This window comes from Scyliorhinus canicula, chromosome 7 (assembly GCF_902713615.1).
Source record: "Scyliorhinus canicula chromosome 7, sScyCan1.1, whole genome shotgun sequence".
Taxonomy (NCBI): domain Eukaryota; kingdom Metazoa; phylum Chordata; class Chondrichthyes; order Carcharhiniformes; family Scyliorhinidae; genus Scyliorhinus; species Scyliorhinus canicula.
The window spans coordinates 199522264-199594352 of NC_052152.1; the positions used below are offsets into that span (position 1 = coordinate 199522264).

General features: G+C 48.6%; 1 protein-coding gene across 1 annotated transcript; it reads left to right on the forward strand.

The window, feature by feature from the left end:
* Positions 1–10861: 10861 nt before the first annotated feature.
* On the forward strand, positions 10862–51245 carry LOC119969696 (transcriptional repressor scratch 1-like). The gene is made up of 2 exons (XM_038803686.1): positions 10862–11274; positions 47097–51245. The coding sequence occupies exons 1-2, from the start codon at positions 11115–11117 to the stop codon at positions 47798–47800; spliced, it is 864 nt and encodes a 287-aa protein (XP_038659614.1). The 5' UTR covers positions 10862–11114; the 3' UTR covers positions 47801–51245.
* The last annotated feature ends 20844 nt before the right edge of the window (positions 51246–72089 follow it).

Here is a 72089-nt window from a genome sequence, read left to right on the forward strand (position 1 = left end):
GGCCATAGTGGCTCGCCTCCTTTTGGGGGCTCGGTTGGTTGGATGTTCAGTGTGGATCACATTGGTGGCAACAGTTTGATCCCCATTCTGGGCAAGGGTGGGTTCAAAACCTGTGTCCATGTCCTGCCCATGGTGGAGGCCATGGTGCTCTTGGGTCGGACCTGCCTTCAGGCAGAGATCCGAAGATGAAGAACAGCCCAATATTCATCTCAAACCGACAGCTTGTTCCAGACAGGTGGTTGGGGGGGAGGTGGGGTGTGGTGCTGATGTGCACCGACATGTGCACCTGGGACCGTGCCGCTCAGTTCTTGTCTCTGAATCAGGCAGATTTGGGCATTCCCACTCCAGGACATAAGCACAAATATTGAGGCTGATTGAGTGTGGTAGTGGTGGGAACTGCCCAGTTGAAGTTTCTGCGCTTCATATGAAACGTTAAACAAAGACCCCCTACGGCCTCTCAACCAAATGTAAAAGATTCGAATCCACCATTTTGAAGATGAGCAGGATAATTATCCCCACTGTCCTGGCCAAGATGAACATCACAAACACAAGCTTATCTGGTCGCTATCAGATAACTGTTTGTGGACGTTTCTGGTGTGTAAATTAGTCGCTGCGTTTCCTACACTATAATAGTGACAACACTTCAAATATGCTTCTTTTTTGGCTGCATAAGGCTTTGGGATGTTCCGTGGCCATGAAGGGTGCTGGAAAAATGCAAGTCTTTTTTGTCTTTTTTTCTAGAGTTGCACTGACAGGTTTTACAGGCATGACCTCTAACCCCCACCATCCTTATTTATTACAAATAACCTATCAGACCAAACTGCATCTAATCCCTTCATCATTTTCAAATCCTCAATCTTATCACCTCTCATTTGAGCTCCTCCAAAGTAAATAAGCCCAACTTTCAGAGATTATCTTCTCAACTCAGAGCTAATAACTAAGAGATAATAACAAGCTTTGTTATTATCCTGGTTGCTATTCGCCATTATTCACCAGCTGTGCAGATCAGGACTTGACACAATTTTACAAGTATTTATGTGCCAAAGTCTTACACAGCCTAAGTACACCATTCTTCCATTCATACTCACTGATCATAGCAATGGATCTAATACCTCAGTTGCTTCCCCTATCCCCATTGCTCACCTTCAAATATAGTCCGGCTACGGTGGCACAATAGTTAGCACTGGTGCCTCACAGTGTCAGAGACCCGAGTTTGATTCCGGCCTTGAATGACTGTCTGTGTGGAGTCTGCATGTTCTCCCATGTTTAGCCTAGGAGCTATGATTTCCTCCCACAATTCAAAGATATGCGGATGAGGTGGATTGGCTGTGCAAAATTGCCCTTTAATGTCCAGGAATGCACAGGTTTGGGGTTGGGGTGGACAGAGGAGTGGACCTCGGTAGAGTGCTCTGTCGAAGGGTCGGTGTAGACTCGATGGGCCGAATGGCCTCCTTCTGCACTGCCGGGGTTCTATTCTGTAATCTACTAACCCAAAGACTCAAACTGCCATGCTCCACCATGTAAGGTATAAATATAGTCAGGGCTTCTCAGTCTGGTCCAGATGATGCAACAATTTTCATAGAATCATAGAATCCCTACAGTGCAGAAGGAGGCCATTTGGCCCATCGAGCACCCTAAGTATGTCCATGCCTCCGTCCTATCCCACTAATCCTATCTTTATAAATGTTTTTTATTCAGTTTTCATGTTTTATATTGAAAAAATCACAAATTGTTAGAGAGAGAGAAGAGAAAAAAAAATAAACAAACAAAAAAGAACACGCAAAAATTAACATATATATTTACAGGTAAGCATCTTTGTAATACTAACTGTGGCCTCCCCCCTTTAGCCGGCATACATATTTTACATTCCCCAATATGGCCGAGGCACATGTTTATTGGCATTTATTTACAGTTCGGTTTTGGGCCTTAGCTAGCCATCAAACCCCCATAACGAACCCGTAGCCCCCCCCCCCCCCCGCTACCTTCCCCCGATTCCCATCCATTTTCCCCTGATTCTTGGCCACCCGACTATTCTTACTCTTGTACGTTGGCCACAAACAGGTCCCGGAACAATTGCATGAATGGCTCCCACGTTCTGTGGAAGCCGTCGTCCGACCCCCGGATGGCGAATTTGATTTTCTCCATTTGGAGAGATTCCGAGAGGTCGGACAGCCAGTCTGCAGCTCTGGGCGGTGCTGCTGACTGCCAGCCAAACAGGATTCTACAGCGGGCGATCAGGGAGGCAAAGGCAAGGGCGTCCGCCCTCCTCCCCAGGAATAGATCTGGCTGGTCTGAAACCCCGAAGACCGCCACTATCGGGCATGGCTCCACCCTCACCCCCACCATTTTGGACATAGCCTCGAAGAAGGCTGTCCAGTACTCCACCAGTCTGGGGCAAGACCAGAACATGTGGGCGTGGTTGGCCGGGCCTCTTTGGCACCGTTCGCATCTGTCCTCCACCTCCGGGAAGAACCTGCTCATACGGTTTCTTGTTAAGTGGGCTCTATGTACCACTTTTAGTTGCGTCAGGCTGAGCCTTGCGCACATGGAGGTGGCGTTGACCCTATGTAGTGCTTCACTCCAGAGTCCCCACCCTACCTCCATCCCCAGGTCGTCCTCCCATTTCCTTCTTGTTGCGTCCAGTACGGTGTCGTCCCTTTCTACCAGTCGGTCACACAAGTCGCTACAGTTCCCTTTCTCTAGGATACTTGCGTCCAGTAGGTCTTCCAGTAGTGTCTGTCGTGGCGGTTGTGGGTACGTCCTTGTCTTCTTTCGTAGGAAGTTTTTGAGCTGGAGGTACCGCAGCTTGTTCCCCCCAGCTAGCCGAAATTTCTCTGTCAGTTCTTCCAGTGTTGCGATCCTGTCGTCCGTGTATAGGTCCCTGACTGTCAGTGTCCCCCCATCCTGTCTCCACCTTTTGAAGATGGCGTCAGTCAGTGCTGGTGTGAACCTATGGTTGCAGATGGGAGCCTTGTCCGACATTCTGGTCAGGCCAAATTGCTGCCGCAGTTGGTTCCAGGATTGGAGGGTGGTTGTCACCACTGGGCTGCTGGAGTGTTTTTTGGGTGGGGATGGGAGTGCTGCCGTGGCGAGGGCCCGGAGGGAGGTCCCCATGCAGGAGGCCTCCTCCGCACGCACCCACTCGGCTTCTGGCTCCTGGATCCATCCCCTTACGCGCTCACTGTTGCCGCCCAGTGGTAGAATTGTAGATTCGGGAGAGCTAGCCCCCCCCTTGATTTTGTTTTTTGTAGGATCTTCTTTGGGATCCTAGCATTTTTACCCCCCCCCCCCCCCCCCCCCCATACGAACGCCATGATAAGTTTGTCCAGCACTTTGAAGAAGGCCTTGGGGATGTAGATCGGAATGGATCTAAACAGGAAGAGGAACCTGGGCAGTACGTTCATTTTGATCATCTGGACTCTCCCCGCGAGGGAAAGTGGGAGTGTGTTCCATCTTTGCAGGTCCTTTTTTACTTCCTCCGCCAGGCTGGTGAGGTTCCATTTGTGGATCCCTTTCCAGTCATGGGCTATTTGGATCCCCAGGTAGCGGAATTTATGTCAGGCTTGTTTGAACGGCAGCCCCTTTAGTGCTGCCCCCGCCCCCCCCCCCCCCCCCCCCCCCCCCCCCTCTTGCTGGTGTACTGGGAAGATCTCGCTTTTGCTCATGTTGAGTTTGTAGCCCGAGAAGGCTCCAAACTCTTTCAGGAGCGCGATGATTCCGTCCATGCTGCTTTGTGGGTCCGAGATTTAGAGGAGCAGATCATCTGTATAGAGTGAGACTCTGTGCTCTCTGCCTCCCCTTCGGATCCCCCTCCAATTTCTTGCTGCCGTGAGCGCGATTGCTAGCGGTTCGATTGCTAGTGTGAACAGCTGCGGGGACAGTGGGCATCCTTGTCTGGTGCCCCTGTGCAGCTGGAAGTATTGGGAGTTGGTATTGTTGGTCCGTACACTCGCCATGGGAGCGTTGTATAGGAGCTTTACCCAAGCGGTGAACCCTGTTCCAAGCCCGAACCGCTCCAGTACCTCTATGAGGTATTTCCATTCGACTCTGTCGAAGGCCTTTTCTGCGTCCAGGGAGACGATCACCTCTTGTGTTCTCTCCCCGGAGGGGGTCATTATCACGTTCAGCAGGCGCCTGATGTTCGAGGTGAGCTGTCTACCTTTGACGAAGCCCGTCTGGTCCTCTGTGACCACCTCGGGTACACAGTCTTCTAGCCTTTTGGCTAGGATTTTGGCCAGTATTTTGGCGTCTACGTTCAGCAGAGATATGGGTCTGTATGACCCACATTCCGTTGGGTCTTTGTCTTTCTTAGGTATCAGCGAAATTGAGGCCTGTGCTAACGTGGGCGGCAGTGTGCCCCTAGCTAGCGAGTCTGTGAACATCTCCCGCAGGTGCGGGGCCAGCGCTGTCGCAAATTTTTTGTAGAAGTCCGCCGGGAATCCGTCCGGTCCCGGCGCCTTCCCCGTCTGCATGGAGCTGATGCTGTCCATGATCTCTCCCAGTGCTAGTGGTGTTTCCAGGTCCCATTTCCTGCCCTCTCCCACGACTGGTATGTCCAGTCCATCAAGGAACCGGTTTATCCCAGCCTTCCCCGTTGGGGGCTCTGAGGTGTACAGCTCTTGGTAGAAGGCCTTGAAGGTTTTGTTAATCCTCTCTGGTTCTGTTTCCAACATGCCTCTGGTACCCCTGATTTGCGCAATTTCTCTGGTGGCTGCCTGCTTTCTCAGCTGGTGTGCCAACAGGCGGCTGGCTTTGTCTCCGTGTTCGTACAGGGTCCCGCGCGCCTGGCGGAGTTGGTGCACTGCTTTCCTGGTGGAGAGCAGGTCAAAGTTCCTTTGTAGTTCTTTTCTCTCCGCCAGGAGCTCTACGGTCGGGGCCTCGGAGTATTTACGGTCTACCTCCAGTATGGAGTCGACCAGCTTCTGCCCAGCCACCCTTTCCTCCCTATCTCTTTGCGCTTTGAAAGCAATGATTTCCACTAATCCTATCTAACCTTTTGAACCCCAAGGGGAAATTTAGCCCAGCCAATCCACATAACCTGCACATCTTTGGACTGTGAGATAAAACCAGAGCCCCCGGAGGAAACCCACACAGACAGGGGAGAGCATACAAAGTCCACACAGACAGTCACCCAAGGTCAGAATTAAACCTGGATCCCTGGTGCTGTGAGGCTGCAGTGCTAATTACTGTTCCATCGTGTTGCCCATATTATTAATAATCCACATTAAAAAGGAAATCACAATGATTTGTTTAATTCAAGCATCATTATATCAACTTCTCACTGGTTTCTCAATAAATAAATCACAATATAAGAGCAGATAGACGGGAAGTTTGGACTTTAGTTACATTGTGCTGCAGTGCCAGGACACAGTCATCCCTTTCTACTGAGGAAGGTAGGAGTTATAGAATGAATTCTGGTCAAACAAATCCAATCTCTTCCAGGCAATCCATCCTTGCTTTTGAGCATATTCCTTGTCCAGGGTCTTCCTGGAATAATGGGGATCCAGGACAAGGAGGCAGTGGTTCTCTGAGTCTCTGTGCACATGCCTTTGAAGCATTGTCAGTGAAGCATTGTCATTGTCACCATCCATCATGACTGGTGTCATGTGAGAGTACCTTTTAAGAAATGGGTGTTTAAGAAATGTACCTTTAAGAAATGGGTGTTTATCAGTAATGTCAGAGTGTGGGTGGAGCTGGGCTGTCTGTCAGCTTTTTACTTTCGTTTTAGGCTGTTTGCTGCAGGGTGTGTTTTAGTTTCGTTTTCAGTGTTGGAGCTGAAGCCAGACAGAGCAGGTGCACTGTTGATCTCTCTGCCATGAAAAGACTATCTCTTGACCATTTGGTGAATTCAGAATTAAAATGTTCTCAATAGTGAATGTAAACCTAATGTGCTTCTGTTAAAAGATGTTTCTTTGGGCAGCATGGTGGCGCAGTGGTAGCACTGCAGTCTCACGGCGCTGGGGTCCCAGGTTCGATCCCAGCTCTGGGTCACTGTCCATGTGGAGTTTGCACATTCTCCCCATGTTTGCGTGGGTTTCGCCCCCACAGCCCAAAGATGGCAAGGTAGATGGATTGAACACGCTAAATTGCCCCTTAATTAGAAAAAATGAATTGGGTACTCTAAATTTATTTTTTAAAAGATGTTTCTTTTGTCTTCTGGATGTTGTTTGGGAAGTTATTAAGGATTACTTAGTGTAATCTTGTAATTCTTTGGGGGTTGTATTTGAATTGATGGTTGCTAAGATGTTCACTGTATGTTTTTAAAAGGTTAACTTGAGTTCATAGAATAAACATTGTTTTGCTTTAAAAAATACTTTTCCATTTCTGCTGTACCACACCTGTAGAGTGGACCATGTGCTCCCCGTACCACAATCTATTAAAAGTTGTGGGTCAGGTGAACTCCATGATACACTTTGGGGTTCACTAAACCCTGGCCCATAACACTGAGGATCCCAATGTTATAATTATATACATGACCCCAATCACCCAATATATCTGAATCAACCTGAAACCTATTCATTTTTTTCCTTTTTTTTATCATCAGCAAGTTACATTCATAGAATGTGACATTTTTTAAAAAAGCAACCAATGTGAAATTGAGCCCACTGACATCACAACTCAATAGCTGAAACTCTGTGTTCCTTTGAGAAAGGAATTAAGCAACCTTTCAAGTAATAGTGTTCCTTAATTAATAAGACTCCAGCCAGTAAACACCAGCAAGTTTCAGAAATCCTCTTCATGGTTGTAACAGCCCCAGTAACCAAACTGAAATAAAGTCTACTCCATTCCGATTCAATCCTTTTGTCATTAAGGCATTTCAGGTCGAGCAACACGGGGACTGCAACTAGTGTGTTGTGTAATCATGGCCTATTCACTGACTGGGCCCTGCATTCCTCAATTTCTGCTCTTTTGTTCATCCCCGATTTCCATCACCTCACCAATGGTAGCCATGCCTTCATGCTTCTAGCCCTTAAGTTCTGGAAGCTCTATCTTCCCATTTAAGATACGCTTCGAAACCTGCCTCTTTCATTTGTCCTAATATCACTTCTTGTGGCTTAGTGTCAAATTCTCCTGGGAAGCCACTCGGAGCATTTTCCTACATTAGAGGTGCTTTATTAAATGCACTCTGTTTCTGCCATTAGGCCACATCCACGTTTGTGAGGGGGGACAGAAAGAAAACTTGAAAATGGACCATCTGCTAAACTATTCTATTGTCTCTGGAGCTGTGAGAAGATTTTATTTATTAAGACGTGTTGACACCAAGTGTTCACAGGCCAATTATACCGTGATCTTCGTCAGCCGCACTTCCTAAACTCGCCATCTCCACCACCTGGAAGATAAGACCAACAGGTACAAGGGAAGAGCACCACCTCCAAGTTCCCTTCCTTCAAATCACGCACTATCCTGACTTTGATATATAATCAATCATTCGCTGAACCAAATTCAGTCCACCCTGCCTAAGCTTTAGGTTCAACTTTTCTTACACCAGTGATAAATTGGCACCAAAGTGCGGCCATCTTTAAAATACAGCGCATATTATTTCAGAGTCCGTGCGTCGCTGTGTTACAATCAGGTATGGTTCTCCTCATAGTTTAACTGATTAAGGTAGTGAGTAACAGGGGCATTCGCAGTTCTCAGTTCTGCTCCCAGATTATAGTGAATAGGTGGTTCCCAGATTATAGTGAATCGGTCAAAGGTTCCATTAATTGGCTTCTCAAAAGGAGAAGGAAATTTGTCATGATTCCTCGTCTTGATAGAAAAATGTAAGATGCTTGAAGTTCTGAGCAGTTTTGATGAAGAAACACCGACTTGAAGGAAAAGCCATGATGTGGAGATGCCGGCGTTGGACTGGGGTGAGCACAGTAAGAAGTCTTACAACACCAGGTTAAAGTCCAACAGGTTTGTTTCAAACACGAGCTTTCGGAGCACTGCTCCTTCCTCAGGTGAATGGAGAGGTATGTTCCAGAAACATTTATATAGACAAAGTCAGAGATGCTGAACAATGCTTGGCATGCGAGCATTTGCAGGTAATCAAATCATTACAGATCCAGGGAGAGGGATAATCTCCCTGGATCTGTAATGATTTGATTACCTGCAAATGCGCGCATTCTAAGCATTGTCCAGCATCTCTGACTTTGTCTATATAAATGTTTCTGGAACCTACCTCTCCATTCACCTGAGGAAGGAGCTGCGCTCCGAAAGCTCGTGTTTGAAACAAACCTGTTGGACTTTAACCTGGTGTTGTAAGACTTCTTACTTGAAGGAAAAGGAAAAGGTGAGACACAGAGTGGAGAGGTTGGCAGAGGAGAGCTGGGGTGGAGAGAGGAGAGGAAGTGATCTGCGAGGCAGGGAGGGAGGAGGGGGGAGAAATTAGAAGGGGAAAGGTGCGGTGGAGGAGGGAAGGAGGGTTGGGGAGGGGGCAGGGGTGAAGGATTAGGAGGGAGTGGGAGTGGAGAAAATTGATGGGGAGTAAAGGATTGGATTGTGGAAATAATATTGCAAATGTACTGTTTTATTGACCCAGGGCTTTGCAAACAGAGTATTTTCATTGGTCATTATCTTGTTTGGCAGCCTTCCATCTCATGAGCCAATGATTGGCACATAGGTGTTTTTTAAAAACATAGAGTTGACTGCAATCATGTTTCACACCATACCAGGTAATGAGACAATCAGCGGAGTGTCATTGAATAAAAACAACATTTTAAGAACTTACCTTTGGTTGGCCACAGCTGAATAATCTTGAGTCACTGATAGGGTATTAATTTCTCAAAGAACTCCATTATTAGGTGTTAGGCCCCTAAATTACATATTTAAACGATATTAATGTACATTCTAGCTATCCATCCTAGATTCTGAAAAAGTGTACCCATGGCAGAGAGTGAGATCAGTGCCTGTGTGTGCCAACCTACTGCTAAATTAGTAAACTTGGCTCACAATATATAGAATCATAGGTCGGTTACAGCACAGGGGGAAACCATCTAATCCATCATGGCTGTACCAGTTCTCTGGGAGAGCAACCCACCTAATCCCACTCCTCCACCTGAATTTCTATTGAATTTCTGTGAATCACTGGTAAAAATCCTTTTCCTTACGCCCGTCACCATTGTCTGTGCGGAGTCTGCACGTTCTCCCCGTGTCTGTGTGGGTTTCCTCTGGGTGCTCCGGTTTCCTCCCACACTCCAAAGATGTGCAGGTTAGGTGGATTGGCCATGCTAAATTGGCCCTTTAATCAGGGGTTGGGCGGGGTTGCTGGGTGATGGGCTGGAGGTATGGGCTTAAGTGGGGTGCTCTTTCCAAGAGCCGTGCAAACTCGATGGGCCGAATGGCTTTCTTCTGCACTGTAAATTATATGCCTATGTCTATGTCTTGTTGTTCCGGCCTGAAACATGGGCACAGCACGTAACCAATCCTAGTGCTATCCGCCAATCCGACTGCTATCTGTTGCTCAGTGTCTGTCTGTCGATTCAACTGCACACCCACTTGACAAGCAGTTTTCGAGTAACCTATTGTCAGCCACTCTCTGCATAGCGTGTCCCGCAGCTTCGTGCCCAGGAACAGTTTCAATGCGGCTGAATAAAGGGTACAAACTCACCTCCTCGCACCCACCCCCCAATTGCGGGGGGGGGGGGGGTCAAGATAACCCAGTCACAACCCTGGACGGCTGATGTCCCCGTCAAACCCCGCTGGGAGCGACCAGGGGTGGCCTTTGTAAACAGGTGGTCCTATTGATACAGAGTGCAGACTAATTGTTTGGAGTGTCATTATATGGACAGCGAGACAAGTGATCTTTTAAATCAGTGAATCGTGTATGACCTAATAGGATCTGCTGGGGGTGGTTTCCATTTCCTTTTGTTGTCCGCTCTGGGGAAAGGTTCGATTCCCTCACTGGAGTGCAGGACGATAGGCGCTTTGGCATTCTCTCCTAGCTAACCCAGGAGGCGATTATACATTGATGTGTCAGCCTGCACAATGAACGCTGGCAGGCTGCGTGACTTGCAGAGGACGTCATAGCTGACCCCAAACCTATCCTCATCAAACATCCATTGACCCAGACTTGTAGCAGGGGGTCAATGTATAGCAGTCAGAAGAGGGGGACAGCAGCTAATTCACCCCCCTCCCCCTCCTCCCTTACTTGACCTCCAGGCGCTGGGAGCAGTTGTCAGAACCCCAGCTGTCCCAGTTGAAATCTAACTTCGGACAAAAAAAAAGACCAAATCTGGGACCTTCCTCCGGAAGAGGCCGATGATTCTTGTTTTAAATACTCCGAGCCAGCGAGCTTCAAATGGATATTTACTGAACCGTACCAATCCGGATATCCCTTCTGTATGTTTCAGCGTCTAATATGATCCTGCAGGACAGTTTAAAATCCTGAGGGGGGCTTTGTTGTTACCATATCAGACAACACATTAATAATTAATTGTGATTATTAATTAGGCTTTCTGCTTTCAAAATGCCCATTGAGATTTATTTACCGGCGATATTTTTAAATGCTCTTATCTGCCAATTTCCAACATTATTGATGAAACCCGAGTCCTATCTTCAAATATTAGCCTTTGAAAGATTGAGAGGGTAGGTTCATCATCTCCGAGGGAGCTGAGTTTATCCCACACGCAAGGGGAGGTGGCGGGGGGGGGGGGGGGGGGGGCAAGGTATTGGCGATGTACATTTCCCAATGTTGGGACATGGGATTTTCCCAGCAGCTCTTGTGTGTTATGTGCTCCTCGCACTATTTTTTCTCGGGCGCACTTGCATTGTGTGTTGCCCGCGTACGCACAGACTGTTCAGCTGTAATTTGATGTGCGTCTCCAGAGACATTTGATGGATTAAAGTTAAGCAGCTCCATTTCCACGTACCACCTGATCTCAGAGGCTGCGCTCCATATAAATGCTGTTTGCTTGCTGACCTCAGCTTCTCTCTTGCCAATCCCTCCTCCCTTCCCTCCTCCCTCCCTTCCCTCCTCCCCTTCACACAGGCTGTAGCAACACCATTCTGGAGCTGTCCCGGTGCTGAAAATTCAGAACAATAAAAAGATACAGGAATAACACTGTGGGGGTTTTTTTTTGTATATATCATTTTGTTTTTGTTTTGCTTCGTTTTTTAAAAACAAACAAACCATGCCTCGATCGTTTCTCGTTAAGAAGGTGAAATTGGATGGTTTCCACTCTTCCTCTGCTGCAGTGTCAGCTTCTGAACAGCACCTTGATAACTCGTACGCAATAACCAGGTCTGTCACAGACACTGTGGAAAGCTTAGGGCTCCGGGTCAGTGAGAACGGTGAGTTAACAGATCGGTTTAATATCTGTAATATATGTCAAATAACCTACCCGAAATGTGTAGAGGGAAAAAAATACGCTTCCTGATTTTGCTTGAGCTGACGCTTTGTGTGTGTGTGTGTGTGGAGGGGTTTGGAGAGGGGGCAGATTCTCTTTATGCACCTCGTGTGCACCATCCTGCTCCCGCTGTACCACTCTCTCCCCGCACCTTACATAATGCCGACCTCTGCGCCTGCAGAGATCGCTGCTCACTGACAGAATAATCCTCCCTCGTCCAGGGCAGAAAAATCTGTTGCAGCGAAACTTCTGGGAGTCAGGAATCGCTAAGGTGGAGGAGAAAGGAGAGGGGAGGTCACCGTGGTTGGATTTATTTTGTGTGTGTGTGTGTTTTTGCAGTCACGGGGTAAGGTTGTGGGGGAGGGCCGTGTTTTATCGAGATTATCAGTTGCTCGGGAAATTTTTTAAAAACTTGTTGATCTGCCAGTGTGAGATTTTCGACAATGACCCATACAAAATGCTAGGAGTTAACATCATTGCGCCAGTTAGTAAAAGGGGCAATGTTTTCTTTACATTTAGCTGGAGCTATCGCGATCGAGTTTTTGCTGACTCTTGGCATTGTTATGAACATCTTTAAAAAGAAAGATATATCTTGTGATGCAGATAATGCTCAAGTTACAATGCAGAAATTATTATCTATCTTTCTATCGTCTTATAATGTGTAATGTATGAATTTCGAGCTTCCCAATGTCCCTAGACATGAACAATAATTTTTCAATGTGATATTTGTAATGTACAGACAGCTCAATCTCCCGTCCTTTCCCAGTTTTCTCAATGGAACCTATTATGTAAGCACATTCTGACAGGCTAGCTACTTTCAAACGCCGGGATCATATCATTGTGCCTGTGACACGGATTGGAACTCGCCCTTCATTACCTGGGATCTGATTTGGAGAATAAGCTCCTGGTTTAAACAGTTCAAATAGTCCTTTCCCCGGATTTAGTTATCATTTTAATGTCTTTCCCACGATTTTCTCCCATCCCCTCGGTTTCCCACACCATGCTGACCTCCAAAGTCAGCTCCATTCCTCAACCAGTGCTTCTGGACACCATCTAATCCCGGAACCCGGCCATATATCACCGACTGAATGACGTCCTCCAAGTTTGGTGTGCATTTGCCATAGCTTTGTCTGACTTTCTCCCCCCCCCCCCCCCCCCTTCCCACTTCAACCCCCCCCCCCCCCCCCCTCCCATTCCCCAGGGAAGCAATGCGATCTTGTCTGACAGCTTGCTTCCCTGGATAGCCTCGCTGAGATTCACTGCTTGAAGAAACCATATATAACATCCTTTTACTCGAGGAAGCAAGATATTGGAGTGAATGGGAGCCTGGAATGGCAGTGTGGAAAGGATTGCCTACAGCTCCCAGGCAAAGCTAGCAATTGTGCTGCCCTGTTTTAAGATGCTGCTTAAAACGTACAGCTTTAACCAACTTGGCCCTGACATCTCCCTTTGTGACTCAGTGTCAAATTTCGCTTGATAATTGCTCTGATGGAGTGCCTTGGGATGCGGAACAATGCAAGTTCTAACTCTGACACTGAGACAAGTAGGCGCAAGAGTTACTGAAAATCCAACCTGCTGAGCTGGCTAATCTCTGCTGGACACAGCACTACAGCTGCTGCAACAGTTGGCTACAGTGCATCCCTGCTAATGGAGGTGGAAAAATAAGGGTCAGGGGGCCCCTGCTGCTGATCACTGGCCAGTGAACCCCCTCCCTGATTGAGAATGTGTGTGTGTTGTGTACAGGAGCTGGGCGAGGGATCCATTGAGCTGGGCTGTGATGTGACGTGTGGGTGAAATGGGCAATTGATGCAAACGGTCTCTCAGCGAATGTGTTTCATATCAGTGAAGTCAGGGGAACAGGAAATTGGGCAGGGGGCTTGCTGAGCATTCGCTTTGAGCCCACTCCTCAGCGTATTCAGTTTCCCGTGGTGTGGCGGAGGGCTCTCTGAACCCAGGGAACCGTAACCCAGGGAATATAAATCAGAGCCTCCGCAGAGAACAAAGAGGGGGGCAAGCGGAGCAAAATAAAACACTCAGCTTTCAATTTTTAATTCATTCCTGCTGATTTGGAAAAAAAACCCAGAACCGACCTTTGTACCCTGCTTGAGGCAACCTCGAGCCCAGGGGGAACTAAGAATAGTGACAAAAGTGTAGACTATAGATAGCAGCGTTAGATAATAATATATAATTAGAGGGGGAGGATGTCGGTTTGCCATTTGCAATATAAAGTTTGTGAAACAGCGGGATGAGTGAAGTATTTTACAGTATGAGCTAATGTCTGCCATTCCCCTTGTGTGTCTGTGTGTGTTTTTATTTCGCTGTCTGACTTCTCCTATTATTCAATGTGACGTTCTACCTCCATTTGGACTGGCCAAACGAGGATCCCCCACAATTAAACTACCAGTTTTCCCAGTCAGTTTGACCGTTTCGCAATTACTGATCCTCGCTTTTAAAATTCCAGATGTTTTATTCTTTGCATTCAAATTCCCAGCTGTGGAGGTGAGAGTTGAAATCTTGGCACCCTATCATTGGTCCAGGCTTCCGGCTGAGTAATCGTCCAGGAAAGCCACTATGCGCCTGGGTTTTCGTTAAACCTAGTCAGAACAGTATTACAGGCTCCCTTCCCCCTCCCTCATGCACCATCTATAATGTCACCTGCTTGCCCCTCTTAAATAATCTGCAATGTGTTGCTTCGATCTACCAGGTTATTATTTGATTTATATCAATCCTGTCTGGCCTACACATCCCATATTCATAATTCCACGTGCTTTTGTAATGAAGTACTTATCGAACAGGTGAATTCCTTTGAAGGGAGTTGCTGCTTTCAGATTGTACAGCAATGATAAATCCTTCCTTACAGTTAGGGGAAAGGGAGTCCTGTATTATTTGCACAGCGGGAAAATCCGGTCAATGGGTCAGCACGTATCAGAAAACCAAGATGTGCTGTCAGGGATGTTTATGGAATAGAACCGGAATCCTTACAGTGCAGAGGGAGGCCATCCGGCCCATCGATTCTGCACCCACCCTCCAAAAGAGCACCTTTCCTAGGCCCACTCCCCCTGCCCTACTCCCATGACCCCACCTAACCCGCACATCTTTGGTCTGTGGACATCTTTGCACCAGAGCACCGGGAGGCAACCCACGCAGACACGGGGAGAAAGTGCAAACTCCACACAGTCAGCCAAGGCCGGAATTGAACGCGGGTCCCTGGTGCTGTGAGGCAGCAGTGCTAACGATTGTGCCACTGTGCCATCATGATGGTCAATCACCTATACCGGTAATGTCCCTCACTGTATATAGGATGTAAAATACTTTGGAAAACTTGTTAACATTGAATATATGGGGTGGTCAGTAATGTACTGAATACAGTGTATGGGGTAGAGTTTATTCAACAATGACTATATGTTGTATTTACTGCATTATATACCGTATGAAGAGTTCAACCCCTCAACCCCCTGGTTTCACTGCACGTGGGTACATTTGATCTTGTGTGATCGGGAATCGACAGGCCATAAGCCTTGAAGTGAAGAGAAAGACACATTTGAAGGATGTAAAACAGACTCACCTTATTTACAAGGTCAAAATTATATGCACCCCTCCCCCATGATTACTGTGTGATATCATCGAGTTTCTACCTTAAAGGCCACTCAGTTACTGTAAGCATCATACTAACCTCCTGTCATCACTTTCCCATCATGCATACCCTGTCACACTGTAATGATGACACGCTTCTACTGAAACAACGTATGGTCTAAAATAAATCATTGTGAGCTGTATCTTCAGGGGACAGCTGTTATTACACAACACCAGCGTGAGTAATGATTTAAAAAAACAAACTCCACAAAACGTACATTTTCAAATGGGACTTGGATCAGCTCTCACCACCCCTTTTCCAAAATCATGCCTAACATTCATAGAATCATAGTATCCCTACAGTGCAGAAGGAGGCCATTTGGCCCATCGAGTCAGCACCGACCATCCTATCTAGGCTTATCCCTGTAACCCCACATGTCCTTTGGACACTAAGGGACAATTTAGAATGGCCAATCCACCTACCCTGCACATCTTGAAGTGTGGAAGGAAACCGGACCACCTGGAGGAAATCCACGCAGACAACTGGGAGAAAGTGCAAACTCCATACAGACAGTAAACACAAGGTCAGAATCAAACCTGGGTCCCTGGCACTGTGAGGCTGCAGTGTTAACCACTGTGCCACCGTGCCGCCCACAAACCTCAATCCTCTTTTTGAAGAATGACTTGGGAATGTTCACTCTATTAAAAGCATTGTGTGGGTAAAAGTTGATATTTCCGATGGGCGGCAGGCAGCGCAGTGGTTAGCACTGGGACTGCGCCGCTGAGGACCTACGTTCAAATCCCAGCCCTGGGTCACTGTCCATGTGGAGTGTGCACATTCCCCCCATGTCTGCATGGGTTTCACCCCCGCAACCCAAAGATGTGCAGGTTAGGTGGATTGGCCATGCTAAATTGCCCCTTAATTGTGACAGAAAAAAATTGGGTACTTTAAATTAATTTTTTAAATAGTTAATATTTCCACATTACTGCTTTATAGGAGCCCACATATTATATAATAGGAGTAGGAGGAGGCCACTCAGCCCTTCATGCCTGCTCCGCCATTCAGTAAGATCATGGCTGATCTGATTGTAACGTCAATCCCACACTCCCATCTACCCCGATATCCTCTGAACTATCATAATTCTGTTTTTTTTTGGATAAGAAGTCAAACCAACACCTCTTCTGAGGGATAAAATATTCCTATCACACTATTCAGAATAACGGTTAACCCTGGTGTCCTGGTCAATACTTATCCCTTACCCAACATCACAAGAAAAACCCATAATGAACTGGTCATTACCACATTGCTGTTTGTTGTGTACACATTAGCTGGCTTGGTTTCCACCTTCCGACAGTAACCACACTTCAGAAACACTTCACTGCTGTGAACCGCTTTGAGGATGTATTGAAATTACAAAGAGAGCTCTCTAAAAGAAAGTTCTTTCCTTCATTCAGTGTTAACCTATTTTAAACAGCCTCTTGTATGCTCAACATGTTCTGCTTCCTAATGGCAAGACAGAATAGGGGGTATTACTTCAAATGATCTAGAAGATACATAATATGAAAACAGGTATGTGTTTTCATATTATGTATCTTCTATGATTCAGGAGATAGCACAAACTGACCCGCTTCATTCTAGTCATTTCTGCTCAATTTGGTTACCCCTGAGTAACTCCCTGCCAGCTATTTATTAACTCTGGTTTCCTCCCACAGTCGAAAGTTGTGCAGGTCAGGTGGATTGGCCATGATAAATTGCCCATTAGTGTCCAAAGGTTAGGTGGGGTTGGGGGTCTAGAGTGGGGGTCTAGGGTGGGGGCCTAGGTAGGGTGCTCCTTCTGAGGGTTGGTGAGGACTTGATGGGCTCAACGGTCTCGTTTTGCACTGTAGGAATTCTATGAAATCTATGAAACTTGGCTGGATTTGAACTGGATTATCATAGGATCTGGTGTTAGGAGCTGCATTCTTGTGAAGTTAGAAATTAGGCCAAGTCAAGTCTTATACCCTAAGTATTCTGGTACTATTCTCACACTCAGCAAGGTGCAGCATCAGCGCATTTACATCCACATTGCAGCAAATGGAAACTGCATTCAGTTAACAGTGTCCAGACATATACTGTCATGGTTGTCATCTATACCCGACATGTGGTGTTCTCGTGATTTATTGATCATTTTGCTATGAAGCAGCATTAGCAAATAATCAGCGTTTAATTAATTTACTTTCACTGCACTTGACTGTTGTCTTTGACATTAGAAGATTGTTTCCTTTTTTCCTCCGGCTGTGTGATATAAGACTGCTGAAAAACTCTCCTCTTAATAATAATCTTTATAATGACGAGTAGGCTTACATTAACACTGCAATGACGGGCAGCACGGTGGCCTAGTGGTTAGCACAACCGCCTCACGGCGCTGAGGTCCCAGGTTCGATCCCGGCTCTGGGTCACTGTCTGTGTGGAGTTTGCACATTCTCCCCGTGTCTGCGTGGGTTTCGCCCCCACAACCCAAAAATGTGCAGAGCAGGTGAATTGGCCACGCTAAATTGCCCCTTAATTGGAAAAAATAATTGGGTAATCTAAATTTATTAAAAAAAAAACACTGCAATGACGTTACTGTCAAAAATCCCCTCGTCGCCACATTCCGGTGCCTGCTCGGGTACACCGAGGGAGAATTCAGAATGTCCAATTCATTTAACAGCACGTCTTTCAGGAAATGTGGGAGGAAACCGGAGCACCCGGAGGAAACCCACGCAGACACAGGGAGAACGTGCAGAATCCACACAGACAGTGACCCAAGCTGGTGAATCGAACCTGGGACCCTGGAGCTGTGAAGCAACTGTGCTAGCCACTGTGCTACCGTGCTGTCCTCTTTCAGCCTTATGAGTGGGCAGTCCGTCCTGACTCTGAACACCCCACAAAACAAAGTTCACTGAGCACACTTCCTTCCTCCTGTACTGAAAAAACATTCAAATGCTTGGCATCAACTCACTTTCATTCAATGAGCGAGTGGACGTGCCATGGGAAAGACTCCCCCAAGAAGAAGGCAATGTTGATTCATTCAATTGCAAACGGGAAGACTTCTGTCAGAAAATAATATGTTGGAAGGCAGAAGATAAGTAACTTGAGATAGGCCCCATGACAGGGACCATAGCACTGTGGCAATGTTACTGCAGTAACAGACCATAAGCCTGGACTAATGCTCTGGAGACATGAGCTCAAATCCTACCACTGGAGCAGAATGTCTTGTTATCAATAAATATGATGCTGCAATTTCCTTGTTTAGAAACCTATCTGGTTCACTGATCTCCTTTCAGAAAGAAAATTGGCCATCCTTACTTGGCCTGGCCGATGCCTGATCCCCGGTCTCGCAATTGCTTGACTCATTGCCATGACCTGCTCAAGGGTAATTAAGTGTGGGCAACACGCTGGCCTTACCAGCCTTGTTCACATCCCAAGAACTAATAAATAACAATGAGTGTTGCGTGCTTATGAAGAATGGGTGTCTTAAACCAGTGGTTCCCAAGGTTCTCCCCATTGACGGACTAAACCATAGAGAGCAATTGTCATGATTAATCAACAACTTCATCATTATTGTATCTGGTGACTCCCTGGATGACAGAAGGGGAATTAGATGCATTGTTGTCAAGAACTTCCTATGTTGCTAACTTCTTCTTGTTGACTGACTTCACTTTCTCATCCAATGTGTACCTCCTTGGTCATTTACTCACTCTAGATCTTGGCTCCACAGTTGGTGTTTCAAATTTATTTGAAAAGAAATGCCTTTTCCCAGGAACTTCCAATTTAAGTAGGGCTTAATTTTAAAACTGCATGTGAGGCCAGTACTAGGGTCATAAATTAAAGATAGTCACAAGTAATTGCAGGGATTTCTGATGAAACCTCTTTACCCAGAGAGTCATTGGAATGTGGAACTTGTCATCACAGGGAATAGTTGGGGTAATATGGTGGCTCAGTGGTTAGCACTGCTGCCTCACAGCTCCAGGGACCCGGTTTCGATCCCCAGCTTGGGTCACTGTCTGTGCGGAGTCTGCACGTTCTCCCCGTGTCTGCGCGGGTTTCCTCCCACAGTCCGAAGATGTGCTGGTTCGGTGGATTGGCCGTGATCAATGTGCTTGATTACGGCGATGGGGTGGGGGAGGGGGCCGGGGTGGGGTGCTCTTTTAGAGGGTCGGTGCAGACCCGATGGGCCGAATGACCTCCTTCTCCACTGTCGGAATTCTGTGGATCTGCCAATCCCACTGACGGCATACGGCCGCCACAGATTTCTCAATGACAAGTGGTGCATTCAATGGGAAACCCTGTTGGCAACGGCCAGAATAGAAGATCCCGCTGTCAACCAATGGCGGTGCCTCCCGCTGCCACAAAACATGTGGCACATTGCCCGGCAAATCCGGCCCCAGGAGAAAAATTAGGAAAAAGATTCAATTTCAAGTTCGTAGGTGAATTAACCTGACAACTCCACCACTCTTAGTGACAATAATCCTCTTTCACACTGCTGCACCGGACTGCGGAATATTACAGTGTTAAATATACACAGCAGATCCCAGACTGTGGAACATTACAGTGTTAAATATACACCGCAGATCCCAGACTGCGGAACATTACAGTGTTAAATATACACCGCAGATCCCAAACTGCGGAATATTACAGTGTTAAATATACACTGCAGATCCCAGACTGGGGAACATTACAGTGTTAAATATACACCGCAGATCCCAGAGTGCAGAACATTACAGTGTTAAATATACACTGCAGATCCCAGACTGCGGAACATTACAGTGTTAAATATACACCGCAGATCCCAGACTGGGGAACATTACAGTGTTAAATATACATCGCAGATCCCAGACTGCAGAACATTACAGTGTTAAATATACACTGCAGATCCCAGACTGCAGAACATTACAGTGTTAAATATACACTGCAGATCCCAGACTGCAGAACATTACAGTGTTATATATACACTGCAGATCCCAGACTGTGGAACATTACAGTGTTAAATATACACTGCAGATCCCAGACTGTGGAACATTACAGTGTTATATATACACCGCAGATCCCAGACTGGGGAACATTACAGTGTTAAATATACACCGCAGATCCCAGACTGCGGAACATTACAGTGTTATATATACACTGCAGATCCCAGACTGCGGAACATTACAGTGTTAAATATACACTGCAGATCCCAGACTGCGGAACATTACAGTGTTATATATACATCGCAGATCCCAGACTGCGGAACATTACAGTATTAAATATACACCGCAGATCCCAGACTGCGGAACATTACAGTGTTATATATACATCGCAGATCCCAGACTGCGGAACATTACAGTATTAAATATACACCGCAGATCCCTGACTGGGGAACATTACAGTGTTAAATATACACAGCAGATCCCAGACTGCAGAACATTACAGTGTTATATATACACTGCAGATCCCAGACTGGGGAACATTACAGTGTTATATATACACTGCAGATCCCAGACTGCAGAACATTACAGTGTTAAATATACACTGCAGATCCCAGACTGCGTAACATTACAGTGTTAAATATACACTGCAGATCCCAGACTGCAGAACATTACAGTGTTAAATATACACTGCAGATCCCAGACTGCGTAACATTACAGTGTTAAATATACACTGCAGATCCCAGACTGCGTAACATTACAGTGTTAAATATACACTGCAGATCCCAGACTGCGGAACATTACAGTGTTAAATATACACTGCAGATCCCAGACTGCAGAACATTACAGTGTTAAATATACACTGCAGATCCCAGACTGCGTAACATTACAGTGTTAAATATACACTGCAGATCCCAGACTGCGTAACATTACAGTGTTATATATACACTGCAGATCCCAGACTGCGGAACATTACAGTGTTATATATACACCGCAGGGGCAGCCCGGTGGCCTAGTGGTTAGCACAGCTGCCTCACGGCGCTGAGGTACCAGGTTCGATCCCGGCTCTGGGTCACTGTCCGTGTGGAGTTTGCACATTTTCCCCGTGTCTGCGTGGGTTTCGCCCCCACAACTCAAAAATGTGCAGGGTAGGTGAATTGGCAACGCTAAATTGCCCCTTAATTAGAAAAAATAATTGGGTACTCTAAATTTATTTTAAAAAATAAAAAAAATATATACACCGCAGATCCCAGACTGCGTAACATTCCAGTGTTAAATATACACTGCAGATCCCAGACTGCTGAACATTCCAGTGTTATATATACACCGCAGATCCCAGACTGCGGAACATTCCAGTGTTAAATATACATCGCAGATCCCAGACTGCGGAACATTACAGTGTTAAATATACACCGCAGATCACAGACTGCAGAACATTACAGTGTTAAATATACACTGCAGATCCCAGACTGCAGAACATTACAGTGTTAAATATACACTGCAGATCCCAGACTGTGGAACATTACAGTGTTATATATACACCGCAGATCCCAGACTGCGTAACATTACAGTGTTAAATATACACCGCAGATCCCAGACTGTGGAACATTACAGTGTTATATATACACCGCAGATCCCAGACTGTGGAACATTACAGTGTTAAATATACACCGCAGATCCCAGATTGGGGAATATTACAGTGTTAAATATACACTGCAGATCCCAGACTGCGGAACATTACAGTGTTAAATATACACCGCAGATCCCAGACTGCAGAACATTACAGTGTTAAATATACACTGCAGATCCCAGACTGCAGAACATTACAGTGTTAAATATACACCGCATATCGCAGACTGAGGAACATTACACTGTTAAATATACACTGCAGATCCCAGACTGCAGAACATTACAGTGTTAAATATACACTGCAGATCCCAGATGCGGAACATTACAGTGTTAAATATACACCGCAGATCCCAGACTGCGTAACATTACAGTGTTAAATATACACCGCAGATCCCAGACTGCGGAACATTACAGTGTTAAATATACACTGCAGATCCCAGACTGCGGAACATTACAGTGTTAAATATACACCGCAGATCCCAGACTGCGTAACATTCCAGTGTTAAATATACACTGCAGATCCCAGACTGCGGAACATTACAGTGTTAAATATACACTGCAGATCCCAGACTGGGGAACATTACAGTGTTAAATATACACTGCAGATCCCAGACTGCGGAACATTACAGTGTTAAATATACACCGCAGATCCCAGACTGCGGAACATTACAGTGTTAAATATACACCGCAGATCCCAGACTGCAGAACATTACAGTGTTAACTATACACCGCAGGTCCCAGACTGTGGAACATTACAGTGTTAAATATACACAGCAGATCCCAGACTGCGGAACATTACAGTGTTAAATAAACACTGCAGATCCCAGACTGTGGAACATTACAGTGTTAAATATACACCGCAGATCCCAGACTGCAGAACATTACAGTGTTAAATATACACTGCAGATCCCAGACTGGGGAACATTACAGTGTTAAATATACACCGCAGATCCCAGACTGCAGAACATTACAGTGTTAAATATACACTGCAGATCCCAGACTGGGGAACATTACAGTGTTAAACATACACCGCAGATCCCAGACTGCAGAACATTACAGTGTTAAATATACATCGCAGATCCCAGACTGCAGAACATTACAGTGTTAAATATACATCGCAGATCCCAGACTGCGGAACATTACAGTGTTAAATATACACCGCAGATCCCAGACTGCGGAACATTCCTGTGTTAAATATACACCGCAGATCCCAGACTGCAGAACATTACAGTGTTAAATATACACTGCAGATCCCAGACTGGGGAACATTACAGTGTTAAATATACATCGCAGATCCCAGACTGCAGAACATTACAGTGTTAAATATACACCGCAGATCCCAGACTGCGGAACATTACAGTGTTAAATACACACTGCAGATCCCAGACTGCGGAACATTACAGTGTTAAATATACATCGCAGATCCCAGACTGCGGAACATTACAGTGTTAAATATACACCGCAGATCCCAGACTGCGGAACATTACAGTGTTAAATATACACCGCAGATCCCAGACTGCGGAACATTACAGTGTTAAATATACACTGCAGATCCCAGATTGGGGAATATTACAGTGTTAAATATACACTGCAGATCCCAGACTGCGGAACATTACAGTGTTAAATATACACCGCAGATCCCAGACTGCGGAACATTACAGTGTTAAATATACACCGCAGATCCCAGACTGCGGAACATTACAGTGTTAAATATACACTGCAGATCCCAGACTGCGGAACATTACAGTGTTAAATATACATCGCAGATCCCAGACTGTGGAACATTACAGTGTTATATATACACTGCAGATCCCAGGCTGGGGAACATTACAGTGTTAAATATACACTGCAGATCCCAGACTGCGGAACATTACAGTGTTAAATATACACTGCAGATCCCAGACTGCGGAACATTACAGTGTTATATATACACTGCAGATCCCAGACTGGGGAACATTACAGTGTTAAATATACACTGCAGATCCCAGACTGCGGAACATTACAGTGTTATATATACACTGCAGATCCCAGACTGCAGAACATTACAGTGTTAAATATACACTGCAGATCCCAGACTGGGGAACATTACAGTGTTAAATATACACTGCAGATCCCAGACTGGGGAACATTCCTGTGTTAAATATACACTGCAGATCCCAGACTGGGGAACATTACAGTGTTAAATATACACTGCAGATCCCAGACTGGGGAACATTACAGTGTTAAATATACACTGCAGATCCCAGACTGCGGAACATTACAGTGTTAAATATACACTGCAGATCCCAGACTGGGGAACATTACAGTGTTAAATATACACTGCAGATCCCAGACTGGGGAACACTACAGTGTTAAATATACACCGCAGATCCCAGAGTGCAGAACATTACAGTGTTAAATATACACTGCAGATCCCAGACTGCAGAACATTACAGTGTTAAATATACACTGCAGATCCCAGACTGCAGAACATTACAGTGTTAAATATACACCGCAGATCCCAGACTGGGGAACATTCCAGTGTTATATATACACTGCAGATCCCAGACTGCGGAACATTACAGTGTTAAATATACACTGCAGATCCCAGACTGCGGAACATTACAGTGTTAAATATACACTGCAGATCCCAGACTGCGGAACATTACAGTGTTAAATATACACTGCAGATCCCAGACTGGGGAACATTACAGTGTTATATATACACTGCAGATCCCAGACTGCGGAACATTACAGTGTTATATATACATCGCAGATCCCAGACTGCGGAACATTACAGTGTTATATATACACTGCAGATCCCAGACTGCGGAACATTACAGTGTTATATATACATCGCAGATCCCAGACTGCGGAACATTACAGTGTTAAATATACACCGCAGATCCCAGACTGCGGAACATTCCAGTGTTAAATATACACTGCAGATCCCAGACTGCGGAACATTACAGTGTTAAATATACACTGCAGATCCCAGACTGCGGAACATTACAGTGTTAAATATACACTGCAGATCCCAGACTGCGGAACATTACAGTGTTAAATATACACCGCAGATCCCAGACTGCGGAACATTACAGTGTTAAATATACACCGCAGATCCCAGACTGGGGAACATTACAGTGTTAAATATACACTGCAGATCCCAGACTGCAGAACATTACAGTGTTAAATATACACAGCAGATCCCAGACTGGGGAACATTACAGTGTTAAATATACACTGCAGATCCCAGACTGCGGAACATTACAGTGTTATATATACACTGCAGATCCCAGACTGCGGAACATTACAGTGTTAAATATACACCGCAGATCCCAGACTGCGGAACATTACAGTGTTATATATACACTGCAGGTCCCAGAGTGCGGAACATTACAGTGTTAAATATACACTGCAGATCCCAGACTGCGGAACATTACAGTGTTATATATACACTGCAGACCCCAGACTGGGGAACATTACAGTGTTAAATATACACCGCAGATCCCAGACTGCAGAACATTACAGTGTTAAATATACACTGCAGATCCCAGACTGCAGAACATTACAGTGTTAAATATACACAGCAGATCCCAGACTGGGGAACATTACAGTGTTAAATATACACTGCAGATCCCAGACTGCGGAACATTACAGTGTTATATATACACTGCAGATCCCAGACTGCGGAACATTACAGTGTTAAATATACACCGCAGATCCCAGACTGCGGAACATTACAGTGTTATATATACACTGCAGATCCCAGAGTGCGGAACATTACAGTGTTAAATATACACTGCAGATCCCAGACTGCGGAACATTACAGTGTTATATATACACTGCAGACCCCAGACTGGGGAACATTACAGTGTTAAATATACACCGCAGATCCCAGACTGCAGAACATTACAGTGTTAAATATACACTGCAGATCCCAGACTGGGGAACATTACAGTGTTATATATACACTGCAGACCCCAGACTGCGGAACATTACAGTGTTAAATATACACTGCAGATCCCAGACTGGGGAACATTACAGTGTTATATATACACTGCAGATCCCAGACTGCAGAACATTACAGTGTTAAATATACACCGCAGATCCCAGACTGGGGAACATTACAGTGTTAAATATACACTGCAGATCCCAGACTGGGGAACATTCCAGTGTTATATATACACTGCAGACCCCAGACTGCGGAATATTATACAGTGTTAAATATACACCGCAGATCCCAGACTGCGGAACATTACAGTGTTAAATATACACCGCAGATCCCAGACTGCGGAACATTACAGTGTTATATATACACTGCAGATCCCAGACTGGGGAACATTCCAGTGTTATATATACATCGCAGATCCCAGACTGGGGAACATTACAGTGTTAAATATACACTGCAGATCCCAGACTGGGGAACATTCCAGTGTTATATATACACTGCAGACCCCAGACTGCGGAATATTATACAGTGTTAAATATACACCGCAGATCCCAGACTGCGGAACATTACAGTGTTAAATATACACCGCAGATCCCAGACTGCGGAACATTACAGTGTTAAATATACATCGCAGATCCCAGACTGCGGAACATTACAGTGTTAAATATACACCGCAGATCCCAGACTGGGGAACATTACAGTGTTAAATATACACCGCAGATCCCAGACTGCGGAACATTACAGTGTTAAATATACACTGCAGACCCCAGACTGCGGAATATTATACAGTGTTAAATATACACTGCAGATCCCAGACTGCGGAACATTCCAGTGTTAAATATACACTGCAGATCCCAGACTGGGGAATATTACAGTGTTAAATATACACTGCAGATCCCAGACTGCGGAACATTACAGTGTTAAATATACACTGCAGATCCCAGACTGCGGAACATTACAGTGTTAAATATACATCGCAGATCCCAGACTGGGGAATATTACAGTGTTAAATATACACCGCAGATCCCAGACTGGGGAACATTACAGTGTTGAATATACACCGCAGATCCCAGACTGCGGAACATTACAGTGTTAAATATACACTGCAGATCCCAGACTGCGGAACATTACAGTGTTAAATATACACCGCAGATCCCAGACTGCGGAACATTACAGTGTTAAATATACACTGCAGATCCCAGACTGTGGAACATTACAGTGTTAAATATACACCGCAGATCCCAGACTGCAGAACATTACAGTGTTAAATATACACTGCAGATCCCAGACTGTGGAACATTACAGTGTTAAATATACACCGCAGATCCCAGACTGCGGAACATTACAGTGTTAAATATACACTGCAGATCCCAGACTGTGGAACATTACAGTGTTAAATATACACCGCAGATCCCAGACTGCGGAACATTACAGTGTTAAATATACACTGCAGATCCCAGACTGGGGAACATTACAGTGTTAAATATACATCGCAGATCCCAGACTGCGGAACATTACAGTGTTAAATATACACTGTAGATCCCAGACTGCGGAACATTACAGTGTTAAATATACACTGCAGATCCCAGACTGGGGAACATTACAGTGTTAAATATACACCGCAGATCCCAGACTGCGGAACATTACAGGGTTTTTTTTAATAAATGTTTTTATGGGTTTTTTGAACAAGGTATAATTACCGTTATGTACACAGAATAAGAAATACATATATATGTACACACATTTAGAGGAGAAGGCCACACCCCAACATAAAAAAAATACAATAACATATGAAATGGAACAGGTGGGGTATTGTGCACCAGCTTGACAGCGGCATCTCTGTACATCTGGCAAAATTACCCACACCACGTAAGTAGGCGACTGCCTGCGGGGCGGGTGGGGTGGGGGGAGGGGGAGGGGTGGGGGTGGCGGGGACTGGGGGGGGCAAGCACACCTTTGGGTGCCGGGGAGAAAATCGCAGCGTGCGATATTTGGCTGTGCTGTGTGTTGCTGTCGTCCGCCCTTCCTGGACGGGTCTCGCTGCCGTCCCATGCTCGCCCCCGCTTCTGCCGCTCCTCCCGTCCTCCATCTCCAGTTTCCTCGTTCCCCGCTCCTGGAGATGTCATGCACGTTTTGGCATCCCGTGTCCTCCCTCCGGCTCTCGCTTCCCTGCCCCCCGCCGGCCCTCCTCTCCCGTTTCCCCCCCCCTCCACGGTTCGCCTCCCTCTCCCCAGGTGTCTTCCCCCCTCCCCCCCCCGTGGTTCGCCCCTCCCTCCTCAGGTTTAGCCGTCCCCCCCCCCCCCCCGTCCCCTCCCCTGCGCTCCCCCCCGCCTCCCAGTCCATCTATCCCCTCCATGCCCCGGCTACCTTCCCCCGACTCCCGACCATTTTCCCCTGATTCTTGGCCACCCGGCTATTCTTCCTCTTGTTCTTTGGCCACAAACAGGTTCATAGAATTTCATAGAATTTACAGTGCAGAAGGAGGCCATTCGGCCCATCGAGTCTGCACCCGCTCTTGGAAAGAGCACCCTATCCAAGGTCAACACCTCCACCCTATCCCAATAACCCAACCCAACACTAAGGGAAATTTTGGACACTAGGGGCAATTTAGTATGGCCAATCCACCTAACCTGCACGTCTTTGGACTGTGGGAGGAAACCGGAGCACCCGGAGGAAACCCACGCACACACTGGGAGGATGTGCAGACTCCGCACAGACAGTGACCCAAGCAGCAATCGAACCTGGGACCCTGGAGCTGTGAAGCAATTGTGCTATCCACAATGCTACCGTGCTGCCCCCAGGTCCCGGGACAGTTGCATGAATGGCTCCCACGTTCTGTGGAAGCCGTCGACATTACAGTGTTAAATATACACCGCAGATCCCAGACTGTGGAACATCTGCAACATTTTAGTATTTGTCACTTAACAAGGATATTAAAAAACAATGTCAGCCGTGGATTTGGACGATGATGGGTCAGAGTGAAATCAGATCACTGACGTAAGCATTCAGTGTGCCGGTTCTGGGAACCAGTTTAAATTATATTGAAACAATAATAGTGCAGCTTTTAACTACATTTCGTTACAATCAAGACTATGCTCCAAAACATAACTTATTGGCCGCAAAACACTTTAGAATGTCCAGAGGTTGTGAAAGGCTCAATATAGATGCAAGTTCTTTCATTTCCCTGCAATTACGTCATATTAACCTACGTCCAGTGGTAACGCAGCAGTTCACAGGGTGATTCCTTTGCCAGCACTTCTAATGCCTGGAACTCCCTCTGTTAACCCATTCACTGCTGTACCAGGCTGTAGAATGTTACCAATGGGATTAAACGCCACAAGCCCCTGACAGTGAAACACCGGTTTTATTTCAGCAATCAGAATTTGCCACTCCACATGGGTCTATTGTGCCGGATTCTCCGGACCCCCAGCTGCGTGTTACTCAGCAGCGCGCCGTTTGCTGCCGGCGGGGTTCCTCCTTCCCAACTCCAGGGAATTGAGCACAGAACCCAAGCTTGTACCCCCCCCCCCCCCCCCACCTCCGTGCAGTACTGAGGGCGTGCTGCACTGTGAGATGTGTCGTCTCCCAGATCAGACTTTCAACCAAGACCTTTCACGTGCACATGAAGACCCCATGGCACTATTTTGAAAGACCAGGTTAAAGTCCAACAGGTTTGTTTCAAACACGAGCTTTCGGAGCACGGCTCCTTCTTCAGGTGAATGGTCGGAGAATCGCCCATTCACCTGAAGAAGGAGCCGTGCTCCGAAAGCTCGTGTTTGAAACAAACCTGTTGGACTTTAACCTGGTGTTGTAAGACTTCTTACTGTGCTCACCCCAGTCCAACGCCGGCATCTCCACATCATGACTATTTTGAAAAGCAGCAGCCTTCTCCCCAGGTGCCCTGAGCCAGCCTTAATCCCGAAATCAGCATCACTAAAAAAAATGATTATCTGCTCAGTACCTCTTCTCCGTGGGAGATTGCTGTGTACAAATTGGCTGCTATGTTTCCTGCATTTACAACAGTGACTACAATTCAGAAATGCTTCATTGGCTTCTTTGGGATGTTCTGAATGTATGGAGATCCAAGTTTCCATTTTCCCGCTCGCTGTAAGTGACCTTGGCAGGGCTCACTAGGGGCGAAATTCTCCGACCCCACGCAGGGTCGGAGAATCGGCTGGCAGCGGCGTTAATCCCGCTCCCGCAGGGTTTTTAAATCTCTGACCGGCCAAAAACCGGCGTTGTGCAAATCCCGCCGGCAGCCTCTGAAAACAGCTGGCGCCGGCGGGATTTCATTTTTTTTTTAGTTTCCACAAATCTCCGGCCCGGATGGGCCGAAGTCCCGCAGACGTGGCCACGGGTCACGTCGGCGAAAATCACAGTTGCTTTAAAACGGCGTCAACCATTGATGATGGATGACGCTGTTCAGTGTCGGGGGGGGGTGGGTGGGTTGCGGCATCGGGGGGGGGTTGCGGCATCGGGGGGGGTTGCGGCATGGGGGGGTGGGTTGCGGCATCGGGGGGGTGGGTTGCGGCATCGGGGGGGGTGGGTTGCGGTATCGGGGGGGTGGGTTGCGGCATCGGGGGGGGGTGGGTTGCGGCATCGGGGGGGGTGGGTTGCGGCATCAGGGGGTGGGTTGCGGCATCGGGGGGTGGGTTGCGGCATCGGGGGGTGGGTTGCGGCATCGGGGGGGGGGTTGCGGCATCGGGGGGGGTTGCGGCATCGGGGGGGGGGTTGCGGCATCGGGGGGGGGGTTGCGGCATTGGGGGGGGTTGCGGCATGAGGGGGGGTTGCGGCATCGGGGGGGTTGCGGCATCGGGGGGGTTGCGGCATCGGGGGGGGGTTGCGGCATCGGGGAGGGGGTTTGGGGGCAGCGGCGTGCAGAGAGGGGGGGCGACGGATGCCCGGGGCCAAAGCACCGTCGCCCCCCCCTCTGTACGCCGCTGCCCCCTACCCCAACCACCACCCCCTCACCACCCTTACCCCCTCCAACGCCCCTACCCCCCTCCAACGCCGCACCCCCCACCCCCCACCCCCCACTAACGGAGGAAGGAAGGGGGGGAGGAAGGAAGGGGGGGGACGGAGGAAGGAAGGGGGGGAGGAGGAAGAAGGGGGGGAGGAGGAAGGAAGGGGGGGAGGAGGAGAGAGGGGGGTGTGGGTACCAGCCTTCAGAGGGAGGGGGACGGGGTGTGGGTACCGGCGTTGAGGGGGGGGGGGACCCGACGTTGAGGGTGGGGGACCCGGCATTGAGGGGGGGGTTGCGGCGTTGCGAGAGATGGGGGGGCGGCGTTGGAGGGGGGTAGGGGTGGTGGGGAGGGGGGTAGGGTGGTGGGGAGGGGGGTAGGGGTGGTGGGGAGGGAGGTAGGGGTGGTGGGGAGGGGGGTAGGGGTGGTGGGGAGGGAGGTAGGGGTGGTGAGGGGGGGTGGTTGGGGTAGGGGGCAGCGGCGTACAGAGGGGGGGGCGACGGTGCGTTGGCCCCGGGCATCCGTCGCCCCCCCTCTCTGCACGCCGCTGCCCCCAAACCCCCCCCCTGATGCCGCAACCCCCCCCCCCCCGATGCCGCATCCCCCCCCCCCGATGCCGCAACCCCCCCCCAAATGGCGGAACCCCCCCCCCAAATGCCGGAAACCCCCCCCCCCCCCGATGCCCGCAACCCCCCCCCCAAATGCCGGAACCCCCTCCCCCAAATGCCGGGTTTGTCTCTCTCCCCCCCCCCCCCAAATGCCGGGTCTGTCTCTCTCCTCCTCCTCCCCCCCCCCCCCCCCCAAATGCCGGGTCAGTCTCTCTCCTCCTCCTCCTCCAAAAAACGCCGGGTCTCACCACTTCCGCAGCTGGTGAAACTGACGCGTATCGCGTCAGTCAGCTGCTGGCCCCTCCGGGAACGGAGAATCGCCGCCTAAAAGAAGGCCCCCACGCCGGAGTCATCTACTCCAATTTTGCTCGCCGGAAATCGGCGTTACGACGGTCTGCAGAGAATTTCGCCCTAGGTTTTCAAACTGAACAACATGGCACAGAAGGAGTGAGAGAGACCACAGATGCACCCAGTGATCAAGGGCAGGTTTCTCTTAGCCCACGCCGGGTCAGAGAATCGGCGGGCGCGATTCGTGTGATGCCGCCCCAACGCCGGCCCGCCAATTCTCTGGTCACCGGAGAATCGGCGCCACTGACGTTGGCGCGTCGGATCGGCGCTGGTCGGGGGTCACTCAATGCGGACCCCCTGGCGATTCTCCGTCTGGGATGGGCTGAGTGGCCGCCCACAAAAGCCCGAGTCCCGCCAGCGCCGTCCACATCTGGTCTTACCCAGCGGGACCTCGGCATCCATCCTGTCTGGGGGCAGCCTGGTGGGAGGAGAGGGGGGTCCGACCCGGGGGAGCCTCCACCGTGGCCTGGCCTGCGGTCGGGGCCGACCGATTGGCTGGCTGGCCTCTCATGGTGGGGGCCTTTTTTGCTCCGCTCCGGCCCCTGTCGCCCTACGTCATGTTGCATTGCGGCCGGCGCGGAGAAGGGAGCTACCGCGCATGCGCGCATTAGCGGCAGTCGCAGTGCGCATGCCGCATCCACATTGACCGCAGCGCGCATGCGCAGACCCGTGGCACCCACTTGACGCTGGTATCAGCAGCTGGAGCGGCGTGGGTGGTTCCAGTGCCATGCTGGCCTCTTGTTGGGTAGAGGATCGCTACACATAGCGGTCCACTGAATCCGTCATTAAACTCTCCAGTTTTTACGACGGCGTCAACACTCTGCCTTCAGATGGGAGAATCCCGCCCCATATACACACAGGATAAGATGGGGAAAGGTCACTAACTTTATCCATTAGATGATGTAAGTCATGAAGCACTCTCCCCAGGTGTTGTACATTTCCGGGAAGGTGGAATAACGTGCAATCCTTCACTGAACAATTCCTCTGGCTACATGACATTCCAGTGTCAATGGAACTCTCGTCCCCATAGAACAGAGGGGGCAGTGTCGTCGAGTTTATTTAAGGTTGAGATAAATATGTTCTTGACTGGCAAGGGGGTCAAAGGGTAAACGCAGTAGGCAGTAAAGCGGGGTTGAGGCCACAATCAGATCAACCATGATCTTACTGAATGGCGGAGCAGGTTAGAGGGGCCTAAGCCTACTGAAGCACGTCCTGTCATCCCCGTTTCTTCAGGAACATGGAGTTAGCCAACAATAACAATCTGCAATTTCGTAGCAGGTTTAACATTGTAAAACATCCCGTGATACTTCGTAGGAGTGTCATCCAACAAAATTTGGCACCGAGGCACTTGGGATATTGTGCAGACCCGGAGAAGAGTCACATTGGACTCGAAACATTAACACTGTTTCTCTCTCCACAGGTGCTGGCTGATCTGCTGAGATTTCCCAGCATTTTCTGTAATATCTCCTCATATGGCTCAGTGTCAAATGTTGTCTGATAGTGCACCTGTAAAATGCCTAAGGATGTTTTTCTACAATGAAGGTGCGATATAAATTCAAGTTGGTTTGTTGTTCCTGTCTGGCTAGCCACATACTGCAATGCAGTTGGCCGCCCGGTAGCACAGTGGTTAGCACTATAGTTTCACAGCACCAGGGTCCCAGGTTCGATTCCCAGCTTGGGTCACTGTCTGTGCATTCTCCCGTGTCCCTGTGGGTTTCCTCCGGGTGCTCCGGTTTCCTCCCACACATCCCAAAAGACGTGCTGTTAGGTGAATTGGACATTCTGAATTCTCCCTCCGTGTACCCGAACAGGCGCAGGAGTGTTGCGACTAGGGGATTTTCACAGTAACTTCATTGTGGAGTCTGCACGTCCTCCCCCTGTGTGCGTGGGTTTCCTCCGGGTGCTCCGGTTTCCTCCCACAGTCCAAAGATGTGCGGGTTAGGTGGATTGGCCATGATAAATTGCCCTTAGTGTCCTAATAAAAAAGTAAGGTTAAGGGGGGGGTTGTTGGGTTATGGGTATAGGGTGGATACGTGGGTTTGAGTAGGGTGATCATGGCTCGGCACAACATTGAGGGCCGAAGGGCCTGTTCTGTGCTGTACTGTTCTATGTTCATTGCAGTGTTACTGTAAGCCTATTTGTGACAATAATAAAGATTATTATTGTTAAAAACAGATTCATTCTAGGAATGTGGAAGTCTCCGCTATGGCCGGCATTTATTGTTCATTGCTGGCTGCTGTGAACCGTATGACGTAGAAAGCCACTACTGAGGGAGTTAACGTAGCTGTGAAACTGGAGTTACATACAGACCCAGACCAGAACCGCTGGTTTCCTCCCGTAAAGGGCATTAGCGAAGCATTTTGGTACTTTTACTGACACCATCTTTTTTTGGGACTGAATTGAAGTTCTCAAGCTGCTGGCTGGGATTGGAATCCACATTCTCTGGAATACCAGTATCATAAGCGGCAGAGTGCCCCACTCTACAATGGGTAACAGTTGAGAGCTGGAGGGAACCTGCAGCTTGGCACAGCGTGCGTCATGAGTGCTAAAAATAAAAATGATCAATCATGATGCTGGAGCTATAGCGGGTTCCACATTGATAGTTTACTAAATACAGTCTTGGGGGCTTAAATCACACTGTGATATTAGTAACGAGTGCATTTATATTCATTTGTCTGCTGTTTTCACAGGTGAATAACACAACCCTGCGTTATGTTGCACTTGAAAGCAATTTACTGCATATCAAGTACTTTGAAAGGTGTGATAATGTACGATATAAATGCAAGCCTTTCCTTTTATGAAATGGATTAATGCTTTTTAAAAGTATTGAATATCATGAAGATGCACTAAACCGACTCGTTACTGGCCCACCACAATAGGACTGTGTGCTGAAACTGTATCTCAGAAAAGGGCTGAAACTGTTCACAAGTACCTTTGGCAGCTTGTTCCCTGGCTTCATTCCACGCTCACTAGCTGCCAGGGGAAGAACTATCGCCCACTGGGTGACATTCTGCTACCAATTTGCTATCGGCGCATTTTGTGGTCCAGGCAGGAACCGATTCTCTTGGTAGTGGCTGATAATCTCAATGATCACAGGTTCAAATCCTGCCACAGCAGCTGATGGTCAATTGTGAGCAGTGGCAGGAACAGTTAAAAAAAAAAATTAATCATTATCGCACGCATATTATTATTAAAAAATCACACTGCTTTGGGCACACTGCTTACCATTGTACTTCCATTAACACATTCTGATCTCTTAATGTGCCACTGTCAACACCCTTCTTAACCTTGATCACCCCCATTGATTTGATTTGATTGATTTATTGTCACGTGCCGAAGTACAGTGAAAAGTATTTGCAGTGTTAATGTAAAGTACAGTGAAAAGTATTTGCAGTGTTAATGTAAAGTACAGTGAAAAGTATTTTTCTGCGGCCGAGGGAACGCACACAGTACATACATAGTTAACATTCATAGAATAGAATCATAGAATTTACAGTGCAGAAGGAGGCCATTTGGCCCATCGAGTCTGCACCGGCTCTTGGAAAGAGCACTCTACCCAAGGTCAACACCTCCACCCTATCCCCATAACCCAGTAACCCCACCCAACACTAAGGGCAATTTTGGACACTCAGGGCAATTTATCATGGCCAATCCACCTAACCTGCACATCTTTGGACTGTGAAAGGAAACCGGAGCCCCCGGAGGAAACCCACGCAGTCACGGGGAGAATGTGCAGACTCCGCACAGACAGTGACCCAAGCCGGAATCGAACCTGGGACCCTGGAGCTGTGAAGCAATTGTGCTATCCACAATGCTACCATGCTGCCCACGGTCTTTCTGGTCTTTCCCTTTGTCTTTCTGTCCAGGACATCTTTGTCAAACTCCACCAATACTGGCCCTCAACCCAGCCCCACCGCTCCACGCACCCCCCACAACAATACAAATCTGACCCCATTTCCAGCTCCTCCAGCTTTGCCAAAGAGTCACCCAGACTCGAAATGTTAGCTCCCTTCTCTCTCCACAGAGGCTGTCAGACCTGCTGAGATTTTCCAGCGTTTTCTGTTTTTGTTTCAGATTCCAGCACCCGCAGTTATTTGCTTTTGTCTTATAAAAAATCCGACTGGTTAAATACCTCATAGCATTTGGAGGAGATGGTGGGGTTGGAGGAGGTTGGGGGGGGGGGGGGGGGGGAGGTGAGGCACAGCGGGAAACCTGTCACACTCCTTCACCTGCTCCGACCTCTCCTTGACACTGCCTCTTCATGCTTCTGTGTGAGCTCCGTTGTGAAATACTATTGAACCAGCCTTCAGGTCCCTTCAGACACACACTCCAGAACATAACCAGGGCCAGATAATAATTCTCACTGCCCCTCCGCTTTCATCGCCAATGACCTTAAATCTGTGTCCCCTGTTTAGTGACCATTCTGCTTCTTTCTGCTTCTGCCAACAATTTCTCTTTACTGACTCTGCGAAGACCCCAGATCATTTTCAAAACCTTTATTCAATCTCTGGAGGGCAAGGTTTAGAGACGTACAGCCTGCCATACTGACAACGGGGAGTTACGTGAACGATGGTGACTGGGAGAAAGTGAGAAATGTATTATGTAGAATTATATCAAAGTTACAGCACAGAATCTTGGGCCATTCAGCCCAACTGGTCTGTTATTATGCTCCACATCAGCCTCCTCTCAACCTTCTTCATCAAATCCTATCAGACTTAGAACTTAGAACAGTACAGCACAGAACAGGCCCTTCGGCCCTCGATGTTGTGCCGAGCAATGATCACCCTACTTAAACCCACGTAACCTGTATACCCGTAACCCAACAATCCCCCCATTAACCTTACACTACGGGCAATTTAGCATGGCCAATCCACCTAACCCGCACATCTTTGGACTGTGGGAGGAAACCGGAGCACCGGTTTCCCAGGAAACCCACGCACACACGGGGAGGATGTGCAGACTCCACACAGACAGTGACCCAGCCGGGAATCGAACCTGGGACCCTTGGAGCTGTGAAGCATTGATGCTAACCACCATGCTACCGTGAGGCCCGTAAACAGACAATGTTACCCAGCCTACCCAATGGCTATAAAGTGTTTTGGTACAACAATTACAACAACAACTCATATTTGTGGCAGTGAAACACCCCGAGACCCTTCACACCACTGAAGCATTACCCAGCAAGGTCTGAACTGAGCCACATAAGGAGCTATTGGGGCAGGGAACAAAAAGATTGGTCAAAGAGATGGGTTTTAAACCACGCCTTTACCGGGAAGAATGTGGTGGAGAGGTGGAAAGGGTTTTTCCAATAGGATTCCTGATCTTGGTGCCTAAACTCCTGAAAACAGTCTCCAATGGTTTGGGGGACGCTCAAATCGGAAACGCTCAAGGGGCCAGAATTGGAGGAGGGCTGACATCTCAAGAGGGCTGAGGAGATTCCAGAATTAGGGAGGGATGAGACAATGGAGGGGTTTGAAAAACAAGGGCAAAAATGTTAAAACTGAGGCTTTGCTGGACTGGGAGCCCATGGAGTCATGATGAGCGAACAGGATTTACTGTGAGTTACCAGAGGGGCAGCAGAGTTTGGGATGAGCTCAGGTTTATGGAGGTCCTGAGGTCACAAGAGGTGCAAATCTCTCATTTTTTCAGCCAAGTCAGATGATGCATGACTGGGCCAGTCTTCAGAATTCATGGGGAAGGTATGAAATGAGTTGCAGGGTTGGGAGGCAATGAGCAATTAGAAGAAGATAGAGTGCTCAAAGCAGAGATAAGAAAATTATTTAACATGACTATGGCGTCGGAGGTAAGGCTGGAAAGAGGGAGCTGGAAGTTTGGAAGTGATTTTGGCAAGCGAACTGGGTAATTGATGTTTTTGCTCTTGGGCAGATTGAGTGTTGGTGGAATTGGGAGGCGCAATGAAGGATAGCTTGCCTGGTAAGGCTACAGCGAGTTGGACAAAGGTGGCCTTGTTACTAATTGTGACCTTGGAAGTTAAACATCCAGAAAGTGAGTGAGGTTGTGAGGGTGTTAGAAGGTACCAGTGAGAAAAGTTGTGTAAAGAGTGAAGTTCTGCATTGTTCAGAAAGATCGTAGGGAAGAAGACTGGATGAATGGGGGCACAGTGCCAGGGAGCTGGATTCGATTCTGGCCTTGAATGACCGTCTGTGTGGAGTTTGCATGTTCTCCCTGTGTCTGCATGGGTTTACTCCGGATGCCCCTGTTACCCCCACAGTTCAAACATGTGCAGGTTAGGTGGATTGGCCATTGATTCAAAGCAGCGGGTTAGAGGGATAGAGCGGGGAGTAGAGTGGGTGGTTGGTGCAGACTCAATGGGCCGAAGGTCTCCTTCAACACGGTAGGGGTTTTGCTGCTAATTAAGGGCGATCACAGTTGTGTTGTCATAAATGCAACAGCCAATTTTCACAAATTAAGCTCCCACGGAGGTAAATGTCCAGATAATCTGTTTTGGTGATGTTGGGCGGCATGATGGCAGAGAGGGTAGCACTGCTGCCTCAAAGTGCCAGGGACCTGAGTTCAATTCTGGCCTTGGGTCACTGTCTGTGCGGAATCTGCACGTTCTCCCCGTGTGTGCGTGGGTTTCCTCCGAGTGCTCCGGTTTCCTCCCACAGTCCAAAGATGTGCAGGTTAGGTGGATTGGACACGATCAATTGTCCCTCAGTGCCACGGACGTACAGGTTAGGTTATGGGGTTATAGAGCGGGGTGAGTAGAGTGCTCATTCAAAGGGTCGGTGCAGACTCGATGGGCCGAATGGCCTCCTTCTGCACTGTAGGGATTCTATGATTCTATGAAATGGGAGAGTGGAATGGACAGAAGAGGATGAGATGTGCAAATGATGATGCCATTGGTGTAGGAGGGAGTTGGTGCAAGTCGACATTTGGCAATTAGAGCTGGTGTAATAATGGTTTGTTCAGGACAAATGTTGGAATGTGTAAGGAAATTAGAATGGGTTTGCGAGGGAATAATACTTATTGCCTGTAAATCAGGTGTTTGTCAGCACAAGAATATTGGTTGAATTGCTTGTTGGTGGGGTGGTGGGTGACAATTTATTGATTCTACCCATCAAACATTGGGTTGTGTGGAGAACGTATTTGAAATTATTGTATTATACTCACTCGGTGATGATGGTAACAGTGGCAGCTACTCGAACTGATCGATCAAGAGGGCCACTGTAGACCTGTATTGTCACAGCAATGAAGCTCGTGGGCTTAAGTGATCTTTCACATTGTTTGTGCACCAAAATGCCAAGGAACGACATTAGGATGGTTACTGGGATGGAGAAGAAGACTGATACAATGCTGCCACGACCACCAGATACCTCAAAATACATTACAGCCAATAAAATATTTTTGAAGTTTACTCACTGTTGTAATGTAGGAAAAGGCAGCATGGTGGCACAGTGGGTAGCGGTGCTCGGTCACTGTCCATAAGACTATAAGACATAGGAGCAGAATTAGGCCACTCGGCCCATTGAGACTGCTCCGCCATTCAATCATGGCTGATATTTTCTCATCCCCATTCTCCTGCCTTCTCCCCATAATCCCTGTTCCCCTTATTAATCAAGAACCTATCTATCTCGGTCTTAAAGACACTCAGTGATTTGGCCACCACAGCCTTCTGCGGTTCCACAGATTCACCACCCTCTGGCTGAAGAAATTCCTCCTCATCTCTGTTTTAAAGGATCGTTCCTTTAGTCTGAGATGGTGTCCTCTGGTTCTAGTTTTTCCTACAAGTGGAAACATCCTCTCCACGTCTACTCTATCCAGGCCTCGCAGTAACCTGTAAGTTTCAATAAGATCCCCCCCCCTCGTCCTTCTAAACTCCAACGAGTACAAGGGTTGGAGAGTCCTCAACCGTTCCTCATACGACAAGTTCTTCATTCCAGGGATCATTCTTGTAAACCTCCTCCGGATCCTTTCCGAGGCCAGCACATCCTTCCTTATATCCGTGTGGAGTTTGCTCATTCTCCCCGTGTTTGCGTGGGTTTTGCCCCCACAACCCAAAAGATGTGCAGGGTAGGTGGATTGGCCATGCTAAATTGCCTCTTAATTGGAAAAAATGAATTGGGTGCTCAAAATTTATTTTAAAAAAGTAATGTGGGAAATGTAGAGCCCTTGAAAAATTAAAATCTTTTTAAACCACATTTTAGAATATTGCGAATTTAAAATGGAAGGTTATTTTGACTTAACCAGCAACAAAGGAGACAACTCAGAAATCCATCTTGAGCTACTTAGAAGGCTGTGGGGGAAAAAGTGTTCAGCCTCTCCCCCATTCAGCAGTCAATTGTCTAACCTCACTTTCTTTAAGATGAGCTATACACAAGGCCCTGTTTGCCTTCACAGGTGGACACAAAGGATCCCATGACACTATTTTTAAGAAGAGCATGGGAATTATCTGCCGTGCTCTGGTCGATAGCTATCCTTCAATTAACATAGCTTTTTAAAAATTATTTCATGGGAGTGTGACTCACTGGCTGGGCCAGAATTCTTATTGTCCATCCCCAATTTCCGGCTGAGAATGTGGTGGTAAGCTGCCTTCTTGAACCTCTGCATGTGGTGTAGGAACATCCACAATGTGGCTGGGGAGGGACTGGCAGGATTTTGACCCAGCGACAGTGAAGGAACGGCAATATAGTTCCAAGTCAGGATGGTGCGTGTTCCCATGCATCTACTGCCCTTGTCCTTCTAGGTCAGGGGTGGGCAAACTACGGCCCGTGGGCCGCATGCGGCCCGCCAAAGGTATTTCTGCGGCCCACCAAGTCATTAAAAAAAAAAAAATTAAAAAATTTTTTTTTTTTTTTTAAATAAATTTTTTTTTTAAGGTTAATGGGGGGGGGGGGGGCTGTTGGGTTACTTACTGGTATAGGGTGGATACGTTGACTTGAGTAGGGTGATCATTGCTCGGCACAACGTCGAGGGCCAAAGGGCCTGTTCTGTGCTGTACTGTTCTATGTTCTATGTTCTATATGAGGCGCCCAGAATCATAACCGGGTGAAGTAATTATTTTACTTCATTTACTATGCGGCCCTTTGTGAATTGTGAATTTCTGAATGTGGCCCTTGCATGGAAAAGTTTGCCCACCCCTGTTCTAGGTGGTGGAGGTCGTGGGTTTGGAAGGTGCTGTCGAAGGGTAAAAAGGATAACTAAAAAACAAAAAGTAATTTTGCTTCATTAGTTGTAATATTCTTTGGGACAGCCTGGGGTTGTCAAAGCCGCCATATGAATGAAAATTTTATATTTTCTTTAAATAATTGTATCAACAAAATCACACATCAGTGAGGTATTACTGCAACCAATCCCAAGTTAATGTGAACTTTTTTATGGGCCAGGGTTTAGAGAACCCCAAAGTGTATCATGGCGTTCACCTGACCTACAACTTTTAATAGATTGTGGTATGGGGAGCACATAGCCCACGCTACAGGTGTAGTACAGCAGAAATGGAAAAGTACTTTTTAAAGCAAAAGAATGTTTATTCTATGAACTCAATTAACCTTTTTAAAACATACAGTGAACAACTTAGCAACCATCAATTCAAATACAACCCCCAAAGACTACAACACTAAGTAAACCTTTAAGCTTTCCTTTTAAGATCCATACGACTTAAAAACAAAACCTTTAGCAGAAGCACATCAGGTTAAAGTCATTACTGAAAACATTTATAATTCTGAATTCACCAAATGATCAAGAGATAGTCTTTTGATGGCAGAGAGAACAGCAGTACTCCTGCATTGTCTGGCTTCAGCTCCAACACTGAAAACGAAACTAAAACATGCCGTGCAGCCTGCTCAAAAACAAAAGTAAAAAGCTGACAGACAGCCCACTCTCTGACATCACTGCAGTAGTAAACACCCATTTCTTAAAGGTACTCTCACATGCCAACTTACCAATGCTTCATGCGCAACTTATCTGTTAAAATGAATCAAGCAACAACAAGATTCAGAATGGCCTGCGTTGAAATTAAAATCCGTGTCCTTGTTTTCAAATCTCTCAGTGACCTCGCCCCTCGCTCTCTGTCGCGTCCTCCAGTCCCACGACTTTCCAAGGTTCCTGCACACCTACAATTCTGACCTCTTATTGAGAATCCCTGATTTTAATCACTCCACCAAATTTGGCAGTGCTTTCATACATCTGGGCCCTTCTTCTCTGAAGCTTTTGACTCCTTTCTCCTTCTTTAACGCAGTCTTTGAACCCTGCCTCTGTCGGTCACCTGGCTTAGTAGGATCCTAATAGGCTCAGTGTGAAATTTTGTTTGATAATGCTTGTGCGAAGATCCTTGACACAACATGCAGCGTTGTGGCATCGTGGTAACACCAATGGACTAGTGATTTCCTTCCCAGGCTAATTCTCTGGGGACATGGGTTCAAATCCCACCGTAGCAGCTGGTGGAATATAAATTGAACCAATAAAAATCTGGAATTAGAAGCTTCGCTCAGTCACGGTGACCATTGATTGACGATCATTGAATGATTTTTTAAAAAAAACCATCTGGTTCACGAATGATCTTCAGAGGAGGAAATCTGCCATCCTTTACCCAGCCTGGCCAACGTGTGACTCCTGACCCACAGCAATGGGGTTGGCCCTTAACTGCCCTCTGAAATGGGTCAGCGAGCCACTTGGTTCAAGGGCAACGAGGGACAGACGGGCAACAAATGCCGAGCCTTACCAGCGACGCCCACATCTCATGTAAGAATTTAAAAAGAGACTTGTTGTGGGTCAGGAAAAAGAAGAGACAGATTTTTAGGTAATTAGCAAGAGGGTGGAGGAGAATTTGTTTCAAACATTTTTTAAAAATAAATGTTTTTTATTGGGTTTTAGAACAAGGTATATTTACCGTTATGTACACAGGATAAGAAACATATATATATATATATATATATACACACATATATAGAAGAGAAGGGCACACCTAAACATACCAAAGAAAAGAAGATAGTACATAGTAAAAAAAAATACAATAAAAAATATATAGCTGGCAGGGTATTGTGCACCAGCTCGACAGCAGCAGCCATGTACACCTGGCAAAATTATTTACACCACATAAGTAGGCAACTGTTTGCGGAGGGGGGGTTTTGCGGGGGGGGGGGGGGGGGGGGGGGGAGGGGGGGGGGGGGGAGGGGGGGGAGGGGAGGGGTGGATTGGGGAGGCAAATATACTTTCGGGTGGCGGAGAGATAATTACAGTGGGCGATACTCGGCTGTGTTTCGTGTTGTTGTCACTCGCTTCTCCCGGACGGATCTCGCTGCCGTCTCGCGCTCGCCTCCGCTTCTGCCGTTCCTCCCGTCTTCCGTCTTTATTCTCCTCGTTCCCTACTCCTGGAGATGCCATGCTCATTTTTGTATCCCGTGCCTTCCTTCCGGCTCTCATTTCCCTGCCTCCCCCCCCCCAGCTCCCTGGTTCTCCTCTCTTGTTCCCCATCTCTTCCCTCTCCACCCCCCCCCTCAACTGTCTCCCCCCCCATGGTTCAACTTTCTTTCTGTCTCCCCCCCACCACCCCACCCTCCCGGTCTGTCTCTCCCTTTCATGCTTTGGCTACTTTCCCCTGATTCTTGGCTACCTGGCCATTCTTCCTCTTGTTCGTTGGCCACAAACAGGTCCCGGAACAATCGCGTGAATGGCTCCCACGTTCTGTGGAAGCCGTCGTCTGACCCTCGGATGGCGAATTTGATTTTCTCCATTTGGAGAGATTCCGAGAGGTCGGACAGCCAGTCTGCAGCTTTGGGTGGTGCTGCTGACCGCCAGCCAAACAGGATTCTACGGCGGGCGATCAGGGAGGCAAAGGCAAGGGCAGCGCCGGCCCTAGGGTTGCTGGCGCCCCGGGCAAGCTGAGCTTCGGCGCCCTTGGGGGGGGGGGGGCGTGGCCGGGGGGGGGGGGGGGGCGTGGCCGGGGGGGGGGCGTGGCCGGGGGGGGCGTGGCCGGCGGGGGGCCGGGGCCGAGAGGGGGGGCGGGGCCGAGAGGGCCTCCGACCTTTTCCGCATTCTCAACGTCGAACCCGCTTTCAGTTGTCCAGGACTTGAAGCTCCGGAATGCTCTCCTCAAATCTCCTTTACGACACTCCGTTAGTCTACTTTTTTGATGAATGACCAAGATTCCTGTCACCTGATCCAACCGCGCCTCATGTGACTTGATGTCAAATTTTGTTTGATAACCATTCTGTGCAGCACCCTCGACTTTAAAGATGCAGTGAAATGAAAGCGGTTGTTGACAACATCATGACTGTTGGTGACTTCCTGTCTATGACATAAAAACATCTGCCAGTTTACAATAATAACCCTTCACTTACTTTCCCATTTAGTAAAAATAGGAAAAGAAAAACCCTACGTCCAAAAATAGTATTTTCCCAGCACCGCGGCGGAGTCTGTTTATTTACTTTTGTTAATAAATCCACAGATGAAGAGCACTTATACAAACAAGTAATGGCTTACTTCTATCTTTATTCTCGCACACATGGCGGGGGGGGGGGGGGGGGGGGGGGGTGGTGCGGGTGTGTGGGGAACTGGTGAGCGAATGTCTTCAGTAAATGTGGCAAGACTTTACATCAGGGCGTCAGACGTTTGTGTCTCGGGCTTCTGACGATATTGTTAAACCCATAAGCTTTGCCCAAGGCCTTAACGAACTACCACTGCTCAATGGGCACTCCACTGCTTCATAAAATGGCTGTATTCCAACACAGATCTTAAGGTCTCAGAACAGCAGCCACGCAGTGAGCTCTGTAGCATCTGCCCGCATCACATACTAAACAGGGGAGAGAAAAAATATTACAGTTTAAAATCTGTACCCGGTGGGGGAGCGGACCCGAGGGGGGGGCGGGGCGGGGGGGCGGACCCGAGGGGGGGCGGGGCGGGGCGGGGGGGGCGGACCCGAGGGGGGGGCGGGGGGGGGCGGCCCCGAGGGGGGGACGGGGGGGCGGACCCGAGGGGGGGGCGGGGCGGGCGGACCCGAGGGGGGGGCGGGGCGGGCGGACCCGAGGGGGGGGGGCGGGGCGGGCGGACCCGAGGGGGGGGCGGGGCGGGCGGACCCGAGGCGGGGGGGGGGGAGCGGACCGAGCGGGCGAGCGGACCGAGGGGACGGACCGCGGGGAATGCGGCCACCGCGCATGCGCTGGTTGGCGCCGGCCCAACTGCGCATGCGCGGGACCCGAGTCTGGCGCCCCCGAGCACATGGCGCCCCGGGCAACAGCCCGAGTTGCCGGTGCCTTGAGCCGGCCCTGGGCAAGGGCATCTGCCCTCCTCCCCAGGAATAGATCTGGCTGGTCTGAAACCCCGAAGACCGCCACTTTCGGGCATGGCTCCACCCTCATCCCCACCACTTTGGACATTGCCTCAAAGAATGCTGTCCAGTACTCCACAAGTCTGGGGTAAGACCAGAACATGTGGGCGTGGTTAATTTGTTTCAAAAAAGTGAACTCTGCTGATTTGGAATGCGCTCCCTGAAATGGTGGTCGAAACAGGCTCCATAATATCGGGGCCCCGGGAAAGGGCAGGAATGTGTGACCAATTAGATAGCACGTTCAAAGAGCTTGCACACATCCAATGGGCTGATTGGTAAACTTCGGTGCTGTAAGATTCTATTGATTTGATGAATAGTTTTGGCTTGTTTGATAGGGTCTGGCTCCTCTCCATCTCCCTGATGCAGACAAAGGTCCAAATTTTCACTGCAGAGTCGGGGGCACAGAGTGAAGAAAGTTTTGGTCTTCACAAACCTGACTCGGGAGAAAGTGCCCTCGATCTTTGGATGTTCGTTCTGAGAGGTGGAGGAGTGGCTAAACAGGAGTCTGTGTCACCACTCCAGTAACAATACAGAGTGTGCCTCCGCTTGCTTGTTAAAAGGCATATTTTGGTGCTCGTGGACTCTGTCCCACTCACAATATTAAAAAAACAATAAGAAGTCTCACAACACTAGGTTAAAGTCCAACAGGTCTGTTTTGAATCACTAGCTTTTGGAGCACAGCTCCTTCCTCCAGCCCTCACACCTCCTGCCAACTGATGCCAACTAATGAACCCCCACCCACCTCCCTTTGCCCTTCCAACCCCCCTTGCCAACTCACCCACAATCCACCTTGGGTAGACCTCAGGAGCCACCGTGAGATTGAATAAAATAAAGTTAAGTGTCTATTGTACGTCACTATATTTTCAAATCCTCTCATCCATTACAAAAACCCATTGAATACTCAAGCATTTAATCCCTAATAAAACAAAAATTTCTTTCAAGTATTAAATCCCTTATAAAAATAAACATTTGTATTCAGAGTCTTACGTCAAAGTTTTGGAGCTGTCAATCAAACTGTGACTTTTTGGGCCCCCAGTGTGATAACGATAGGTTGTGGAATCAGTCATGAACCACTAATCCTATAATGATAGTGCTCTGCAGCTAAAGCTAAAGATTTAATAGCGCTGTTCAAAAGAACGAGGCATTGGGAGAATAAATAAGGGAAGCTGTTTCCATTGGTCGGAGAAAACCCAGGTAATGGGGCAAAAATACAGGGAGAGAAGGTGATAACGTTTTTTTATGCAGTGAGTTATGATGTTCTGACTTGCAGTTCCTGAAAGGGTGGTGGGATATATTTTTGGAAAGGAAACATTTTGCAGAGGTGAAAAGAACAGGAATTTGGGGTTGTTCTAATAGGCTTTCAAAGCGGCAACACAAATACAATGGACCATACTGCCTCCATCTGGGCTGTTCAGTTCTCAAATGATGGTGTCAGCTTAATAGGCAGTACTCCTAGCCAAAATGTTTTGGTTTCAAATCTCACTCCAAAACTTCAGCACTTAATCTAAGCTGACACTTCCAGTGCTGCACTGAGGGAGGGCGGTACGCCCTCTCTGGTGGATGGATAAGCTCCTTGGGCATTATTTTGAAGGAGAGCAGGAGTGTTCTCTCTCTGGTGACGTGGCCAATGTTTTGTCCCTCAATCAACATCACAAAACAGATTATCTGGTAATTAACACAGCGCCGTGGCGGGATCTTGCTGTGCACACGCGTGGCTGCTGAGTTTCCTGCATTACCACAGTCCAAAAGTGTTTCATTGGTCTTTGAAGCCCATCGCGAGGTCCTGCGTCGCTACAGAAATGCAAATCGTTAAGTGTGTTTCAGCAAGAATTAGTGAAATAAAAACAAAAACTGCTCAGCAGGTCAGGCAATGTCTGTGGAGTTAATATTTTTGTGATATTTCATCAGAACTGGGAAAAGCGTGCGCAGAATAGCCAATGGGAGGATATCCTGCCATTCACACTCCTTGAGGCATATCTTTTGTTTCTTTACTTGTCCCATTACTGCTTCCTTTGGCCTTGCGCCATGAAATGAAAATCGCTTATTGTCACAAGTAGGCTTCAATGAAGTTACTGTGAAAAGCCCCTAGTCGCCACATTCCAGCACCTGTCCAGGGAGGCTGGTACGGGAATCGAACCGTGCTGCTGGCCTGCTTGGTCTGCTTTAAAAGCCAGTGATTTAGCTGAGTGAGCTAAACCAGCCCTCTGTCATTTAATCTCTCTGACACTCCACTTTATCACGGACCTTCCCCTTTGTTCTTCCCCTTTTCCTCCTCTCCCCCCCCCCCCCCCCCCCCCCAACCACTTGCTCAAAACCTATGACATTTCTAGTTCTTCCCAGTTTCGATGTAAGGTCATTGATCTGAACCGTTAACTCTGTTTCTCTCCTTCGAAGCTGCCCGACCTGCTGAGTATTTCCAGCATTTTCTGTTTCCATTTCAGATTTCCAGCAGTGTTTTGTTCCCGGGTGAATTAATTGATATTGTTGCCCATCTGTCTCTAGGTTATATTCATAGTTACATCAGCCCACCGGTGTATGAGAGCGGAGGGGAGAGTCTGACAGTCCCCCAGCCTGTCTATACCAAAGTCAGCGAAGTCTATGGAGAACCAGAGGGGCTGGAGCCCGACAGCCCTCAGTCGGGGCTGGCCAGCGGCTACTTCAGTGGTGAAGCGGCGGTCAGCGAGGGCTACAGCATGGACGCCTTCTTCATCACGGACGGCCGATCGAGGAGGAGCGGCGGGGGCGGCCGGCAGGCGGCCCAGCGCCACCGCTGCGGGGAGTGCGGCAAGACGTACGCCACCTCGTCCAACCTGAGCCGCCACAAGCAGACCCACCGCAGCCTGGACAGCCAGCTGGCCCGCAAGTGCCCGACCTGCTCCAAGGTCTACGTCTCCATGCCAGCCCTCGCCATGCACGTCCTCACCCACGACCTCAAGCACAAGTGCGGCACCTGCGGGAAGGCCTTCAGCCGGCCCTGGTTGCTGCAGGGCCACCTGCGCTCGCACACAGGTGAGAAGCCCTTTGGCTGCGCCCACTGCGGGAAAGCCTTTGCGGACCGCTCCAACCTGCGGGCACACATGCAGACCCATTCCGCCTTCAAGCACTTCCGTTGCAAGCGGTGCAACAAGACGTTCGCCCTGAAGTCCTACCTGAACAAGCACTATGAGTCCGCCTGCTTCAAAGGCCCCCAGGAGGAGGAGTCCTGAAAGATAAAAGAGCGATAGACAAAATGCAAACCCCTTCAAGGGAAAAAAAAACTTCTCTCCACCTCAAAGCAATACTTCTTGAGATTACTTACAAACTTGTTTTTTAAAAAAAATATATATGCTGGATTTGCTCTTTTTGTTTCGAAAAAAAAAAGAAAACTGCAACCATTTCAAAGTTGTTGACATGACATGAAGATTATATTTTTGTCATGCTGCAGGAAGTTTTTTGTTGGACTGCTCTTTCTATACTTCAACCAGCGATGGAAGAAAGAAGAAATGAAATAAAAGCACTGGGATCATTATGACAGTGGCGTGTAAACCTGTACAAAAAGGCATGTGCGTGCACGTGTACACCTGCACAGGGACACGTATGCTGCACACAGGTATAATCAGTCTCCCAGAACATGCCAACGACAAGTGTGAACATGCACCTGTGCATAAACATGCAGACACATGCATGCGCATGCAGATACATGCACATTTACAAATAGGCATGTATGCACCCCCACGTACACCCGCACAGACACACGTGGATACATATGCACCCACAGGTATAGTTACTCTTCCAGAACATGCCAACAACACGGGCTATGGTTGCATGCGCAAACACACACATACACACATGCACAAACACGCAAAGATGACCTCTGTATTTTTTATGCTGCTCTTTGCTACTGGACGGGATATATTTATTGCATCTTCCACGGCGATTGAATTGTACTCGACCTTTTCAAAAGGGTCATTTTTTTTCATTGATCTCAAGACAATGCAATACTTCCAAGTGTGTTCCCAGAATTGGCCCGTCAGCCAGCAGTGTGTATTAAGGCTGATCGTTTTCCTCAACAAAACAAAAATAACATTTTGTGCCATTTCATTGAGTTGATCTGCAGTAGAATCTACCTACAGTGACCATGTGGATCGCCCACCAAAAGTGAACCCAATCTCCTATAAGCATACAACCTGAGCAGTTGATGCTACAATCCTGTGCGACCCAAAGCTAGCTAGCAGCTCAGGTTAGTCGCCAGCATGATGTGAAAGTGCCATTTAGTTAGGTATGGAGTAGAAGATCCTAAATGCAGGCATATCTCTGTAAGATATATTCATCTCAATACAGAATTTACAACACGGAAGAAAGGTTTTTGGCCCAATTAGTCTCTGCAATGTTTAAGCTCCATGCCAGCCTCCTCTAAACATACTTTATCAAACCACATCAGCGTTATTTTTATTCATTGTTCCTTCATGCACGCATCCCTTTAAATCTATGCATCTCTGCTATTTGCCTCAACTATGCCTTCTGCTACGGGGGTCTTGTGGCGCAGTGGGTAGCGTCACTTCCTATGGGCTAGAAGCTCTGGGTAAAAGTCCCACCTCAGGACTTGATGGTCAAGGAAGGTGCATTCACATTGCAGTCAAACGGGTTGAGTATCAGTTCCTTCCAACACACATCAATGGCAGCCGGTAGGGGCAGGAGAGATTCCTGGTCAATCATGGGATGGGAAGACAAATTGGAGCCTCCACCGCCACTATCCATGGCTCCAGAATACAATGTGCATGTTGCCACAGCAACTCGGGCTCCTTAAGTGAACTGTCACCCACCATACATTCTGGTACCATGTTCCACGCGATAATCACTTTCAGAATAAGGATTTTTTAAAATAATAAAATCCTTATTGTCGCAAGAAGGCTTACATTAACTGCAATGAAGTTACTGTGGAAAGCCCCTAGTCGCCACATTCCGGCGCCTGTTCGGGTACACAGGGAGAATTCAGAATGTCCAATTCACCTCACAGCACGTCTTTCCCCCTGAATTCCCTCATTTATGGTTACCTTATAGTTATGGCCTCTAGTTTAGGACTCCTCACAAGTGCTATCTTTGCTACCAACCCATTAAATCTCTTCATAATTCAAAAGGCCTAGACTGTTTAGCTTTTGCTGATAGTTATTCTGACACCATCCTAATAAATCCATACTGCACCTTACCCAGATCCAGAGAGTTAGGATACTGGACCTGAGCCATAACTTAGTTAGAATACCAGGTGAGAGGCAGCACGATGGCACAGTGGTTAGCATTGCTACCTCACGGCGCTGAAGTCCCAGGTTTGATCCTGGCTCTGGGACACTGTCCGTGTGAAGTTTGCACATTCTCCCCGTGTTTGCATGGGTTTCGCCCCCACAACCAGGGTAGGTGGATTGGCCATGTTAAATAGCCTCTTAATTGGAAAAAATGAATTGGGTACTCTAAATTTATTTTTAAAAAGGTGGGAATCCCAAACAATCTTTTTATTGTAAAACTGTGAGGAAAGGATACTTTACCCCAGGAGTGATGACTCTGACCAATAGGTATCCTTTATGTTAAAACAAACTTCAATTCAAATGCAAAATCATCCACATTAAGATCAAAGAAATAGCTTTACAATTATCAGTTAAACAGTTCATAAATAAAAGGGAAAACTTGGTAACTTACTATCTACACCTGCCACTAATTCCAATTCTGCAACCCAATACAGTTCAAATGCTTCTTATAAATAAAGCTAACAAAACAGGTTACTTGCTTATCTACGTGGAGACTTTTGGAGCGAGTTCCTTTCAAGAGCAGATCCAGTACACTTCTGCTCAACCTAACAGCATTTGACAAAATTGCTGTTCAACCTAAAATACTAGAACAGACTTCAAAACTATAGACAGACCTGGCTCCTCCCATTAATTACATCATCTGTATCCCACTAAATTTCACGAACTGCTTAGCTAGGACTAAAAACCAACCCTCATTAATGATCTACTCTCCAGTATATCTACAGCAATGAAAACATGATTGCATTAATCCTTTACCTGTTGCCAAGTAAGTGGTTGGATCAATCATGACCTCACATTTACGACTCTTTAATTTACAGCTTTAGCAGGCACGCTGCCTGCATGTATTTTTAAAAATAAATTTTGAGTACCCAATTATTTTTTTCCCAATTAAGGGCGCAATTTAGCGTGGCCAATCCACCTACCCTGCACATCTTTGGGTTATGGGGATAAGACTCATGCAGACACATGGAGAATGTGCAAACTCCACACGGACAGTGACCCGTATACAGAATCGAACCCGTACCCTCAGCGCTGTAGGCAGCAGTGCTAACCACTGTGCCCCCATCCTGCCCATACCTGCATGTACTTTAAACCAGGGTTTTTAATAACATTACTGCCACAAATATGAAATATAATATATTTCAATTTCTTACACTCATTACAAGGGTCCATGATGTATTTTTCATAACGTGGAGACCAGAGCCATGCACAGTACTTAAAATATAGTCAACCTAAAGTTCTATGCAAATTTATCAAAGTACCCCTGCTATTCACAATAGTTAAATAACTTCTATTCACAAATTAATTTCAGTGCTACGTTTGAAGATTTTATGCCCTTCGTAACTTTTACTACTGTGTACAGTAACCTCCAGATCCCATGACCCCATTTGGACTTTTATCAAAGAAGTTTGTGGTTTTCCTATTCTTCCTACCAAAAATGCAGCCCCTCCCACTCACCTATTGAATTTCCTCCGTTATTTAGAATCATAGAATTTACAGTGCAGAAGGAGGCCATTCAACCCATCGAGTCTGCACCGGCTCTTGGAAAGAGACCTACCCAAGCCCACACCCCCACCCTATCCGCATAACCCAGTAACCCCACCCAACACTAAGGGCAATTTTGGACACTGAGGGCAATTTATTGTGGCCAATCCACCTAACCTGCACATCTTTGGACTGTGGGAGGAAACCGGAGCACCCGGAGGAAACCCACGCAGCCACGGGGAGAACGTGCAGACTCCGCACAGACAGTGACCCAGCCGGGAATCGAACCTGGGACCCTGGCACTGTGAAGCAATTGTGCTAACCACTATGCTACCGTGCTGCCCTTTGAACCCTCATCCCATGTTTTCTGATACCTTGTTTCAGTTTTCCTTCCACGCAGCAGACATTTGGAAGCGGTTTTCTTGAATTACTTGTTAAATTCTCACCGTCACGATGAGCATAACCTGCGCGGGCAAGTTTCAGGGGGTTTCAGACCCCCCTGGCAACATGCTTTGGCTGAACTGAGCTTACGGCAACCACATGAAATTGGTGCCAGGCTCGACCAGTCACAGTGACCGTTTGGGCATACCTTCCGCATTGCAAATTGACGGTCGTCTGCACTCCTGTGCCAACACTGACCACACTTTGAAAGTAAGTCATTGGCTGTGAAACATTTTGGGATGTCCCGCAGAGGGGGGGTCATGAAAGGCGCTATAGAAACACAAGTTCATTCTCCACTGGCCGAAACAATCACTGTAACTGGATTCTACTGTATTTGAGCATTATAAGGTATTCTTATGATTATTTATTATTATTGTCAATGATCAAGGGGTGCTATTTCCATGGAACAACATTTCTGAAGGTGAAAACCCTTATGTAATTTCCCCATGCTGTCACACACAAGTGATTTATTGGTGTGCGTGCTTTAGTACCATTCACACTGCACTGTGAATGTGCCAACTAGGTAAAGCTAAAAGTAGAGTCGCCATAGTTCCAGATATCCATTGTCCCAGATATCCATAGTCCCAGATATCCATAGTCCCAGATGACCATAGTCTGCTTTCCCCTTTGAGGGGGGTGAGCTGACTGGTGGTGATTTAACCTGAGGGTCACCACACCTCAGGCGAGGGGCAAGGTTGAGAAGGCGGGGCCTTCATGAAGAACCTCTAACTAAGTACTCGTTCCATGAAATGGTTCCCCTTTAAATTTATTGAGCCAATCATCTATGAGCCATGGATTATTAACCCTTGTGTTGCCAAAGCGCTTGCCACTTTGAAGAAAAAATGTTTTTTTTTTAAGTTTACGTATTTAATATTTATGTATTCAACTATTTATTTATTTAACTATTTATTTATTTAATTGTTTATGTATTTAATTATTTATTTATTCATGCCATCTACTGAAGAGGTGCGAACATCACTGAAAGGGCTGGGAGTTTGTGTTGAATTCCTGACGGCTCTGAACTATTTTTTTGAAGCACCGTTTATGGGTTGTATTTTTTTTCTTGCAGTGCATGGGTCACTTGAGAAAAGACAATTTGGGGAATTGAGTGAATGTCGATATTGTAAATAAGGCACTACGCTGTATTCCAGCAATAATTCGATGATGCATGGCTTTCCTTCCTCTTCTAGTTTTATTATATCTGTTCACAAGAGAATGCAGGGACTGACTGCAGTATTGTTTAACAATGGAAATCAGGGACTTCGCAGGGGATGGAGCAAGCATCTGAGGACAAAGCATCAAATAGTCTTCCTTTGGTTACAGATTCTGTGTCAGGCTGCTGTTGTGCTCTTTGCCTCGTGTTATGTCCACGGGGTGGGGGTGTTCGCAGTGTCTGCTTCACGCTGTGAGCGTCTGACCAATCCCCCTGGTGTAAATGGGAGGTTCTGTACCGGATAAATCATTGCCCTCTGCACGTCCCTCCAACTTTCTCCCATCGTAGGATCAGGAGGAGGCCATTCAGTCTCTCAAACCGTTCCACCATTCAGTTTGATCGGGATCACAACTCCATCTTCCCTTGCTTCCTTGTCACCTAATGCCCAAACAAAATCTGTCAATGTCAGATTTGGGGGCTGGGGAGGGGGGAAACAGAGAATTCCACATTGCCGCTACCCTTTGTGTGAACAAGTGCTTCCTGACATTACTCCTGAACAAGCCAGTTCTAAATATAAGGTTCCCCTTGTTCTGTTCACCCCCAGCAAAAGCAAATAGTCTCTCTCTCTATATACCCCCCTCAACTCAATTAATCATCTTAAACACTTCCTGAATTTGCTGACTTGAGTACAGCAACCGCATTGTAAAACAGATTCTTATCCAAGTGACCATCACACACCTGCTCTGGCCCAGTGAATCTCAGCAAACTATTTGAACTCGGGGGCATCGCAGCCTATTTCCAAGTCCTATCTGCTGTTTAGCGAAAGGGAAAATGCTGGAAAATCTCAGCAAGTCTGGCAGCATCTGTAGGGGGAGAAAAGAGCTAACGTTTCGAGTCCGATGACTCTTTGTCCGTAGTCGCTGGTTAGCGATCAGCACAGTAATCGTGACTGATGTTAGTTCCCTGGTGCAGAGCCACCTGTGGAATCCCTGCTACTGTCTCAGAGTAGCCCAGCCAGCACAGAGAGTGATTTAAACCTGTTTCTGTGAGAATAACCTCACTATCCCATGTGAACTTGGCTGCATCAGAAAGCTATTTGGCTTTTATAGTTAGCTCTGCCCTCTAGTGGGAACTTACCACAATTTCAACTGTCTGTACCATTGGTTTATGAGGGAGTAGATGTCACTGCAAAGCCAGTTTTGAGGGATTCACATTTATGTTTACTTTAAACTTTATTTCCAACTTTTTTTTTAACCGATTTGATTAGATTCAGTATGTTACATGTTGTGGTTGAGTTATAAAAACTACAACTCGTACTGGTGCTCTCTAACCTGCTCTCGGTCCAGCAATGTCTCATTGCTAATATTCCGAGCCTTGTGGACAAATCCCCCAGGACTTCGCCTCTCCCTATCCCTGGAACCCAGCCCAACAACCCGACCAGATCTCTGCACCCCTCCAGTTCTGGCCTCAAGTGCATTGCCCACCCGCTTTGCTCCATCATTGGTGGCCGTGCCTTCAGTTATCTCAGCTCGAAGCTCTGGAGTTGCCCTCGCTAGTCCTCGCCACCTTTCTACCTCTCCACTCAGGAGGCTCCTGAAAACCTACCTCTGGGATCAAGTGTTTGGCCACCTGACCAAATTTCTCCTCCTTTGGTTCAGTGTCAGTTTTCAGTCTAACCATCCTTCTGTGAGGCACCTTCCGATGTTTTAGCGGATTAAGGGATACTATATAAGTGCAAGTTGCTGTTAGATGATGCGGGGAAAACTGCATTTCTTCCCAACCACTTGTTGGCCTCATCTCTGCTTACCCAACACTAGCTGCCCTCAGTGATGGGTAGTCCCTTAATGTCTTCCCTATCCAAGACGGCAGTCTCCACCCTATAATACAACATGGTGCCCCTCATAGCTAGCCCATTCCCGCTGAGTTACTGCAGGGAATCCAAGGAAATAGTTCCTGGCACCAGGTAAGCGCACTAGAGGGGAGAGTTGAGAGTGTGGGAGGTCCGAGGCAGGAGACACCTTAGGCTTTCTCACGGACATTGTGCATTTTATATGTCTCACAGCAATGCAGAGCCAACCCTAGCTTCTAACTGTACGACGGTTTTAAAATATCTCTGGAGTTACAGAATATCTTCACCATGCCGACAGCTCAGCTTCCACCCGCTTCTGCTTTCTTTACCCCCAAGTCCACATCCAGCCTTAAACAATCAAGCACAGTGAGCATGGATCAGTTACCAGACTGGCTTAATCAAACTCAGAACAATTAAACAATTGAACATTTCAGTGGGCCACAAAGATCAAAATCACATTGTTAAAAACAGTTTGCCAGGCTAAAATTGCAGCCCACCAGATGCTAGCATAAAAAGATGCTTCCCAAGATGAAGGGCTTGTCATCGGAAGAAGGATTGAGCAGGTTGGACTTCAGAAGAATGAAAGTTGATCTTATTGACAGGGTGGATGCTGAGAGAATGCTTCCCCTTGTAAGGAATATAGAACTAGGGGGGCTACTTTGAAAGTAATGGGTCTCCAATTCAGGGTGACCAACCATCCTGGACTTTTTGAAACCCTCCTATAATTGAGGGGGCTGTCCTGTGTTCTGGGATCGTTCGAAGCCAGGACGCTGTTTGTCTGTATTTTCAAACCATCGCTTCGGAGGCTGCACCTGATTCCCCGCTACATGGCTTCTGGAGTTCCATGATTGCCATGTATGTGCATTGTGCTCGCCTCCTCATGACCCACTCCCATAGTCCAGGACCCCCCCCCCCCCCCCCCAAACATACCTTCCGTTCCCACAGTGCAAGCAACACCACCCACAGCCCGATGGTACCACTTGTCAAAGTCTATCTTCTTTTCTTTCCCCGAGAGTTGGTCACCCTGCTCCCACTTAAATTGGAGATGAGGAGGAATTTCTACCTTCAGAGGCTATGGAATTCCCGTCTCCAGACGGGACCTGGGTTAACATCTCACCCAAAAGGCAGAAGTGGCAGGGGGTTAGAATGGATGCATATAATCTGGTGCGGCTCTAAATAACAAGGACATTGTGATGGTTTAGTAATAGCTCCTCTTTGAAAAGCCGAACCAACAGCAATTAGGATCTGGGAACCTCACCTCCAGTAGATTGATGTTCCACGACCAAGGCAGCAAATTCAGGCTGAAGTTCTGAGTGGAAACATTAAATATTCCTGACAGTCCAGAAACTTGCAGTCCAGTGAAAAGTGATGGTATACGCGGTGACACCCGAGGGTTAGTCTACTCCTCACGGTTGTGGGGGAGAAGAGATAGAACAGAGAACATAGAGTGCAGAAGGAGACCATTCAGCCCATCAAGTCTGCAGCGACCTACTTAAACACTCACTTCCACCCTATCCCCGTAACCCAACAACCCCTCCTAACCTTTTTGGACACTAAGGGGCAATTTATCATGGCCAATCCACCTAAGCTGCACGTCTTTGGACTGTGAGAGGAAACCGGAGCACCCGGAGGAAACCCACGCAGCCACGGGGAGAACATGCTGACTCCGCACAGACAGTGACCCAGCGGGGAATTGAACCTGGGACCCTGGCGTTGTAAAGCCACAGTGCTATCCACTTGTGCTACCGTGCCGCTCCAAAGGAGAGGGCAGTAAAGTAGTTTACTTCCTCTTTCATGATCAGGAATAATGCTTATGAAATTAATATTCATAAATTGTTACACTGCAAGCTCCAGAAAAAACAGCAACTGAAATAAAATGCTGAGTGAGCAATTCTAATCCAGGGTGCATATTGTCTGAAAGCAGTAACAGCAACCTTCACAGAACCTGCAGTAAAGGACATTGTTCTATCTTCTGTTGTATGTGATTACCACAAATCATTTTATAGATTATAAGCTCAAAAACTATTTAAAATATATGATCAAAATTAATAGAAACATTCAATCTAGATTTCTGAGTCTGATCAGATGCTTCTATCTCAGTAATTTCTCTCTCATTCTGATATCCTCCTCTCCCCCATTCCCCTCTTTCTACTATTCACTCTCTCCATTTCTCGTTCTCTGACTCTCCCACTGTCACCCTCCTCTCTTTCCTGTCCTCTCTCTCCCCCATACTCTTTCTCTGCCATCTCCCCTGTCCATTCTGTTTCCTCTCTCTCTCTTGTTATTGTCCCCTCACTGTTCTCTCCCACTCGCTCCGTTTTCTCCCTCTCCCTGCTGTCTCCCTCGCTCTGTTCTCGCCCATTTCCTTTGCTCTCCCTCTCTCCTCTTCCCACCATTTTCTCTGCAAACCCCCTCTCTGTTCTCTCCCACTCTCTCTGCATCTCTGTTCTCTCCCACTCTCTTTGCTGTTCCCCTCTCTCTCTATTCTCTCCCACTCTCTGTTCTTCCGCTCTCTCCCACTCCCTGCTCTTCCGCTCTATCCCACTCTCTTTGGTGTTCCCCTCTCTCTCTGTTCTCTCCCACTCTCCGCTCTTCCGCTCTCTCCCACTCTCTGCTCTCCCTCTCTCTCTGTTCTCTCCAACTCTCCGCTCTCCCGCTCTCTCCCACTCTCTGCTCTCCCTCTGTCTCTGTTCTCTCCCACTCTCTGCTCTCCCTCTCTCTATTCTCTCCCACTCTCTGCTCTCCCTCTCTCTCTGTTCTCTCCCACTCTCCGCTCTTCCGCTCTCTCCCACTCTCTGCTCTCCCTCTGTCTCCATTCTCTCCCACTCTCTACTCTCCTTCTCTCTGTTCTCTCCCACTTTCTCTGCTCTCCCTCTGTCTCTATTCTCTCCCACTCTCTGCTCTCCCTCTCTCTGTTCTCTCCCACTCTCTGCTCTCCCTCTCTCTGTTCTCTCCCACTCTCCGCTCTCCCTCTGTCTCTGTTCTCTCCCACTTTCTCTGCTCTCCCTCTGTCTCTGTTCTCTCCCACTCTCTCTGCTGCCCTCTGTCTCTGTTCTCTGCCACTCTCTCTGCTCTCTCTCTCTCTGCTCTCTCACTCTCTGCTCTCTCACTCTCTCTGTTCTCTCCCACTCTCTCTGCTGCCCTCTCTCTCCCTATCTCTCACTCTCTGCTACCCTCCTCTCTCTCCCCTTTTCTATTTATATAACTCACATAGCTGGCATTATAGTTAGTTTTAGAAAAAGTAATTTTGTATATAAAACACAAATGTATATTCTGCTGCATCAATTTATACTTGCACTCGGTTTTTATTGTACACTGCATAGTGTACAAGGTGTACACAGTGTCTGGAATTTTCCATACTATTTTATTCTTTATAAAGAAAACAGGATTTGAACACACAACTGTAGAAAGCACAATTGTACCAAACCTCTTTGCCAAACTTCAGCAGGAGAATAAAGGATTTAAATATCTCTCTCCCCTTGTGTTTATTTTAGGTGTTTTCTTTATGCTGTTTCTAGAGTTGGGACCATCCTGTTCTTCTTTGTGACCTGAAGGTTCAAGGGGTCATGGTTCACGGTCATGGGTCATTGTTTTTTTGCTGTGCCAGTCACTCAGGAGTCATTTCTGTCTGTTCTCCGAAATGTTCACCCTCAAGCACAGAATAAAACGTGTTTCAACCACCTGATTCAGGGCCTCCAAATGCGTCAATCAACTGAGAGCCAATATTTAACATGCGAGGTGACCAGATTGAAGTGGAGGGTGAAAGTCTCATCTTAGCTCATTCATCCTGAGAAACCCGACAAATCTGGTCCCAGACACTCCTCCCAGCTGTGTCTTCAATTCTCCCTGGATTTCCCATCTCCACCCTTGATTGTATTTCTTCTGCTGGTGTTGTAACCAAAGGTAAGGAATCCACACGTTGCCAGGCAAACAGGTTACATCTAGGTTTATTCTACTGCTCCGCAATACAATAACTCTCTCACTCTCCACTCCCCCTCAGAGTCCTCTTCTCCCACCTGCTCCCAGGCCGTGGTTCATACCCTGTGGGGGATCCTCCAATCATTTCCCTGGGCCTGGACTGTGGAGGACCCTGGTCTTGTTGGGCAGACGACCACATCAGGAATCCGTGTGGGTCCCGCCAAAAAATATTGGACGGAGACCACGTCACCTGTTTTGAAGTTGCAGATCTTTGGGCCCCGGCGTGAGTCCCTTCTGGAGCGTTCCTGGCGCCGATGGACCCGTGCCCCAATGTCGGGGAGGACGAGACTGAGGTGAGGCCTGAGCCGTCACCCCATGAGTAATTCCGCTGGCGCGATCCCGGTCATGGCCTGTGGCATTGTGTGATAACTTAAAAGGGAACCCGCTCACCACGTCTCCCAGGATCCTGTGGGCATGTTTTTTTTGCCCGTTTAAAGGTTTGGACCGCTCGTTTGGCCAACCTGGTTGGGGCTGGGTGGTACAGGGCGGTACGTACATGCCGAATGCTGTTTGCGGCCATGACCGGCGCAAACTCCTCGGTGGTGAATGCCATTCCGGTCAGATACCAGGACGTCGGGCAAACCGTGCGTGCTGAAGACGCTCCGCAGTCTGTCCACGGTGGGTCGTAGTGGGAACCCAGTATATCTCCAGCCAGTTAGACTGTTAGAATGTGGCCCCCGCAACAGACCGGCAAAGTCTATGTGGACCTTCGACCTCGGCTTCCCGGGCCATTCCCAGGGGTGCATCGGGGGGCTGCCGGCGGGCTTTTTGGTGCTCCTGGCATGGAGCGCAGTTGGGGGCCACCTTCTCAATCTCGGAGCCTAACCCAGGCCACCAAATATAACTGCGAGCCAATATTTTAAAACTGGCCAACCCCGGATGTCCGTTGTGCGGGTCGACCAATAAAGATGCGCGACCTTGCTGGGGCACGACACCCATGTCCCCCACAAGAGGACCACCGTCCTCAATGCTAATGTCTGGCAGCTTTGAGGTGTAGGCCTTCAGTTCATCAGGCAAAGCCTGGTGCTGGGTCCCATACTGGACCACGTGCCAGACCCGGGACAATTTCAGGTCCGTCTGGGTCCATTCCTTAATGGCGAGCCGCCATTACCGGCAGACGTCTAAGAAATAGAGGAGCGGCTATCACCTCAACAGCTGCGTCAGGTGCTGGCAGCTTTGTGGAGAGGAGTAGATGGCTTAACGTGTCGGCGTGTAGATCCCTTGTGCCCAGATGATGCTCCAGGGAATATTCCAGGTTAATGGCCATCCATGACATGCAGCACAGGCTGAGGAGACAGCAAACAGGTATATTCATGCAGACCCTGACGGAAGCTGATTGTTATATATTTCCATGACCCTGGGTCGAGCTGCAGCTGTTGGTTTGCTTGGCTCATGTCCAACTTTGTAAATATCTTGCTCCCGTTGAGGGGGAAGCGGTGGCGTAGTGGTTTTGTCATCGGACTAGTAATCCAGAGACCCAGGATCAAATCCCACCACGGCAGGTGATGGAATTTACACTCAATTAAATATCTGGAATTAAAAGTCCATGAAACCATTGTCAATTATTGTAAAAACCCATCTGGCTCACTAATGTCCTTTAGGGGAAGGAAATCTGCCATCCTTACCTGGTCTGGCCTACATGAGATGGACCACCCGACATCGAACCAGGCACTGGAAATGACAACGGCAAACCAGCCCTGTCGACCCTGCAAAGTCCTCCTTACTAACATCTGGGGGCTTGTGCCAAAGTTGGGAGAGCTGTCTCAGAGCCTAGTCAAGCAACAGCCTGACATAGCCATACTCACAGAATCATCCCTCACAGACATTATCCCAGACACCACTATCACCATTCAAACCTGGACAAAAGAGCTGAATGCCAGAGGTGAGGTGAGAGTGACTGCCCTTGACATCAAGCCAGCATTTGTCAGAGTATGGCATCAAGGAGCCCTAGCTAAACTGGAGTCAATGGGAATCAGGGGGAAAACTTTCCGTTGGTTGGAGTCATACCTGGCACAGAGGAAGATGGTTGGAGCTCAATCATCTCAGCTCCAGGACATCACTGCAGGAGTTCCTCAGGGTAGTTTCCAAGGCCCAACCATCTTCAGCTGCTTCATCAATGACCACCCTTCCATCATAAGGTCAGAAGTAGGGATGTTCGCTGATGACTGCACAATGTTCAGCACCATTCGTGACTCCTCAGATAATGAAACAGTCCATATCCAAATGCAGCAAGACCTGGGCAATATCCAAGCTTGGGCTGACAAGTGGCAACTTACATTCACGCCACACAAGTGCCAGGCAATGACCATCTCGGACAAGAGAGGATCTCACCACCATCCCCTGCCATTCAATGGCATTACCATCGCTGAATCCCCCACAATCAACATCCTGGGGGTTACCATTGATCAGAAACTGAACTGGACTAGCCACATTAATACTGTGGCTACCAGGGCAGGTCAAAAGCTAGGAATCCTACGGTGAATAACTCACCTCCTGGCCCCCCAAAGCTTGTCCACCATCTACAAGGCACAAAGCAGGAGTGTGATGGAATACTCTCCACTTTCCTGGATGAGTGCAGCTCCAACAACACTCAAGAAACTCAACACCATCCAGGACAAAGCAGCCCCGCTTGATTGCTCCCCCTTCCACAAACATTCAAACCCTCCACCACCGATGGCAAGTGGCAGCGTTGTGTACCACCTACAAGAGGCACTGCAGTAACTTATCAAAGTTCCTTAGACAGCACCTTCCAAACCCACAACCACTACCATCTAGAAGGACAAGAGCAGCAGATACCTGGGAATCCCACCACCTGGAGGTTCCCCTCCAAATCCACTCACCTCCCCGACTTGTAAATATATCACCGTCCCTTCGCTGTGGCTGGGTTAAAATCCTGGAACTCCTTCCCTAACAGCATAGTGGATGTACCTACACTTCAAGGACTGTGGCAGTTCAAGAAGGCAATTCACCACCTTCTGAAGGGCAATTAGAGCTGGGCAATAAATGCTGGCCTAACCAGCGACACCTGCATCCTGTAAATTAATTTTTTTAAAAGCCGGGCGTATAGGTCTTAGACCCGAGGAACCGGGTCACGGTCGAGACGGGACACTCGGATGACCATCACCTTGTATTCGCCACATAGTTGCCCTGACCCGTTGGGTTTCATGACTGGGACACTGGCTAATCTGCGAATTGGACAGGGCGGATTATGCTTAACTGCTCCAACCGGTCCAACTCCTGGTCAACCTTGGGTCGAAGTGCTTACGGCAAGGGGTGGGAGCGGAACTACCTGGGTTGAGCGTTCTCATCCGCATTGATTGTGGTCACTGCTCCTTTCATTGTACCGAAACCTTCGGAAAAAAACCGACAGAAATTTAGCCAGCACCCCTTCTGGCCCACGGTGATACATCTGGCATACATGCTGCCAATCCAGTCGCAGATTCCACAGCCAATCGTGCCCCAATAAGCTTGGCCCACCGCCACACACTAGCACGAATGGTAGGGAACGCGGACAGATCCCTGTACACCACGGGCACATGGGCAGTGCCGTTGATCGCCAATGGATCCCCAGTCTAGGTGGCGAGCCGAGCTCCTGTGTCCCTGGATTCCAGCGACTGGAGGCCGGTCTGGAAAGCTGTGAACGTGCGGAGACTGATGACAGAGACTGTGGCAAGCTTCATTAGGCGTCCATTAAGCTGCAGAGTCACCAGGATAGGTGTGGTCCTGGGGCCCGGGACACAGTGTAGCTGTAGGGGTGCTTCCTCAGCCTCTAGGTCTTCCAGGAAGTGCAGGCGACCTCTCGGGAGGAGGTGATGACTGGCCTGTTCCCTGGGAATGGCTCCTTCACGTGACCTCCGGGAGCCTCATTGCTGGCCTCAGCACCCCGCCCTGGTGCTCCTGGATGCCACGTCCGGTGCTCTGCTGGGAAAGTGCCATGTCTACGGTCCACTGCTTCTGCTGCGTTTCCCAGTCCCACAATCCATTAACAAAGTGGTCTCTTAAGGATTCAGCCAGGGAGACTCCGAACCCGCAGGAGGCGGCAAGACCCCGGGGGTGTGCCAAATACTCCTAATGCAACTCCGTTGGAGCTTGCGGAGATGTGTGAAACCGGTACCGGCGGACCGTGATAGGGGGCTGTGGATTCAGGTGACGGCCGACCAGATCAACCAACATATTGAAAGCTAGTTCGTCAGGCCTGTCCGGGTAAGTGAGGTTCTTAATCAAGGCGTGAGCAGGGCCGCCGACAGCAGGCAGCAAGGTCACGGTGAACTGCTCACTGATCACGATGGCATTGGTTGGAAAAAACAGTTTCACCCTTTCCACATACCGCACCCAATCGTCAGTATCGGTGTCAAAGGTTTCAAGCTAACCGATGAGTGCCATTGGTTTGACTGCAGGGGAGACCTCTCCAAGCTCCGCGGAGGTGCAGAGGCCTGTGGTAGCGGGAGCTCTACTTTATCCTCATCGCCAGTGTTGTGACAGAAGGTAAGGACTCCACATGTTGCCAGTCAGACAGGATACAACTACGTTTATTCTACTGTTCCTCAATACTCTCTCACTCACCACTCCCCTCAGAGTCCCCTTTCTGACATGCTCCAAGGCTGGGTTTATATCATGTGGGGGTTCCTCCAATTGGGAGGAAGCTCCACTCCCTAATCACCTGAGGAGTTTGTATTCCAAGGTGTAGGAGGGGAATCTGATACAATGCAGGTTGAAACCCCTTCAGGGTTGTCACAAATAGTGTTGCATATTTGTCTTTTCCTGGTTTGCACTTGTTTTCCTCTTGTTACCCTGTCCCAGTTTAGTTTCCAGATTTACCTTTTCTGTATTGTTTTATTCAAAGCAACAAAAGGAGACTATTCTGTTCCTGTTCTTTGAAAGAGCTCTGCAATGAGGCCCAATCCTCCACTCTTTCCTCACGGCCTGCAAATTTTTCCTGTTCAAGTGTAGTCTACGTCCGATTCCATTTGGAAAGTTGCGATCAAATCTGCTTCCACCGTCCTTTCAGGCGGCCAATCCCCAGGTCAAAACTTTTCAAAAATAAACTTAGAGTACCCAATTATTTTTGTTTACAATTAAGGGACAATTTAGCATGGCCAACCCTGCACATCTTTGGGTTGTGGGGGTGAATGTGCAAACTCCACACAGACAGTGACCCGGGGCCGGGATCGAACCTGGGACCTGGGCGCTGTGAGGCAGCAGGGCTAACCACTGTGCCACCGTGCCGCCCCCATCCCAGGTCACAACTGAGTAAACAAAACAATTCAATTCTCATTGACTTTCTGGTTCTTTTCCCAAGTCTCTCCAAGCTGACCCCTCCTTCCATCCTCCCTGAGCAAAACCCTTCATTATAAATGCCTCTATTGATACCCACACTTCCAGCAAAGCCTATTTATTTCAGCGTTTCTTTAACTCAGTCTTCGGACTCTAGTCTTGTAGAACTTCTGAGTTTCCTGTAAAGGTGGATAAGGTTCAATGGAGGAACAGCAACTCACCTTCTCAATAAGCACTTTGGAGTCTTCAGGGACTGACTTTGAGAATTTCAGGTCAGAACCTCTGCCTTTAGTTGTTCAGGCAACATAGAATCATAGAATTTACAGTGCAGAAGGAGGCCATTCAGCCCATCGAGTCTGCACCGGCTCCTGGAAAGAGCACCCCAATTAAGCCCACACCTCCACCCCATCCCCGTAAACCAGTAACCCCCACCTAACCTAAGGGCAATTTATCACGGCCAATCCACCCTAACCTGCACATCTTTGGACTGTGGGAGGAAACCGGAGCAGCCGGAGGAAACCCACGCAGACAGGGAGAGGACGTGCAGACTCCACACAGACAGTGACCCAAGCCGGGAATCGAACCTGGGACCCTGGAGCTGTGAAGCAACTGTGCTAACCACTGTGATACTGTCCTGCTCCTCTGAACTGACATAACCGTTGCCATTTATAATTCCTCTGGACCCATCTATTGCTTCTTGACTTGTCCAATTGCTATTTCGTTTGCCTGGTGTTATAGAGGCCGCCAAGGCCATGAAGGATTGCCGATAGATTTCCTTGTGGGGTTTCTCGAATATGAGTTTCCCCTATTGAGCAGGCGGGGGCTCGCCCAATAGCAACCATCAGGCTGGAGTTGAAAACCTGTAGCACAGACCCGGATTGGCATTCCCAACAGTCCCCAGCTGGGGTGCAAGAATTGTACGGTATGGCTGCGGCTCATTTTGTTATCCAAACAGACTCGAGTTTGTATGAAGACTGGCCTGGGCGGAGTTATTGCACCATCGTCATTTCTTTCCTGCCTTCCGCCCCCTATATCAGATCTTCACCTTTTGTTCTTCCCCCATCCCGGCCTCTGCAATTGCTTAAAACATGTTCCACCTCTAACTCGTCCGATCATGGACCCGAAACGTTAACTCTCGTTTCTCTCTCCACAGATGCTGCCGAACCTGAGGAGCATTTCCCACATTTACTGTTTTTATTCGGAGTTTACAGCATTTGCTGTAATTGGCTTTTGGATCTCAATTAGGAAAATCTAACTCGCGATATAATTCACAGATTCACAGGATGGTTACAGCACAGTAAGAGGCAATTCATCCCATCTTGACCTGTACTGGCTCTCCGAAGGGGCAATTTAACTGGTGTCATTCCCCCACCCAGTCTCCATAACCCTGCACATTCTTCCTTTTCAGATAAGAATCCAGTTCTCTCTTGAATGATTCAAGTCTTCCTCCGCCACATCCTCAGGCAGCACATTCCAGATCCTTTAAAAAAAAATGTAAAGTGCACAATTCTGTTTTTTTCTAATTAAGGGGCAGTTTAACGTGGCCAATCCACCTAACCTGCACATCTTTGGGTTTGTGGGGGTGAAACCCACGCAGACACGGGGAGAAAGTGCAAAACTCCACATGGACAGGGCCGGGATTGAACCTGGGACCTCGGTGCCGTGAGGCAGCAGTGCTAACCACTGCGCCACCGTACTGCCCCAGAACATTCCAGATCCTCACACCCGCTGCGTGAAAAAGTATTTTCTCGTGTCGCCATCGTTTCTTTTACCTTTAAATTCCTTTTTCCTTTAAATCCCTGCCATCTAATTCTCAATCCTTCCACTGCTGGCAAACAATATCTCCCTATCTACCCTGCCTAGACCCCTTGTGATTTTCAATACCCCATCAAATCTCCTCTGAACCTTCTCTGGAGGAAGAACAGTCCCAGCTTCTCCAATCTGTCTACGTAACCTAAGTTGCTCACCCCTGGTACCTTCCTTGTGAATCTTTTCTGCACCCTCGCTAATTCAGCCTTGCTGAATAAAACTCAGTGTAGACATAGCACCCACTTATAAGTCATGGTATAATCACTTGTCGAACATAGAACATACAGTGCAGAAGGAGGCCATTCGGCCCATCGAGTCGGCACCGACCCACTTAAGCCCTCACTTCCACCCTATCTCCGCAACCCAACAACCCCTCCTAACCACTGTGGAAACCGGAGCACACCCACGCAGACATTGGGAGAACGTGCAGACTCTGCACAGTCAGTGACCCAGCAAGGGAATCGAACCCGGGGCCCTGGAGCTGTGAAGCCACAGTGCTATCCACTTGTGCTACCGTGCTGCCCACTTGTCGTTAACTATTTTGAAAAGTCTAATTGATGGTGTGGGGTCTTGTCACGCAGTAGGTTAGCGTCACTGCCTCTGAGGCAGAAGGTCCAGGTTCAGGTCCCTCTCCAGGTACCCCAAGGAAGGTGCGTTCATAACACGGACAAACAGGGTGAGTGTGTCAACCTGCAAATCTTTCCAAACACGCCAATAGCTGCTGGGAGCGGGAGAGACTCCTGGTCCGCCATGATGCAGAGTGAACCCTCTCCAGCGAGAAGCCCCTGACGACAGACGAGCGACCTATTCTGGGAATTATGGAATTATGGAGCTATGAAAATTAACCACTAGGTTAATAGATGGTGAAATCAATTGTGATTTGCCATCAACACAGAGAAGTTACACCGATAAAATATTCCTTTAAATATATACATATCTCTGAAAATGTGACTATTTTGATCTGTCACGTCACACTTCCTGTGAAGGATTTTAATGTCACATGCATGTGTATGCAAATTAGTCTCAGCTGATTGGCTCTAATTTGATATTCATTAAACAGCAATTAATCACAGCCGAGAAGGTAGCAATCACACGTGGGAATAAATAAAAGTAACTTCAATAAACTACGTCAAAGTAGAGGGTAACATTTTCCAACAAAAATATCACAAACTATCTGTGTGGGAAATTAAAGTATTCTGGGATATATTTACTCTTCATTTCACAGCTATTAATCTATTGGAATGGATCCCTTGTCTGTTTTAAAAAGAGACAAATACAGACAGGAAATCTTCAGCAGACATGGGAGTATCTAGGGACGGAGAAACACCGGTTTAATTTGACAGAAACATTTCAATGTGTCATTTTGGGAGCGATTGGCAGGGTGTTCTTCGACCGCAGTGTTGGCGAGATTGTGGCCCATGTTTAACAACGCTTAGTGCCAAGAATTAGCCGCCACAAGCTGCTCTGCCATCACTGGCTGTCTTGCCATCGGATTCACTGGACCCGCCCCTCAGCACCTCGCCACTAACAAGGGGGAGCTGCTTTTAAACGCTCCCTCACCACTCACACCAGTCAACGCACAAGCATGGCAGCGTGCCCACCCGCTCCGCGCTTTGGCAATGCCAACCTGGCCAGGCTTCTGGATGCCGTGGAGGCGAGACGGGACACCCTGTTTCCCCGAGGGGGTCAGAGGACCAACAGCAGGGTCAGCAATGCCGCCTGGGAGGTAGTGGCAGCGGCTGTCTGTGCGGGCAGCGTGACCAGGAGGACCAGCTGCAGGGTCAGCAATGGCGCCTGGGAGGCAGTGGCAGCGGCTGTCAGTGCGGGCAGCGTGACCAGGAGGACCAGCTGCAGGGTCAGCAATGGCGCCTGGGAGGCAGTGGCAGCGGCTGTCAGTGCGGGCAGCGTGACCAGGAGGACCAGCTGCAGGGTCAGCAATGCCGCCTGGGAGGCAGTGGCAGCGGCTGTCAGTGCGGGCAGCGTGACCAGGAGGACCAACGTCCATTGTGAGAAGAAGAGCAACGACCTGCACCGAGCTGCAAGGGTAAGTTACCCCCTCTCCCCGGCATCAGTTCCGCCTGCCACCCCTCAAATTCCCAGACCCCCCCACGCCCCCCAAATCACTGGCTCACACCTCGCCCCCTCCCCACATCAAATCCTCGCACTTGTTTCTCAGAACCTCCCTGGCACCCACCAGCACAACCCCTTCAGGTCCAGTGCCACACATGCCACCTGCTACAGACCCCCTCGACCCATCCAGCGGGCAGCTCGCAATGCTCTCTCTTTGTCCCCGCAGCAGAAAATAACCCATAATAAGCGGGAAAGGGCCAAGACGGGGAGGACAGTCCCAGAGATCCGAGTCCTCACCCCCTGTGACGAACGGGCCCTGGAGATCGCGGGGTTGCCCGAGGAGAGAGCAGCCACTGTCACTGAGGTTGGCCTGTGCCACAGAGGGGAGGATCCACTGACCCTTCACCCAGGTGACCCGTCTCAAATAAGTTGTTCATGTCAGACAAAGTTATGTTTCCCTCTCACTAACCACATGCCCATTGTCTTGCAGGATCATTCCCCCCCCCCCCAACCCCCCCCCCCCCCCCACCCCCCCCACCCCCCCCCCCCCCCCCACCCCCCCACCCCCCGCCACCCGCCACCCAAGAGACCACCTCAGAGGACAGGTCGAGGAGAACAGCGGTGATGTCTCGCAGCTGTCACTCCCACCTTCCACCATGGCAGAGACGCACTCCTCGGTGGGCAACAATAGTTGACCGGCTTCTGGGGCGCAATCTGGTGAGCAGCACCCAGATGCCGATGCACATCAGGTGGGGACAGGAACATCCAAGGGAGGCAGCGGCTGGAGATCTGCTGGATCCCAGGACACAGCTGGGTCCCAGCCAGATGGCGAGCCTCTGGGCAAGGTTATCCCAGAGCTGATGCAGATGATAGGAGACAGCCGGAAGATTCAGGAGGGGATGTCAGCGACGTTCCAGTGAGTGCATAGCCGACCGGAGGAGTCCCAAAGGCTATGGCGCAGGAGACAATGCCGACAATGCGTGGCAGCGAGGCCAACACTGCCAGGGTGGTGACTGCAGTGGAAAGCCTGGAGCACGATGTCTGGTTCTTGAGAGGTGGTGCCCAGGCATGGCTCAGTCAGTGACGACCATGGCTGAGAGCCTGGACATCAAGTCCCAGCCAATGTGGGACATGTCCCAGATGCAGGTGGACATTGCTGAGGCACTCCAGGGAATGCCCCAGTCGCTGAGGGCCATTGCTGACAGCGTCAAGACCATGGTGCAGACAATGGGGAGCCACCAGGACTGGCAGCACCAGATGACCCAGAGGCCTCTAGAGCTCCCTTCCACCCTCCCCTCCGTGCCATGGAGACCCCCAGGGCCCGACCAGCACCGTCAGGGAGGAGGAAGCACTGGAGGCCAACCCAGGGCCTGCCACCAAATGCCGGGCCCCTCTGGATCTAGCCCCTCCAGAGGACTTCCGTCAAGTGTATTAAAAGCCACAGGGAAAGCAGCAGGCTGCCTCCACCTCTGCTGTGATATCCTGGGGACACACCGAGGCATAGCAGTACACCACGAACGATCAGGGAGAGCGAGGAGCACTGAGTGGGCACGGGGCTGGGGGGAGGGGGGGGGGGGGAGGGGGCACCATCTGTAGCTAGGGTAAATGGAAATGTCAAATGTTCACTATTAAAATATGTTACACCTAATACATATGCCCCGCTGTCATGTTAATCTTCACAGCCTGCCTGCCTGCACCAACGCTCCTTGTTGCCCTCCGATCCCCACAGCCCAGGCACAGAGGTCCAAGATCAAATGTCCCCAGTGTCGGCTCCGTTCAGAGGAGGGGTGTGACTGGGGGAAATGGGATGGAGGAGAATGGGGAATGGGGAGGTGGGAATGAGGGAAATGCGAAACATAGGAACCAGAGCAGGCCATTCAGCCCCTCGAGCCTGTCCCACAATTTAAAGAGATCATGGCTGATCTGTGCCCTAACTCCATGGGTTGGAAAATTCATTAATGGGATGTGTGCAGTTAGGGAGGGAGTTCCAGGATTTTGACCCAGCGACAGTGGAGGGAGCGGGGATATATTTCCAAGTCAGGATAGTGAGTGACTTGGAGGGGAACCTCCAGGTGGTGGGGTTCCCAGGTATCTGCTGCTCTTGTCTTTCTAGTTGGTAGTGATCGTGGGTTTGGAAGATGCTTCTGGAGGAACCTTGGTGGGTTCCTGCAGTGCACCTTGTAGATGGTACACACGGCTGTTAGTGTTCGCCGGTGGAGGAGGGTTTGTGGATTCTCTGTCAGCGGGATCCTCCGTTTCTCCGGCAGCGCACTTACGCCCACGGATTTCCCAATGGTGTGGGGGTGCCCACAATGGGAAACACCATTGGCAAGCTAGCGGGTCGGAGGGTCCTGCTGCCAGTGGGACATTAGTGAACCAGGTGGGTTTGTACAACAATCGACAATGGTTTCTTGGTCATTAGATTAATTCCAGACTTTTTATTGAATTCACCATTTGCAATGGTGGGGATTTGACCCTGGGTTCCCAGAGCATTACCCTGGGTCTCTGGTTTACTAGTCCAGTGACACAACCACTACATCACCACCTCCCCTTTCACACCAGTGTAAATGTGGGACGCAATAGTTCCCTACCCCCTCCAGTGAGGCAATTTGTTTCCTGATGGTGAACATCAGGAACATTAGTTCCATACATTATCATGTCATTATCAGCTGAATAATAATCACGTCAGTGTAAGGGAAGACTGATGTGAGACCCAACTGGTCTCCCAAGGTGTGCTCCTGGTGGATCGGCCTCCCAGAGGAGCTCAGATGAGGGCATCGCTAGGGGAGAGAGTCATGCCCAGGCAGGACCTGGGACCCTGCCCCCTGGCACTGTCTAACACTGCCCCCTGGCACTGTCTAACACTGCCCCCTGGCACTGTCTAACACTGCCCCCTGGCACTGTCTAACACTGCCCCCTGGCACTGTCTAACACTGCCCCCTGGCACTGTCTAACACTGCCCCCTGGCACTGTCTAACACTGCCCCCTGGCACTGTCTAACACTGCCCCCTGGCACTGTCTAACACTGCCCCCTGGCACTGTCTAACACTGCCCCCTGGCACTGTCTAACACTGCCCCCTGGCACTGTCTAACACTGCCCCCTGGCACTGTCTAACACTGCCCCCTGGCACTGTCTAACACTGCCCCCTGGCACTGTCTAACACTGCCCCCTGGCACTGTCTAACACTGCCCCCTGGCACTGTCTAACACTGCCCCCTGGCACTGTCTGGACACTACCTCCCCTTGGCACTCTCTCTGACTCTGCTACTGGGGTAGCTTTTAAAAATGGTGCATCGATCTTCAAGAAACCAAGGGCTGGATTCTCCGTCGCCGGCAGCACACTCACACCCGGGGATTTCCCGACGGTGTGGTGGTGCCCACAGTGGGAAACCCCATTCGCCGGCTGGCGGGACAGAAAATCCTGCTGCTGGCGGGGTGGCGCCGCACCCACAAACGGGTGCACGGAAGGGAGAATCCCACCCCGTGTTGCTGGTAGGGTGGGCTCCATCAGAACCCACTCCGTCAGCCTGATGAGCTGGGGCCCGTCTTTCGAGGTTTCTTTTCCTGTGTCCCGAAAGATATATTGGAGAAAGCTACTGTTGGTGCTGGAGGCTTCATCTCCGCTTTTCCCGCCAGCTATCGACCATTGCTCAGCAGGAAAGGTTCACCCATTCTCTGTTTCGCTCTCCACAGGTGCTATGTGCCCTCCTGAGTATTCCCACCATTTTCTGTTTCTATCCCCGATTAGCCATATTCTCCTTTGCTTCGATCCATTGATTTCAGTGCAATGTCAATCTGGAAGGTTCTAGAAAACAACAGGTCCCATTCCGCCAATTTATTCTTCTTTGGGCACCATCCTCCTTCATCTCCCCAAACCCTGGAACTCCCTCCTAGTCACACACCATCCTCCTTCATCCCCCCAAACCCTGGGACTCCCTCCTAGTCACACACCATCCTCCTTCATCCCCCCAAACCCTGGGACTCCCTCCTAGTCACACACCATCCTCCTTCATCTCCCCAAACCCTGCAACTCCCTCCTAGTCGCACACCATCCTCCTTCATCTCCCCAAACCCTGCAACTCCCTCCTAGTCGCACACCATCCTCCTTCATCTCCCCAAACCCTGGAACTCCCTCCTAGTCACACACCATCCTCCTT

Bases quoted from the DNA above. Each gene is read 5' to 3' on its own strand.
- LOC119969696 (XM_038803686.1), top strand. From the start codon at position 11,115: ATGCCTCGATCGTTTCTCGTTAAGAAGGTGAAATTGGATGGTTTCCAC. The intron at 11,275-47,096 runs GTGAGTTAACAG...ATCTGTCTCTAG, and splicing joins GCTCCGGGTCAGTGAGAACG to GTTATATTCATAGTTACATC.